Source organism: Muscardinus avellanarius (genome assembly GCF_963383645.1).
Source record: "Muscardinus avellanarius genome assembly, chromosome: 16".
Taxonomy (NCBI): Eukaryota; Metazoa; Chordata; class Mammalia; order Rodentia; family Gliridae; genus Muscardinus; species Muscardinus avellanarius.
This window is the reverse complement of record NC_137802.1, coordinates 65,749,505-65,821,413: the sequence shown is the minus strand read 5'-3', so window position 1 is coordinate 65,821,413 and position 71,909 is coordinate 65,749,505. Positions and strand designations below refer to the sequence as shown.

General features: G+C 46.6%; 1 protein-coding gene across 1 annotated transcript; it reads right to left on the bottom strand.

The window, feature by feature from the left end:
• Positions 1-25,461: 25,461 nt before the first annotated feature.
• SOX9 (SRY-box transcription factor 9) lies at positions 25,462-28,413 on the bottom strand (the record flags this gene model as incomplete). Its single annotated transcript, XM_080713426.1, has 3 exons — positions 25,462-26,297; positions 26,916-27,169; positions 27,983-28,413. The coding sequence occupies 3 exons, from the start codon at positions 28,411-28,413 to the stop codon at positions 25,462-25,464; spliced, it is 1,521 nt and encodes a 506-aa protein (XP_080569552.1).
• Between the last annotated feature and the right edge of the window lie 43,496 nt (positions 28,414-71,909).

Genomic DNA, 71,909 nt, shown 5'->3' with positions numbered 1-71,909 from the left:
TGCTTTTCAAAACTTCCCCAGACCCACATCTCTCCCTCCCTCTCCATCCACCTCTTTCGAAATGACCGAGGAGGAGATGTGAGTGTGCGGAGGATAATTGGAAACAAATGCCTCCTTCAGACTGCCAACCTCCTTGTAATTGGTGATGCTGGGGGAGAAGGGCTGAGGGGCATCGGGAGGGGCAGAGGTCCCAAGGTCAGTGTGGAAGTGGAGTGTCCAGGGAATGCAGAGGGAATGAGGCTTGGGCTTTATTTGAGGATCTGGACCTCGGTCTCAGCATAGCAGGCTGTTCTCTGTGGCTTTTCCCTTGAAGGAACACATGAAACAGGGCTGCTTTGGCTCTGTATCTGCTCTGCACCTGGGCAGGCTGGAGAACTCCAGAGTTTGGAGGAAAGGGATTTGGGCTCAAATCCCTGCTATTTACCAGCCACCTGACTGCCATCCTCCCTGTGACGTTAACACTTTTTCTTTTTTAACCCTACTTTCTTCCCAGGTAAAAAGGAAACGATGGTCCATTTCCTCCTTGGGCTGTGGTTTGGTTGAGATAAGGCATGCAAGAAAGACACTTGGAGGTCCCTGGTACGTTCTGAGTGCCTCGTGAGCCATAGGTATTACTTGTCCCTTGCTTCTCTGGTTAGCCTTCCTTGGACTCAGTGACCCTGACCACCAGTGCCAGCAGAGATATCTTTCTGGAGGCTAAATTTAGCTGCATACATAACCCCCTGCAGAGTTTCACCTAAAACCCCATGGAGAAAGTTTCTAATATGGCAGAAATCAGGGCAGACAGCGCAGGTGCACTCAAGTGTGGGTGAAAAGAACTCATGACCACCCCCAAACAACTGGATATGAGAAAGGGGGTATTGAGGAAAAATATAAGGCTCTCCAGGTGAAGAACTCCAGGATGTTTCCCACTCCAAGAAGCAGCCTGTTCCAGACCCCTTTTTGGAACCTAATGTACCTTATCCCTTCCTTCCTTCCATCCTTCCTTCCTTCCTTCCTTCCTTCCTTCCTTCCTTCCTTCCTTCCTTCATTTTTGCAGTACTGGGGATGGAACCCAAGGGCGTTCTACCTCTGAGCTATACCCCAGCCCTATTTTTTATTCTTTATTTTGAAACAAGGTACTTACTGAGTTGCAAAGGGCCTCACTAGTAGTTGAGGCTTTCCGGGAACCCCGATCCTCCTGTCTCAACCTCCCAAATGCTGGGATTACAAGCCTGTGCCACCATGCCTGGCTTCACCATCTTCTTTTATACCATTGCCTCCACATCCCTAAATGAAGCTCTCATAGTTCCCCCATTCCCGTTTGTGCTTTCTATTTGAATTCTTTCTCTAGGCAGAAACAATCAAGAATCTTGGAAGAAATGATTTAGGTAGGCTCATCAACTCTTAGAGTGATACTGACCAGCTATCTGACCTTTGACCCCTGTCTCCACCACCGCCACGCTGGTGGCCAAAGTAGTGAAGCCTAAGATTTGTGAACTGCATGGTTCATGATCAGATAGTGCCTTCAGGAAGGAACTTTCCCTGTCTTGTCACTTAGGGTAGCTGAGCAGGTGACTTTCCCTGAGGTTGCTGCAAATTCCACTGGACTTATGGTACAGAGGGTTCTCTTCCCCAGAGCAAGATGGGATTGCCAGAGTTGAAATTACCACATCTTGAAAGTAATTTTTTTGTGGCACTGGGGATGGAACCCAAGGGCATTCTACCTCCAAGCTACATCCCAAGCCCTATTTTTTTTTTTTTTTTTTTTTTTGGTGGTAATGGGGTTCCTGGAGACTCTTCTACCTCCGGGCTATACTCCCAGACCTATTTTTATACTTTTTTTTATTTGAAAACAGGGTCTCTTAAGCCAGCGTGGCTGGCTTCGACTCCTGTCTCCTTCTCCCAAGTGCGGGGATTACAAGCGTGCGCCACCACGCCCAGCCTGAGCCCTATTTTTTATTCTTTATTTAGAAACAGGGTCTCACTGAGTTGTAAAGGGCCTCACTAAGTAGTTGAGGCTGTCCAAGAACCGTGATCCTCCTGTCTCAGCCTCCCAAATGCTGGGATTACAAGTGTGCACCACCACGTCCAGCTCAAAAGTAATTTTGAGTAGCTTAGTTTGTCCCTACAGAGACTTTGAGAAGGAAACATAAAAATATCTCATTGATGGGGCTCCTGACCTACCACAGGCTTAAAGAATGAAACCTGGGCATTTCTCACACTAAAACAACAACAACAACAAAAAACTCATCCTCAACTTTGAGACATAGAAATATTTGGTTTCCTATACTTCCACTGAATATTTCAAAACAGATATGTTTGTTGAGTGTAATTCAAGCAGGTGGTAATTCTAAATGTACTTTTTTTCTCTGAGCCTTTGGTAAGAAGGTAGGGAGACATGATGGGGAAGCATGCTTGTAATTCCAGTACTTGGGAGGCTGAGATGAGAGGATCGCAGTTCGAGGAGAGACAGCGTCAGTTACTTAGTGAGGCCCTCCACAACTTAGTGAGGCCCTGTTTCAAAATTAAGAATAAAAAATAGGGCTGGGGGTATAGCTTGAATGTAGAATCTCCCTGGGTTCCATCCACATTATGGCAAAAAAGGAGGAGAAGGAGAAGGAGAAGGAGGAGGAGGAGGAGGAGGAGGAGGAGGAGGAGGAGGAGGAGGAGGAGGAGGAGGAGGAAAGTGGTACAGAGAATATCAGCCAACCAGCTGATCTCAGTTCCTGACACTCAGCAGACTACCCCAGTGGCTCTCAAGGCAGGATGGAAGGACTTGAGGCAGGTGGGGGCCACTTGTCCTCGTTTTTACGACAGCCACATCTTAGAAACCATTTTTCAGGTGTTCAATGGTAGACTGGTGTTAAAATGAGAGGAAAAAAAAATCTCTGGAGAGGATCTTTTGGGTTCTACTCTGCTGTGGTCCTGCGGAACATTTTAATCAATAAAAATTAGATGCAGTCACAAATCAAATGCTGTTTACAATCGATGGCTGGAAGGATAACTAGTACTGATAGTTGACCAATCAAAATTCAGAATTATCTGAGGAGTTGGTAGCTCTGGATCAAAAGAAACCAGAGGAACTTCAAAGGAGTCAAAGTGCAGCCCTAGGAATTTTAATTTCAGAGATCAATTACAGAAAGATGCTCGCTAAGAAGAACATCAAACTTGATAACAGCTTTTCTGGAAATAAAATGGGACGTTTGGATTAGTGACGAGCTCCAAACGAATACAAAGTATAAAAGAGGACAGCTAAAAATGTTAACTTCTACCTTATGGCTGATTAATAAAGATAAATGTAATCACCACCTTAAAAACAGACCATCTTCCAAACTTTCATTTTCAAACTTAGTGTTTGGGACTCAGAATGCATTTTTTCCCCTCTAGAAGGAACACTGGTATAAATTAAGCAGGCTTTGATATAGCTTCAGTTGAAATCTATCTGAACAACAGTATAAATAATAACTTTGATTCCGATCTGCAGACAGAAGGACAACCCAGGCCTAATTGGCTCCAGACTGTACAGATGTTCGCTCTTTGCTAGCCTCTGCAGACCCTGCCCCTCACCTCCTCAAACTCTATTCCTGCAATATGCCCCATTTGTTCCTGGACAGCTGGGCTGTGGGTGGAGGGGAAGGTGGTTCCCAGCAGCAATTGTGCAGAGGGAATAAGCCATAGAAAGAGAAGAGAGAAAGAATGAGCCATAGAAAGGGATGGAAAATTCAAGCACGGCCCTGGCCACATTTTAGAAAACAGTTTTCTTTGATTTGGTCACACACATACACACACACACACACACACACACACACACACACACACACACACAAAATAGCAATCCCAGGTAGAAGGTAATAATCTATTTTTACATAGACTTCCCATAGGAAGCTTCATGCCCAGATTATATCCTACCAATATTTTGGTTCTTGGTCATTTTTCCCTGTTTTCTCCAGAGCTCCAGATTGTTTAATCTCACTGTTAATACTGGCATTTTCAGGCCAAGGTATAAGAAGCAAAGAAATCTCATGGTGCTTCCTACTTTTTTTTTAAAAGGTTGGAAATTCTTTCTTGTTTAGAAGAAATTTCAGTGTGGCATGTATGAGGCTATTTTATTTTATCATTTTGTTTTGTTGACTTTGCGCGTGTGTGTGTGGTACTGGGAATTAAACACAAGATCATTTTAAATTCAAGCTGCACCCCAAGCCCTTCTGTTTTAAATTTTGAAACAGTGTCTCGCTAGGTTGCTGAAAGTCTTACTACATGTGGAAGCTGTCCTTAAGCCTGAGATCCTCCAGGCTCAGCTTCCCAAGTCCTGGGATCACAGGCATGCGCCACCATACCTGGCTTTGTTTTCTTTACCTTCTAATTCTCAACATTTCTAAGTTTGTTGTTGTTGTTGTACTGGGGATTGAACCTATGTACACTCTACCTCCGAGCTACACCCCTAGCCCTATTTTTAATTTTTTATTTTGAAACAGAGTCTTGCTAGGTTGATAAGAGTCTCAGGACTTGCTGAGGCTGTCCTCGAAATCTGAGATCCTCCTGTCTCAGCCTCCCAAGTACTGGGATTACAGGTGTGAACCATTGCATCTGGCTCGCTTACGTTTTGAGTATGTTCAAAATAATGATGCACCACTCACTAATGAAATCATCTCAGGACAAAAGTCCCTGGCATAGGTACAGGAGACCAGATGTGTTTCCATCAATTCCTGCAAGCATGTCAGGATGAACGAGACCTAACGGTCTGAGCTGGACCAGGATCCTGGCTCTTCCTGGAGCGACATGTCTCCCTTTTTGAATCTTTCAAAGGCATGGGGTTGGTGATGAGGACCATCTAACAAAGTTTTATGTTCTCCTAATGACATTTGCAGAATGACCAACAGGAGCTACTCTTTGTCTAGGTTGCAGGTATAAATAAAATACTGACATCCGCTTCACAAAAGGTTCCATCTCGTGGGAAAGACAGATGTGCAAGCTGAGTGGTATCATACAGGGCGGTGAAAGGCAGGAGAGAGGCGACTATTCAGTGATCTGAGAGCCCAGAGGAGAGGCTGACCCCGCTTAGGGGAGGTGGTGGTGGAGCTTCCAGAAGGACATGGCTCCGTGAGATCTGGAGAATATGTAGGTGGAGGGGACAGAGGATCAGCAGAGAGGGCTCATTCCGGGACATCCCCAGCTTGAAGCAACAGCAAGGAGGAGAGAGCAGTATATAGTATTGCTTTCGTCTTAAAGAGCAAAGCTGAAGAGGCAAGAGAGAAAGCCGTTGAGCCATAGAGAAACCAGGTCACATAGAGGGTTCCAGGCCAGATGAAAGAGATCGGCCTTTATTATATAAAGACGGGAGCCTTTGGAATGTCTTAACATGAGAGATGGGTAGAGTCAGAATTGTTTTAGAATGATCACTCCTTAGGCAACAGGGAGTGTGAATTGAAGGAATGCAACCCTGGAGCTGGTGAAACGTGTAAGGAAATAATCCAGGAGGAAGAATGGTTGTAGAAGAGAGGATACAGATTACAGAAACCTTGGGGATTGATTGAATATGCAGGAGAAAAGAGTAGGGAAGAGCTGAGGATGCCCTGCGCGTTTTTAACTGGGTGGGTGGTGGGTTCTCACTCTAATGAGAAACAAGGATTTGGAAAATAAGGATGATTGGTTTTGGACAAGTTGAAACAGTATACGTAGATGAAGCTGCCTAGGGTGTTACCTATTCGTCCGACTGTACCTCCACATTCTCATGAAGGCCTCAGTCTCTGTTGCAGATCAGGTTTAAGGCATTGTCCTATGTATCAGGGTGAAATGAACATGACTTGCCTTCTAAGAATACACAACCTAACAGTGGAAGATAAGATACACGCATAAAGATGACTACCCAAAGAAATGTTCTGAATGCCCTAAAAAGGAGCCTCAGAGGAAATCACAGAAGGCTTCATAAAGGAGGTACCATTTAAAATCCAGGTCGATGTGCAGATGTGCAGACAGAGGGGTAAAAAAAATCCTACATGGGAGGCGAATATAAGCAAAAACAGACCTAGGAAATTCGGAAACAAAGAAGAAGAAGTAATGGGTGGGCTGGAGGAACTTGGAATGGGAGACGGAAGAAAAGAAAAGGAATAAGAAAAAAGAGGAAGAGATATAATGCATCCTTGAGTACGGGGTGGTTTAGTGAGAAATCAAGTCAGCAATGTATGTTGAGCCAACATTCCAGGTGTTTTCTTTGTCTGTCTGTTTTTCATACTGTTTGGCCATCTTGGATCATGAAGTCTTTGGACTTGCCCCCCCCCTTCTTTGAAATGACACTCACATTTGCTCTTGGCGTGGCTCTTGTGATGCCTGGTTGGGATGCTTCTCTTCTGAGTTGGTGGCCAGTATCCTAATATCAAGAGGGAGAGATGTGTTCTGTGCACCAATATGTCCTTCTGCTTCATACCAGGAAGGATCTGTAGAGTCTCAGACATATATGTCTACTTGGTCACTTCATTGTCTGCCCCAGATAAGTTAAACACTTGCATGTAAACTTCCAGGGGTAGAGAAGACTGGTAAAATATGTATGGGTTAATATCATGTAGGCTGTGTTTTTTGTCTGAGCTACACCCCTAAGCCCTACTTTATATTTTATTTTTAAACAAGGTCTCACTAAGTTGCTAAGGGTCTTGCTAAATGGCTGGGGCTAGCCTTGAACCTGCTAGTCTCCTGTCTCAGCCTCCCAAGTACTGGGACTGTAGGTGTGCACCACCACTCCTGACTGTGGTTTGTAAGCTCTATGTGCATGGGGTGTGTGCCTAGCTTTGCCTTCCCTCGCCGGCTCCATCTCCCCATTTTATTCTCCCTCTTGTCTCCACGGCTTCTGAGAGATTCTAGTTCTGAGAGTCAAGGAAGCTTTGTAAGCTTTCCTTAATGCAAAGGAGTTTGGACATGAACTTGAATAGCTATTGAGCTGATTTTCCACCTCACAGGAGATGGTTAATTGTATGCTGTCTATAGCAGTCTTAAAAATCTGTCTGGCCATGTTAATAGTGGCTTGAAATTTATGGCTTGAGACCACTGGGGGCAATAAGGAACTCAGGGCTCCAGCAACTTAGGGTAATAATCCCTCGGGTGGAAAATAAAGCCCAGTGGGCAGACCCAGAGCTTTATAAAGAGAGACGATAGAAGTAAGCATGGGGCAATTTTAGCATCGTGCCCATGTTTTTCCATCTCTGGGGGTATCATGGCCTTTCCTTCTGGTACTTTATCTCTTTAAAAGCACGTATAGTCAGATGAGTGTCTGGGGGTTGTTGAATGGTAGCCTTATACACTATAGGAATGAGAGCTCTGTATCTTAGTTAGGAATTCATTTTTCCCCTAATATAGTTTCTGATTCTAACAACTGAAAAGTAAGAGAAGCAATTAATTATGAATGAATGGATACTTTTTTGTTGTTATTGTTCTCTCTTGAATCCAGTTCATGCAGTATTGACATTCATGTAGGGAAGAGTCCCAGTGAGCTTCCTAGGGAGAATGTGGGGACCTTTTCCAGAATATTCTTGTGTCCTCTGGATCTCAGTTTGGGGCCGGACAGCATCAGCAAAGATGTCACGGTAGAGCTTGCTCTTGGGCTCCCCACTTTGTCTTGGGTCTTGCCCAGGAGCCTGGGAGGCTTTTCCCAGCCTCCCCCTTTCCTTCCATCATGGTCTGACCACTCTGCTCACTTTCTCAGCTCTTTTTTAATTTCTCTCACTAGCTATATCCTCTAGTACAATCCTTGTTCATTCTATCCCGTTTCAGTATTTGCTATTCGGAAGATCCAAGCTCCACTCTTTTGTTATTATTGTTTGTTTGCTTGTTTGCTTAATTGTCTGTTTTCTTATATTCCTGCCTGCAGCCTCCAGGGATCCAGGTGGGAAGGTCTTTGCTGGCGTTGCCCTCTGGGGAAGGCAGAACATGCCCTGACTCTCTAGGTGGTCCAGAGGAACCTAAGAGATGCTCTGTCTCCTTCATCAAGTGGCAACAGCGAGATCTGGTCCTATCTGGGAGAGTAAGTATCTTTTACTTCTTTGTTTTTTTTTAATTTTTTTTTTTTTTGGTGGTACTGGGGTTCCTGGAAGCCCTTCTACCTCCGGGCTACACTCCCAGACCTCTTTTTACATTTTTTTTATATTTGGAAACAGGGTCTCCTAAGCCAGCGCGCGCGGCTGGCTTCGAACCTGCGCGATCCTCCTGTCTCTGCCTCCCCAGCGCGGGGATTACAAGCGTGCGCCACCACGCCCGGCTCTTTTACTTCTTTGATGAGAGAACTGGACAAGACGATGCGTAGGAATTCAGGAGCTCAGACTCTGGTGTCAAGACAAAGTGAATTTCAATGCTGCCTCAGAATTGAAATGAGACAGGATCTCAGGATCTAAAACATGGAGACAGGATCTAAGGCTAGTCAGATGAGCTGCAGGTGGCTCTTACAGATGATGGAGATCACTGTGCCCATCTCATAGGACTACTGTAAGGATGAAAACAAAATGCACATACAGGGTAATTTAAAATGGCTCCACTTAGTAGGTGATCAGGTGAAATATGATTTGACAAGTTACCATCTTTATGTTCTTCTATGTTAATCTGCACGCATATCTCTGTACCATCAATATCTGTCAATGATTTTAAATATGTGGGTTAGGCTTTTAAAAATATATAAGGACACAGCCGGGCATGGTGGAGCATGCTTGTAATCCCCGCATTCGGGAGGCTGAGACAGGAACATGGCAGTTCACAGACCACCTCAGCTACTACTTAGTAAGGCCCTTTGCAACTCAGTGAGACCCTGTTTCAACATAAAGGATTAAAAAAATAGGGCTGGAGGTTGTAGCTTGGAGGCAGAATGCCTCTGGGTTCCATCTCTCGTACCACAAATATATAGACACAGTTTTAACTACAGAATCTGCTGAGTTGAATTATGTTCACAAGGATTCTTGAAGGCAGAGATATTTGTGCATTCTCACGGTTAGCTTTAATATACATAGGATATACTCATGTACCTGTGTTCATAAACAGAACCCTGGCACTATGCTTGTTTTGACGAGGAACCCAAAAGTTGATATAGTAATAGATCATGACTTTCATGGGACTGCAACTTAGAATGGGAAAACCATGTACACACTGCAGCTATAATATGGGCTAAATGCGTAGAAAAGATTGGGTATCTCACTGTGTTAATTTCATTGATTCTGAGATGCACATTTTGTCTTTCAGTCAGTGATGTTGCCCATGCAATCAAATACAAGAGCTCGTTCAATATGCTTTGGCAAGATATAAGGGCATACTCTTCTAGCTTGGGCTTCAGAGTGGAAGGGGACAAGGCTCAGAAAAAGCTTAAGCTTGTGGAAGGGACAGCATTCGTACAGAATTCTGTGGCAACAGGGCACTGGATGTGCGAGAACAGCATTTAAACACAGGAGACAGGTGAGGACTGTGGCAAGATCTCTGGGCTGAAGGAAAAGAAGTGAGCAGGGCCAGGTGGGAAGGCAAGGCTGGAGCTTTTAGACTTTGCTATGCAAAGAACTGTGGACTGATGCAAGTATCGGTATGAAAAGGGAGAGAAATAGTGGTGAAGGATGAGGGCTACTCTCCTGGATCTGATTCGATACGAGGAGTATCAGAGACAAAGTAACCTGGAGGGCTCCTGTCATGACCCACTGGGGATAAAATGGACAGAATGGGAAACCATTTCTTGACCCTACACATGCACCAGGTGTCATCTCACGTGCCTTTCAAATGACCTTGGAAGTTGTTAGGAGAGTTAAATGTATGGACTCTGTCTTCATATGCAGCCTCAGTTACTCCCTCCAATCTCACTTCAGTCCAGGATAAACCTGGCCCCAGTCCTAAGTTCTAGGACTGTACCTATGTGAGAGCCGTCTACTTTGTCTGCTCTGATCTCCTGTCCCTTATATCTGCAGCACTGGTCTGTCTTCCTGGACCATGTTCAGGTGGCCTGAGTTCTTTAGAATTGGGGTGGCTGAGACCCATGGGTTAGACTCCACTTGTAGCGGCTATTAAGTGCTTTCACCAATAGCTTTAAGACTTTGTATTTCAAGAAGCTTGCAAATTGGAGCTTGGCATTTGTCAGAGAACAGGGTCCTATCTGCATCTGGGTCACAAGTCAGTCATTTCAGATCTGGCCTTCTAGCTGGGTGGGTTGGTGCACGCTTATAATTCCAGCATTTGGGAGGAGGAGACAGGAGGATCACTGTTCGAGGACAGCCTCAGCTACATAGTGAGGCCCTCACTAAGTTAGTGAAACCCTGTTTCAAAATAAAGAATAAAAGCCGGGTGTGGTGGCACACGCTTGTAATCCCCGCGCTTGGGAGGCAGAGATAGGAGGATCGCACAGGTTCGAAACCAGCCGTGCGCACTGGCTTAGGAGACCCTGTTTCCAAATAAAAATGTAAAAATGGGTCTGGGAGTGTAGCCCGGAGGTAGAAGGGCTTCCAGGAACCCCAGTACCACCACCACCACCACCACCACCACCAACAACAACAACAACACCAACAACAACAACAACAAATAAAGAATAAAAAATAGGGCAGGGGGGTGTAGCTTGGAGGTAGAATGCCCCTGGGTTTGATCCCCAATATTGAAAAAAAAAAGATCTGGCCTTCTTCTCTCCATCCCTCTGTCCTCGCCTCTTCCAACCCTCTCTTCCTTTCCCTGATATTTACTCAGCGCTGACAAAGTGCCAGGCATTCTGGGATAAGTAAGACCTTGTGCTAATCACTCAATGCTGCAGGTGGTACCTGGAAAAGAGGAGCACACACTTCCCGTGGTCTAGAAGCTTCAGAGCTGTTGCTATAAAGGAGTTAAACCCACAGAAGACAGTTAGGGAGCAATAACAAAGCAAACTCCAGGTAAATACCCAGGCATTAGTTGTCTAAGGAGCACAGAAAAGACCTAGGATGTACCAGCTCAGGTGACTCACCCAGCTCTCTGGAGGGGATGATTCAAACCTTCACCATTCTCAATAAGAAGAAATAACAGGGGTATTTCCAGACCAAGAATCACATGGCTGCAGTGATGATTCTCAACAGGCAATTTTGTTCCTGATTCTCACCTGCAAGGACACCTAGCAACATCTAGAGATGATTCGAGGCTGTACAAGAGGTGAAGAACATTCTGGCATCTAAGAAGTGGAGACCAGGGACACTGCTGAGTACCCTAGGATACACAGGACAGCCCCCTTGCACAAAATACCATTAGCCTGGGGTTGAGGAATCCCACTTGACAAGATAAATGATCCAGCAAGGTGATGGGGAGGTTGGAGCCATTATCTGGATAGTTGGAGATGGATCTACTGAGCAGAGAGTGGTCCTTGGAAAACAAACCTAAAGGCTTGCTCGGCTCAGAGTCTTCTGCAAGATAGGGCACTGAGCCAGGGTCGGTGGTGCACACCTGTAATTTCAGCATTTGGGGAGGCTGAGAAGGGTGAACGCAAGTTTGAGGACAACCTTGGCAACTTAGTGAGACTTTCTTTGACTTAGCAAGATCCTGTTTCAAAACAAAGACATTAGGTAGCTTGGGTATGGTGCGGAGGTAGAATGCCTCTGGCTTCAATTCCAAGTACCCACTCCCATGCCATACGTACATAGAGCTATGGGTTCCAGAACAATACAGAAATATAAGAGTATTGGTGCTCCAGAAAACTCTGATATCAGCAGAAGCAAGGCGATTTACTTTGCTATACCTTTGCTAATGCATAGGTATTAACACCGTTTTTTAGGTGGGCAGCTCTGAAAAGGCACTGCAGAGAATTACTTCTGCCCTACCAGAAAACACACACACACACACACACACACACACACACACACACACACACTCATACCTGATTTTACTACTTCTGTGCCTCAATGTTCTCAAAGAGATGGCTTTGTCCTTGGAACCTTTATGAACCTGAGCTGCCTTTTATAGCAGTACTCTTTGTAGGAACCACACTCTTTGGCTCCATTTCCAGGGAGATGTTGCTTTTTCGAACAGTGTCTAGCTTTTCAATCAATGTCTAACTTCTCTTAAACCTGACCCTCCATCTTTTCTTTGTTTGTTTGTTTGTTGTTGATTTTGGTTTTTTGCACTTAGGATAACATGCAGTGTGGACTCAGCCACCAACTCCGTTTTGTTTTGCTTAGTGGTAAAGTTTAAGCAAAAACAAAACCCAAACAATAAGTCCTCCTAGGAAGAGAACCTGGAGTTTGGGAGGGAGGGTTTGCTCTGGTACCCAGGGATGCTCTTCCTTTAAGGCTCTGTGAAGTCACCTCCCGCAAGCTGTCTCCCTTCAGCTCCCTGGAGCGAGGACCATAGCGGTGGTTGACTTCTGCTTCCTGTCCTCCCGGGTCCTGAAAGGAGCTCTTGGTGGTCTGGGGTGGAGCACGTGTGCATGGGCGCATGCGTGAGCTCTGCTTCTGGGAACAGGGAAAAGGGCAAGAGAGAAACAGATGGGCCCCCTGAGCTTCTCCTTGGCCTGGAAAATGAAAGGCGGAGAAAATCGTAATAAAAAACGGAAACAGCTGTGGCAGGGCGGCAGCAGCTTGCGGGGTGGGTCCAAGCCCGAGGGGGGTTGCAGGCAGTGGAGACGCTGCTTCTTGGAAGGGTGGGTGCCACCGAGACCTGTGCCCTTTCTGTGAGCTCCCAGCACCCCTGGGTCTCCGCAACACCCTTCCGTGTTTTTCTGTGATGGAGACTGAAGATCTTTTAAGATCCCAGAGAAGAAGGTTGATAAACAGGCCCATCACGGCCGCCAGTGTTTAACTAGCTGTGCAGTGGGGCTGGAGCTGTTCTTCTACTTCATAGAAAGAAATCCACACCACCCCCTTACCCCCTGACTTTGTTTAAACTTGTTTTCTGTTGAATTCTTGGCACATAAAGTCAACAGCAGGTTAATACACCATTTGTTGACAGTTGACCAGGATGATACACTGAATAAGCAGAAAAGACATTTAGTTATAACCGTTGGCTTCCTTTCAAGAGATATTGGACTCTTTGTCCAGAGGGACTTTCAGGCTGGAGAGTCCTGAGGAATCAGACCAGAAGACATAGTAACTCCGAGGAAGAGCGTGGCTTTCCTAGCAGGATAGACAGAGTTTCTGGGAAAGGGAGGAATTTTCTTTTTCTTTACCTGCTTCCCACTGTTACTAATGAATGGTAATTGTAATTTCGGTTAAATCATGAGGGCAGTAATAAAGTGTAGCCTTGCTAATGTAGAATGGTAACTAAATGACAGAGACCTACAAATCAGGATATTGATTTTTTTTCAGGTAAATTAATTTATTTATCAAGTAATCCTTTAATATTATTGTTACTGTTATTATTATTGTTACTGTTATTATTATTAATTATTAATTTGTATATTATCAGGGATGGGACCCCGGGGCATTCTACCTTTGAGCTGCACCCCCAGCTCTATTTTATTTTTTATTTTGACACAGGGTCTCTGCAAATTACAGAGGGCCTCACTAAGTTGCTGAAGCTGACCTCCAACCTGCAATCTTCCTTTCTCAGCCTCCCAAATCCTGGGATGACAGGCACGTACCACCATACCAGGCTGGTTTGGTATTTAAAAACAATCTGCCTTTAGATAACAAACTTGTAGGGAATTTCTGACTCTAAGTTGTCCGTTTGCTTCACTCCTTTGACCATCTTTAATTCAGAAATACAACTTTTCATAATTTACCAATGTTTCTTTTACCATCACGGTCTCTTCTTGCTAAGTGTGAAGTCTCTGTCTCATTCACCTTTGGACCACTAGCTTCTGACTTTGAGCTTGTCAGGTGACAGATGAGCAGCAAGCATGGTTGCCATAACGAGTCTTACGTCCTGGGCAATGTGGCTGAACAAACCAGACCAAGACAGTTCTTTCTATACTGGATGACCGAGAGGAACCTTTTGATACATAGCTATGGGTACTGGTCTCTCAATGGATATCTGAATTTTAAGTAGCCCATGTCCATCGATTGGCTAGCCACTTAGGGCTGATTTCGGATATGCTGATGGTTCAAGATACTTTCCTGCCGCTTCATTATATTTTTCTGCCTACTGTGAGGTGCAGGTTTGGTTCTGAGGGTTAGCACTGGGGCTGAATCAAGATTCTCAGGTAACACAGATAAAAATTGGAGGGGAGAGAGTCTTGGTGGGAATAGGGGAATCAAGGGACAGGAGCATCTAAGGAGACTTAAAACTGCCATATCCCCTCCCACCCACCCCTTTTAAAATCTCAGAAAACAGCTGCAGGTGGAGAAGAGACTGGATTTCGCAGGGGTTCAGACAGGGGCCAGCTGGGTGATGAAATCCACTCAGGGGTCAGATGTACTCTCTTGTTGGGTGAAGGTTTCAGAAATTTCAGGGACTTTCAAAATTGAGTGGTTGGGGGGGGGATACAGATCTGTTGCCCAGGGAGACAGGGACTCGGGCATAATTATCCTGAGATCCAGGAGCCCAGGCATAAGGGGATAAGGAGCATCCAGGCACTCTTCTCTAACTCTGCTCTAGACACTCTTAGATCAGAAGCTCGTCTTTTTTTTTTTTTTTTTTAAATTTCAGAGAAGAAAATCACTTAAGAGCAAATCTGACCTTTTCCAGGGGCTTACAGCTTTAGAGTGCAGGAATCCCACAGATGTCTTCTTTGGTAAAGGGACTTAGAGCAGTTTGCACAAGCACCAGCTGGAAGTCCGGTGCTTACTTGAGTTAAGGGTTCCTCTTCTCCTCCTAGACTTCCTCCGCCTCCCGAGCTGCCCGTGATCTGCCTGAGAGACTCAAGTAGAAGCTCCTGGATTCCCAGTTGTGCCTGTCACCAGCTGGACCTGGACGACCGTCAGAATCTGCTCCCACACAGAGCTCGGCAGGGCCCCAGGGGGACGGATCCCACGCAGGGCCCCAGGGGGACGGATCTAGCTGGATTCAGACAGTGCCCAGGAAGCTGCAGAAATGAAAAGTCATCAGAAGAATGGCTATCTAGACTCTTCTTGTCTAAAAAAAGGAAATAAATACTCAGGTTTCAAAAGATTGTGTGTATGTGTGTGTGTGTGTATGTGTGTGTATGTGTATGTGTGTATGTGTGTATGTGTGTGTGTCTGTGTGTATGTGTGTATGTGTGTATGTATGTGAGTGTGTATGTGTGTGTATGTGTGTATGTGAGTGTGTATGTGTGTGTGTATGTGTGTGTATGTGTGTATGTGTGTGTGTATGTGTGTGTATGTGTGTGTGTGGGTCATTGGATCTGAGGTCCCTTGAATTCTGTAATGCAAATGACTTAAAAGGGAACTATATAGGGTACTGAGGAGGAGGGGGATTGGAAATACACAAAAAACACAGAATCTTGTTTAAACTATGACAAAATGTTAGTTTATTTTGGGGGGATACTGGGGATTGAATCCAGGAGCATTCTACCTCTGAGATACACCCCAAGTCCTATTTCATTTTGAAAATGGGTTTTCCTAAATTGCTGAGAGCCTCACTAAATTGCTGAGGCTGGCCTCGAACCTACAATCCTCCTGTCTCAACCTCCCAAATAAGGGAATTTACAGGCATGCACCACTATGCCTGGCTAAATGATAGTTTTTATACAGAGGAAACAGAACTCTCCTTTAATGCTTTTTGGAGTGTAAAATGATTTAAGCACTTTAGAAAAATCTTTTGACTGTTTCTTATAAAGTCAAACATTTATCTATCCTGGAACTAATTAAATCACACATCTAGGTATTTACCTGAGCGAGATTTATGTGGGCTCTTTCCACAATAAGGCCAATGTCTATTCACGAGAAAACGACGAAATCTATCATGTATACATGATAGGACGAGAAAAAAAAGTATGAAATGCAAGCCATAGCACTTATGCATCTAAAAAAATTATGTTGAACAAAAGAAGCCAGATATGAATGGGCACAGATTGTGCGATTCCAGTTATATGGAGTTCAAGAATGGGCTCTAATCTATGGTGCTAGCGATCCTACCAGAGATTGGCAAAGGGACATGGGTACTGACTGAAAGAAGGAAAGAAGCAGGCATGGCAGGCTGATGGATATGTCCTCCGATCTGACTGGGGTGGTGGTTGCCCAAATGTATACATACATCAAAGACTGAGTTGAGTCGTTAAGACCTTTGCATTTCTCCACATGCAAGGTTTGTGTTCTGGTTGTTTAGTTTTTGTCGTTGTTTTCCCATAATAAAATAAGGGATGGGAAGAAATGAGAAGGGAAAGGAAATCCATAAAGGATGCTTTTTGGAGAGTCGTGGCCAGGTAGTGGATCCTTCTCTTCACTGGAGAAGTAAGGTGGTCACCCACTCATACCAAAGCTAGCTAATGGGACTTTGGGATGGCGAGTTAGCAGAGCTTTTCAGTGAGCCCTTGCAGTGGGGAAGCAGAGAGAACTGGTGCTTGACTCGAATCTAGGTACCCAGGGTGAGAAAGGAGAAGTGGAAACTTCTCTTGGCTAAGGGGTATCTCTCCATTGACCAAGCGTGGGTCCCTTGGCAGACAGAGAAGAGAGCAAGTGTAGCATCTTCTTGGGTTAGCAGATTTGTCTGTAGAGACAAGGAGACCCCAGCAGAAAGGGGTTGGTGGTGTTGCGAGCATGCTCAGCAGTGGGGAAGTTAAACAGGACTTGTGTGAAGTCAAGAAGTCAAGATTAACAGTCCACGCAAGAGTCCCAGCAGAAACAGCCAGCCTGCTGCACCCAGGAGACCGTCATTAACCACCCACCAGGGCCCAGGGCCCCAGAGTGTGCTGTCTCGTCCCTTTCTTTCTCGCCCCCGTTCCCCCATCCCCTGTGACTCTGGGGGGCACACAGGAAACAGCAGCCAGCTGGCAGGAGAAGGGGAAGCTGGCCACGTGGGGAAGGACAGGACCACCCTTCTTCTGCATGACAGCTTTGCATCTTGCAGAAATCTTGACTTGAGGGAGAGAGAAGATTTAATAGTGACCTAGTTTAGACAGCTCTTGGGAGGGATCATTTGATTACTGAAATGAGATTTAAAAATAACATTAATAACAACAACAACAAAAGGATATAAGCAAAGGATCCTCTATTTTCTGAGAGTCATGGGACTCCCCATTTTCTACCTGGTGTACAGTGAACAGTCATCAAGTGTTAATTTAATTGATTTTTTTAAATTACAGGATAGTTGGTGACCTTTTCCTTCTAATCCCTAAATACTAAATTTCTACCTGAGAACCTGGGGGAATAAAAATGACTCACTATGCTAGTGAATCCATAAGTAAGTTATTGGGCTTAAAAACAATGAGCGCAAAAGGATCTTTTATTTTCTGAGAAGGAAGGAAACCCTCAACTCCTACCTGGCGCAAGGTGGACAGTCACCGAATGTTAATTGATTTTTTGATTACAGGGCAAGCCTTCGGGAAACCTGCACGAGGCCAGCAAACTCTGTACAGAACCAGCTAGATGGTGTTTCAGGCACTGTGAGCTGTGGTCTGTGTCCCAACTACTCAGTTTTGCCATCACATTAAGGAATCACATAGAAAACGTGCAGACTAATGAGTGCAGTTTTCTTCCAATAAAACTTTATTTGCAACAGTCAGTGGGTGGGCCAGTTTTGGTCCATGGGCCATAGTTTGCCAGCCCCTGGAGAAGGGCAGTTGAATCATATGGTTAAAAAAAAAAAATGGATTTCATTCTAAGTGGATAGATAGCCATATGAGTTTTGGAATAAGAGGAGGTCTCCCATGGTCAGAATTTGCCTTTAAGCGATTCCCTGTATCATGTTTTATCACGTAAGATTTGCATTTCCCCATGTATTCTCCATCCCCGGTTATAAAATTCATCTCAAATTCTCTTTTTAAAACTGAGGGGTGAAGCCGGGCGTGGTGGCACATGCTTGTAATCCCAGCATTTGGGAGGCTCAGACCGGAGGATCGCGATTCTTGGGCAGCCTCAGCTACTTAGTGAGGCCCTTTGCAATTCAGTGAGACCTGGTTTCAAAATAAAGAATAAAAAATAGAGCTGGGGGTGCAGCTTGGAGGTAAAAAGCCCCTGGGTTCCATCCCCAGACCCGCAAAAAGAAAACAACAACAACAACAACAACAAACAAACAAAAAACAACTGAGGGGTGAGAGGAATGTATGGGTAGTTAGTTGCCTGTGCCTTTTCCTAGTTGTGTAACCTTAGGTTAACTGCTTAATACCTCTAAGCCTCAGTTTCCTTCTTTATAAAACTCTACTAATGACACCTGTCTCTGAGGGTTCTTAAACATGCGAAATGAGATCATGTTTATAAAACATCTGCCACCGTGCCTGGGACAGCAAGGGCTTAATGTAGACCCCCTTTCCTTTTTTCTTTCCACCGAGTATCTGTCACACCGCAGGAAAAACAGGAGAAAACATAAAACTCAGTAATTGGCTTAAAAAAAAAATCACAGGATTGCAGGATAGGAGAAATTGCTTGCCAGGTGATCTGGCTGCTACAAGAGCTGATAAAATTTTAATTTAAATGAATAGAAGTGCAATTTCTGATCACAGGAAAATGATGAATCTACTTGTATTTCGTATTAGTCAAGCCATATTCAGAGCCTTGGAAATAATTCTGGGTGTGCTAACTTGAGAATACTACTAAACGCAGACAGTCAAAGAAGAATGACAGACTTTGAAGCCAGGCATGATGGTGCAAGTCTGTAATCCAGCCACTCAGAAGATTGAGGCAGGAGGATCGCAAGTTCAAGGCCAGCCTGGTCAACTCTGCAGGATCTTGTCAACAAATATAAAAAGGGCTGGGGTTGTATCTCAGTGGTAGAGCACCTCTGGTTTCAGTTTCCACGATAACAAACAATACAAAACAAAGAACCAAAACACAATAGAAAACGTTAACGAGATGGGGAGCTATGTCATGGAAAATATATTGGAAATGTTTAGCTTGATAGGGGGCAGAGCTAAAAGAGAAGTCGCAAACTGTACAAGTAGGTGAAGAGCCAGGGCTATCATTTGGAAGATAGATAAGACTCACACCACACTGGATTGGAACTGAACCATTGTGTAGAAACTACAGAGATAAGATTTTCCCCCCCACTATTAAAGATCCCATGATAGCAGAAGCAGAGCTCACAGTCATTCCCACTATTCTAGAAACAGTGGAGGAATTTTCCACAGCCAAGATCCTGTATAAAAAATACAGGTTTTGTAAGTGCAGGACAGCCATGTTGAAAGGCCTCTTATGGCGTTTTCCTAATTCCTGATTCCATAAAACTGAAGGTGCATGAACCAATTCTCTGCAGAGCCGAGAGATCCTTTTACATGTTAGAGACCAGACTTCTAATGGAGTCTCTGTTTAAGGGGTTGTGAGAGCCGGGCGTGGTGGCGCACACTTTGTAATCCCCGTGCTTGGGAGGCGAAGACAGGAGGATCGCGCAGGTTCAAAGCCAGCTATGCTGGCTTAAGAGACCCTGTTTCCAAATAAAAATATAAAAATAGGTCTGGGAGTGTAGCCCGGAGGTAGAAGGGCTTCCAGGAACCCCAGTACCACACACACACACACCAAAAAAAAAAAAAAAAAAAAAAAATTAAAAAAAATAAAGGATTGTGAGATAACAGAAACTCATGCTACCTGGAGAGGTAGAGAGATGAATCCAGGGCAACTGCAGGTAGCAGGAGGGCATTGGATGGGGTCACTGTCACTGAGAAACAAAGGAAGATAAAGAGAGGAAGAAAAGAGTGTCAGCAAATTCTCACTGAAATCATTCCCAAATGGACTAACTACCCCATCTCTGTGCCCAACCTCTCCGGGGCCCTACCTACTCAATTGCCCCATGAACCTGCTATTCTCCTATCTCAGCCTCTCAAGCACTGGGGTTACAGGTGTACACCACCACACTTGGCTAGTGCGGCTGTTTTAACTGAAGGCACACCCGAGATTGGCTGACTATGTTGTATTTGATCTACAAAGAATTATTCTCCAAAACAGTCAGAGTAAAACAGATCTGATCTATGAAGGATGAAAGAGGAAGAACCCACTCAGTCAGTGTTCAGAAAACTTCTTTAGCTGCCAGAGTCCCTGGAGGGAAGGGGAGTAGATGTGGGAGGGAGGTCTGATGGGGTAAACACTTGGACTGGTAAGATGCACAAACACAAATGCATCAATGCGACATCAGTGTTGGGCACGGAGAAGGGGAGGGGGCTGGGTGGGAGTCAGGGGTGTGGGGGGCTCACCAAGGCTGTGTGCGTGTACGTCTGTCTCTATGGCTCTGAAGTTCACCATCGCGTATGGTTCCAATAATGCACCAGTGAAAATAAAAAAGACAATTAAAAAATAATCCACGGAGACCCCATGAAACTGCAGCAGACAGTTGGAATAAGAAAACAAAACAAAACAAAACAATAACACGAGCAGAAAGAGGACCGCGATGTAACGCGGTGGGAGATAGGTCAGTAAGGTTTCTGTGTGCTTGATCTAATTTAGCTCCTGTTATGCTTCCAAGATTATGTCACCAGAGGAAAGGAAGTCACGGGAGTCTTAGAGCGATAAGAAACTTAGGGGAGTGATAGAAGGCCGTGGTAGAGGTTCTCTAGAGCAGGTTCTGTGGAAATGCCCTCAGGTTCACGGATAGGATGTGAGGTAGGTATTCATTAAGCACCGACTCTGAGCAAATAGAAAAGTGTCTTGTTTGCTGGCCAAGAGTCGTGATCATGGGCCAACCCAGGTTTTGTGAGGCCTGAAGTTTCTACTGCTTTTGATTTTTTTTTTTTTTTTTTGGTTAGGGGACTGTTTAAGAAGAATACCATAAATAAAAAAGAAATACTAGGTTAAATATAGGCCTTAAAACGAGCCTGTGTACAAAGGATGCGGAAGCTCAGGATTTCTTTGTTTTATAATCTACCTACCACTGGATATAGCAGTTGTTCACTGATCAACTTATTACAGAAGATGTCACAGGGGTGCTTCTTTTTTTATTCTTCTTCTTCTTTTTTTTTTTTTGTGGTACTGGGGTTCCTGGAAGCCCTTCTACCTCCGGGCTACACTCCCAGACCTATTTTTACATTTTATATTTGGAAACAGGGTCTCCTAAGCCAGCGCGCGCGCTGGCTTCGAACCTGCGTGATCCTCCTGTCTCCGCCTCCCAAGCGCGGGGATTACAAGCGTGTGCCACCACGCCCGGCTATTATTCTTTATTTTGAAACAGGGTCTCACTAAGTTGCAGAGGGCCTAAGTAGCTGAGGCTGGCTGCAAACCCGGATCTTCCTGTCTCAGCCTCCCAAGTACTGGGATTACAAGCGCGCGCCACCACTTCTAAAATGCTCATCTTAGAAATCAGAGAGCAAGAAGGGATGGGATGGATCTGAATGGAAAAGTTAAGCACACAGCTCAAACTAGCCCGTGTGGTTCTGTCTTAATGGAGCACAGGACTGGCTTCAAGGGAGCTTGTTTTTCTTCCATTTGTTTATAAAAATCCCCTTTTCATTAGTATAAAAAGAGGAGTTTTCATTTTTGCATGCAAAACAAAACAACAACAACAAAAAAAAAAAAACCAAATAGCTTTGAGTCTAAATGTAAGCTTTTTCTGTTATTGGAGGACTCCAGGTTTCCAATCAATGTGTCCTTGTTCCAGGGTGATAAGCTCTATGTTGCTGGAATTAGAATAAAAATTCCTCCAAAATATTTTATAATCGGGTGATAAAGGATTCCCTTCCTACCATGTGGTGTTCTCTATATTTTACTGTGTATGGGGATCACTTGGGGACTGAATGAAAAAATCCTTTTTCCTGGGTTTCACTCCCTGAATTCTAATGAATGAGGACAGTTGTGCAGACAGAAAGAGTCGGAAGCTGTCAATTCCCAGACCCCCAAGTCACCTTAGTAACAATCAATAGCATGTGAGAACAGTCAAAAACATTCTCAGCCAAAGGAGAAACTGAGGCATGGGGCAGTCAAGCAAATTGCCTTCACAGGTTTATGTCCAGGTAGAACAAACACTCCACTTCCAAGAAGAAGACCTGCCTAAGGTCTCTCTTTTAGAAAAAAAGAGACAGTAGTCTAGCTAATAGTATAGAGTTGATAGGGAAGGGGGCGGGGTCATGATGGGAAAGTGCATGTGGATTTTAATAGACCAAAGGATTAGAGCGAAGAAGGTGGACGAGAATTAGTGAACACCGGGGAGACTTTCAAAAAGGACTTTTTGTGTGTGTTGATGGGGAGGGTTAGTGTGGGCCTCAGCGCGGTCTTGGCGTAAAAAGGGACCAGAGATTGCTGTCTGCAGGGCTAGGGAGGGATTTGCACAGGCCCCCGCAGATCACAAGCCCTCAATCAATGTTTTTTGGAGTTTGCAAAGGAGGTCGGGTACAAGTACTAATTCTGCCTCGATTTGATAACTACCATGTTCCTGGTTGCCATGATCCTGGTGTGGGACAGAAGCCAGGAATCCTCTAAGCAGAATCAAGTACTGTGAGATCATAGCAGAGGACTTGGACGCTGCTGAGCCCCAAAAGCCCCGGGCTAGCACTGTGCCCTCCCCGAGGTGGTGAGAGGAGCTCACCTTCACAACACACACACACACACACACACACACACACACACACACACACACACACACACACACTTCCCCCAGAGGCAGGGGGCGGGGGCTCCAGGCGGTGGGAGGAAAGGAGTGATTTCATCTGTTTAATGAAAAATGACCTGAAGGTTTCTCTGAACCTGGAAACTCCCCATCTAACTGGGGCCAAAGAAAACAGTATTAGGTCCTTATTTCTTCTAGGATGGCTTTGCATCTACTCCAAATGAGTTAAAACTGGAGGGAGCAGAAAAATAAGGTCATCTCCTTCCACTGTCTCCAGCAGAGGAACCAGAAAAGACCAGGCTTATTTATAGAGTTACTGTGACAGGCTTCCCTGGGGGTGTCCCTGTGGACCCTCTTTTTCTCTGGCTCCTTCGGCCTGGTAAGTGGGCAACCCTGTTTCTCTGGTATGCGTTCACAATAACATAAAATTGGACATAGGGCATTCAGACCAGGGACTCACCCCTGGAGCATCTGTCTGTTGGAAAAGCTAAGGTTTCAGGTCTAACAGTCTTTGTTCCCTCTGACCTCCATTGGGAACACCTTTCGCCCTGAAGCAAGAGGTTGTCAAAACCACAACAAGCATTTTGCCACGGCGGGCAACTAACATATCACACTTATGTCACCTAGCGGGGTGGTACTTCTCAAGACAGGAGTGTGCATTGGGTTTGGGGGCTCTGATGGATTTGGGGGCTACGGCGTCGTGCTTTCTTCTCAGTAGTCTGTCTCAGGTCTACTGAAGGAACACTGAGAAATCGAACCATCGCACTGATCCCCATTTTACAGTTGCTTTGGACCCCAATTCCTCAACTCATCCTTTTAGCAGGAGAACCAGGTAAGTAAGTCCATAAGGCCAGTTTCTTTTTAATGCAATGTATATTTATTGTAAACAATAATATACAAAAAAGAAGGAAAGAAAGAAAGAAAGAAAAGAGGGAGCTTAAGTTTCACAGAGAGAACAGGTTTGGAGGGGAAATGACCAAAACAAACGAAACACAAACACAAGCCAAACCTTACCTAAAGAGAAAATATGATTTAAATGCCAGGTTTCTTAAGTTACAGAAGTATTTTTTTTTAAAAGAAAAGATCTGCTTTTATACAGAAATTGAAAGACGCCATATTATGAGTGCTTTACGACTTTATTCTACTGACTTCTAAAACTGTTAATATATCTTTTCTTTAAATAAAAAAAGTCTGCTGTCTTTTTTTTTTTTTTTAAAGCAATTCTCAAACGCTCCAGCCACAGCCGTAATTAAAGATTAGATTCTGTCAGTGGGCCGATTCCCTCCCTCTGTCCTTTCTGCAAGAGGACTTGAAGGGAATATCCGTGATGACACATGCTTGTATTGTTTTGTGTCAAAACACACACACACACACACACACACACACACACACACACACACACACACTTAGGCAGCCCAAAGGTCTGTGGCAGAAAACACTGCAAAGAGAACAGTGATCTACTACATTTGCAATCTCTCATTTGTACAAAAGAGAAACTTAAGTTTCCAGTTTGTTTTCAACAACAACAACAACAACAACAACAAAAAAAACAACAAAGAAGAAAAAAAAATAAAAAAAAAAGGACAAACAGAAAGGCATTTGTACAAGTCCAGGAGGAGGAATCCAAAGAAACTTGCTTTTAATAATAAAAAAGATTAAAGAGATAAATAAAAAAAAAACTGGTTACAGTTAAGAACATAATTTAACAACAGATGACCATACCCTTTGAGGAAGGCTCCAACAACCTTTTTAAAGACAGTATTTAAAAAAAAAAAAAAAAGGAGGAAGATTTTTTTTAATTAAAACCGCTCCTTACAAAATAAATAATTTTAGCACGTGGAATGTTTTGAAGGGCAACTGCTGGTGTTCAGAAAGGCAACAGGTGACAGTCTGAGCTTGTGGACTCCAGCATTTGTGGTCCAGCTGGGCCCTGGGCAGGCAACCAGGGGGCAGTACGCTCTGGTACTGAATGGCTGCTGAAATATTTATTTCCCTACCAGATTTCCGGCTCCTTTGCTGGCCTTTAGACTGTAGGGAAAAAAAAGCAAAATCGGGAGGACCTGCACCAAATACAGCGCAAGTAATTTCCAGCAGCATTGGTTTTTTAAGGCTCAAGGTGTTTTTGTCTTGTTTTAAAAATATATATTTTATCATATATATATATATATATATATATATATATATATATATATATATATACATATATGATAAAGCTTACCAAATGCTTCTCTACACTATTGGCTTATTCTCATCTTTGCAAAATAAGGCTTTTCTTTTTCTTTTTAAGGCAGCTCCTCCTTGAATCAGACAGCCTGAGGAATTATGCAAAACTCACCCCCAAAACTGATCCCATAACACAATTCTGCTTTTTTTAATGTTAATATTAAGACACGCTTTTTTTTTCTTTTTCTTTTTCTTTTTTTTCCTTTTTTTTGTAGGAGAAAGCAAATCTGTACAAAAATACTCTGGTCGCAAGAAAAGCTAGAGCACACTGTTCAACTAAGAGTAGTTTAGCTGTTGGAAAAATAAGAGCATTTAATTTTTTATCTAAAAATATGTATAAATCCCCTCAAAATGGTAATGAATCATACACAGTACATACTAAAATATTTAAAATAGAGAATATTCCTCACAGAGGACTTTCTTCTTTTAATTACTGCTAAAAAATAATTACATAGTCCAAACAGGCAGAGAGAGTGAACAAATTGGTCACATGATTCTGTCGTCCTCCACGTTTGCTCCCAAGGCGTCTAGTCCAAGTATCTCCTGCGTGTCCCTGTGGCCAAAGTGTCCGAGTTAGGAAGGCGTTTTGGCTAGATAATGTCTCCATCTCAGAACGTGAGTTGCCTCGAGCTTACAGGTCTTTAAGAAACAGGAGGAGAACAAAAATATCAAAAACAAAAACGTCCCAAGGAAATTCTGGTTGGTTGTTGATTTCTTCGGTTCCGGCGAGGGATCATCTCGGCCACCTTCTGGTCCTCAAGGTCTGGTGAGCTGTGTGTAGACGGGTTGTTCCCAGTGCTGGGGGCTGTGGGTCTGCGGGATGGTGGGGACCCCGGACGTGTCGGCGATGGGGGTGTACATGGGGCGCTGGGCGGGGTTCATGTAGGTGAAGGTGGGGTAGAGGCCAGAGCCCTGGCCCCCCGCGTGGCTGTAGTAGGAGCCCGAGTTCTGGTGGTCGGTGTAGTCGTACTGCGAGCGGGTGATGGGCGGGTAGGAGGGGCTGTAGTGCGGCAGGTTGAAGGGGCTGTAGGCGATCTGCTGGGGCGAGTGCGGCTGCTCGCTGTAGTGGCTGGGGCTCAGCTGCTCGGTCTTGATGTGCGTTCGCTGGGACTGCCCGGGCTCGCTGGTCAGCGTGGTCAGCGTGTGCGCCTGCTGCTGCTGTGGGGGCGCTGCCTGCTGCTGCGGGGGCGCGGGCGGCGGCTGCTGCTGCGGGGGCGCCTGCGGGGCTGGGGGGGCCTGCGGCGGGGGCGGCGGCGCCTGCTGCTTGGACATCCACACGTGGCCCGCGCCCGCCGAGGTGGCCGCGGTGCTGCTGATGCCGTAGCTGCCGGAGTAGGTGACCTGGCCGTGCGTGGCTGGCACCCCGGGGTGGCCATTGGGCGGCAGGTACTGGTCAAACTCGTTGACGTCGAAGGTCTCGATGTTGGAGATGACGTCGCTGCTCAGCTCGCCGATGTCCACGTCGCGGAAGTCGATGGGGGGCTGTCTGCCCCCCTCGGGCAGGGGGCGCCCCTCTCTCTTCAGGTCCGCCTTGCCCGGCTGCACGTCGGTTTTAGGGGTGGTGGGTGGGGTGGGCGGGCCCTGCGATTGCCCTGCAGGCAATAAAAGAAAAAGACGGAAGGCAAAATCAACAAGGGCTGTGCCGGCGTGGACCAGGTCTTAGGAACCTCCGGGGACCCTCCCCGTGGCTCGGGCGTATTAAGGGCCCGCGACCGCGCTGCAGGCGCGCTGCACCGGCGATAAGTCCCGGAATCATTAACCCGCCGGTACACACCAGGCCACCTCCTTTTATCAGGGAAGGGTCTGAGGCCCAGGGGTCCGGAAGACCAAATTGCTACCTGTAGAAGAACGCTCTGTGTGCCTTTGGGGTGGGAGCAAAGAAACCGGGGAACGGGGGGGGGGTGTGAAGCTGTAAAGGCATTTTACTTCGCAATTAAAAAAAAAAAAGAATCTCTAAGGACACAGTGGTTGAGTGTGTGTGTGTGCGCACGCTGTGCTGTGTGTGTGTGTGTATGTGTGTGCAAGTGTGTGCACGCGCGCCTGCTGGGGCCCCGGATAGGAAGGATAGCGGGGTCAGGCTCAAAGGGTAGGGTAGAGTTTCTCTCCCGGGGCTGTGCAAAGTCCCCAAGCAGAGGATCCTAGGCGGGGGCTTGGGTCCGTGCCAGGCAGGGCTCGGGGTGGCTCGGCCTGGGGGCCGGGGAGGGACTCACCCGAGTGTTCGCCGGGGGAGTGCACCTCGCTCATGCCGGAGGAGGAGTGGGGCGAGTCGGCCTGCAGCGCCTTGAAGATGGCGTTGGGGGAGATGTGCGTCTGCTCCGTGGCCTCCTCGGCCTCCGCCTGCCCGTTCTTCACCGACTTCCTGCGCCGAGGCTGGTACTTGTAGTCGGGGTGGTCCTTCTTGTGCTGCACGCGCAGCCGCTCGGCCTCCTCCACGAAGGGCCGCTTCTCGCTCTCGTTGAGCAGTCTGGGGCGGAGGGAGGGGGCAGAGAAAAAGAGCCCGGGAGTCAGCGAACTCGGCGAGTTGTCAGGCCCCCGCCACGGCCGCCTCCGCCCGCCACCCCCGTGCGCCCCGCGGTCCAGCCAGCGCCGCGGCTCATACCTTGGCTCAAAAATAAATAAATAAATAAATAAAAGCAAAGCAAAGTCTCAGCTCTCCGAGTCGGACCGGAGCGATCACTCGTCCCCGCCCCTCTCCTCCCCTTCCCTTCTAATTTGGAAGCGCTGGAGAAGGAACCGAGAGGGAAATAGCTCCCGGCTGCTGCTCTAAACGCAGTGGCTACTGGAGTTATGCACCCCACCCCCTGCACGCACACACCAAAAACTTCTAAAAACCACTTCGGCTGCAAGAAACACCCTCTCTCCTCGCCCCCACATTCTCAGCAGTCTTCCTCCGTCACCCCATTTCTGCCAGGGGGCTGCTCCAGTTTCAGCCTCTCCCCCCTCTATTTCTTGGATGTCTGGCTGCTGGATACAGCGCAATTGGGGGGGGTAAGCAACCTCACTCCTCCCTCATTGAACTTAAAGCAAGCAGGCTGGCAGCCCCCTCCTCTGGTGTCCTAGTCCTCGTTTGCCGCCCCCCCCCGTTCCCTTTGCGCTCACCCACCCCCCCACCTCCATCCCCGGGAGCAATCCCAAGAGCTTGGACAAACTCCCAGCCAAAGTTACACCGCGCCCCCCTCCCGCCGGCTCCCGGAACCGCGACTCCCCGCCGCGGGGGGTGGGGCGGGGACCCCGAGTCCCCGGCCCGCGCCCCCCGCAGCCCGGCGCCGGGCCCTACCTCCAGAGCTTGCCCAGGGTCTTGCTGAGCTCGGCGTTGTGCAGGTGCGGGTACTGGTCGGCCAGCTTCCTGCGCGCCGCCTGCGCCCACACCATGAAGGCGTTCATGGGCCGCTTGACGTGCGGCTTGTTCTTGCTGGAGCCGTTGACGCGCACGGGCATGGGCACCAGGGTCCAGTCGTAGCCCTTGAGCACCTGGCTGACCGCCTCGCGGATGCACACGGGGAACTTGTCCTCCTCGCTCTCCTTCTTGAGGTCCGGGTCGCCTTTGGGGAACGTGTTCTCCTGGGGCCGCGTGTTCTCGGTGTCGGAGCCCGAGCCCGAGGGGCAGGGCGAGCCCGCCGAGTCCTCGGACATGGTGGGGCTGGGGGCGCCGGACAGGCCCTTCTCCTGCTCGTCGGTCATCTTCATGAAGGGGTCCAGGAGATTCATGCGCGGGCCCGGGGCAGGGGGCGGGTGGCCGGGAAAGGCGAGAAGCCGCGGCGGCTCGGGCTCGAGGCGCGCGCTCCTCTCCTCTCGGCGGCCCGGACGCGGACGCGGGCGCGGGCGGCTCCGGGGAGGCTGGCGGTCACCGAGCCGGGCGCTGGGTGGCCGGTCCGCAGCTGCCCGCTCCGAGCGGAGTGGAGGAGGAGGAGGGAGAGGAGGAGGAGGAGGAGGAGGAGGAGGGGAAGAAAGAGCCCAAGTGGGGCGCTCGCACCCCTTTCTCTTCGCCTCCTTGCAAAGAAAAGTTCCCGGAGTGAAGCCGGCCAAGTCTCCCCGCCACCGAAGTCCCCCGTCAGTTCCGAGCTCCGCTCGCGGCTCTCCGACTCCCAGCCCCGGGTCTCTTTAATAAATACTCCCCCCTCACCTTAGAGACGGCTGGCCAATCACAGCGGCGCAGTCCCGGGGCTGGCAAGCGGCTGATTGGACCCGATTTTGGAGAGGGAGGAGGATTGTGGCCCGGGGCTGGGTGACGAGACTGGAGGGGCGGGGAGGGGAGGGGAAGGGAGCGCGGCCCCAGGGTGGAGGGTCGGCGGGGGGAGGGGGCGCCTTGGGGAAGGCGGGGGACCCGGGACGCCCGAGTGTGTAAGTTTGCGGGACTCTCGGAATGTCAGAATGCTGGGGCCGTCTGCGCGCCCATCTTTTGCGTGTGTGCGCGCGCGTGTGTGTGTATGTGTAGACTAGGATCTACTCCCACCCCGACATTTCTTATTTCTTTTCACAGCTTTCTCCGCAGTACCGGGGACTTAGCTGAAGTTTGCAATATTCGGAAAAATAAAAAAACAAACACAAAACACCCAGCCGCTCCTTAATATAATAACGCGTCGTAGCCCGGTCCCTGCACCCGGAGCCTGCTCGCTCTCCAAAAAGTGCTTAGAAATGATCTCTGGAAGCGAGTGTTTTGGTGACTCAACTCTCTCTCAATTTTCACAGTCCCTCCGTAATGATCCATCTAAGTGGATTAACGTGCGCTGGTGTGTCCGGGCTGCCGCGGCTGGTCAGGGTTCTGCTGCGATTTTTTTTTTTTTTTTTTTTTTTTTTTGTGTGTGTGTGCAAAGTTCATCAATGAAAAACATAGCTAGGTCCGGGTGAAGGCTAGAGGCGGCGGCGGCGGCGGAGGCCGGGGCGATGCGATGCGATAGCCCCAGCTTGCGCTCTCCGGCCCGTCCGGCGCTCTGCAGCGACCTTGAACCCTGACAAGTCCCTCTCTGGTCCCCCGACCCCCTACCCCACCGCCGATGGCCCCTCCGTGATAGACAGTGTTACTGCTTCCAGTTTAGCTCTTTGCGCGGGTCAGAGTCGGAGTTGCAGCTTGAAATAAGTTTGCAAACTGTTCAGGCTGGGAGGTCGAACTGTGCGAAGGTGGCCGTCCCGGGCCGCGAGAGGCCGAGGCCGGTCACTTAGACTGTAAAACTCCACTCGGGCGCTGCGGCGATTAAAATTAAGAACGGTGCACTCCGGCTGAGCCGCGCGGCTCGCCCGCCTTCGGCCTCTTTACAGTCTCCTCCCGGAGGGTGGGTGGTGGGGGAGAGCCGGTCCTGCTGACTTTTGTCGCGAACTTTCAGACCCGCACACGCAGGTGAGAGTTCCGATGGAGGCCGTGGAGGTGTCTCTGCCGGGTTTCAAGGGTTATTTGAGCACAACTCTCGTGTTTACTCGAACTCTGAGAGGTAGGTTGGGTAAGTGCAGAGTTATCTGCTCTGGAACAGAAGAAAAATCTTAGTCGCCTGCGGGTCACACGCCTTCAGGATCCTACGTAAACGCACGATTGTGGAAAATCTCCTAATTTTAACCTCTTCTCCCACCCGCTTTTCTGGCTTTCGCAGAAATCGCCCGGAATAAATGATATTGTGGGTCAGTTCGCAACATCTCAAAGACAGCCCCCCCCCCTCCAATTTGTCAACTGCAGACACTGTTACAAAGTTCAAACGAATGTTTTATATGCATGTTTTTTTTTTTAATCTCGTTCTCTCTCTCTCTTTTTGGTTCAAAAGTTGACATTTCTTATAGGAAATAGAACTTTCGATAAGGTAGTAAGTCACAACCCTGTTCAACAGGATTTTCTTTTTAAACGAAGGTAACCCTTTCGCACTGGATGCCTCTAATATGCTACGGTTTAAGAGCTTAAGAGACCTGAAAACAACGGTCTTACAGTCAAAGTTCTGTGATTCCTCGCAGAAAGTGTACTGCAACATGGTCCTTTCTTGGGGGAAGAAGTCCCCTTAGTGTGGACATATCTTGGGTAGGGGGAATTTGTGTGATCGGCAGACACCTGATTCAAGAGGAGAGACCCAGAGACCATCGGGCAGATGTTTTAGTAAAGTAATTGAGACTTAGTTGCATTTTATTGTGCTTATCACGTTTACTTACACCAAGGCATTGAAAACGACTGTATTTTGGAATATTTTGCCAAATGTTTGTCGATAGACCCGGGCATTCTTAAGTGTATTTTAATACAATTATATACTAAGAGATATAATGCAAAGCAACATTTAAAATAATGAAACCATCGTGCTTTATACATTTTCTGCCCTTCGAATGCAAAAGTGTGTGTGTGTGTGTGTGTGTGTGTGTGTGTGTGTGTGTGTTTTAGTATCTTTTTGATAGTCTACTTAAAAAAGGACTGCAATTCTCAACTGCATCCAGAGGGGGCGCCAAAAGCTCAGAAACTAACTCAACTTTCGGGTAAACTCTTGGAAGGCGGCGTGGGGTTGGGGGAGGGTGGCGGTGGTGGTTGGTGGTGGTGTGTTCCACTCTATCACTGCTTTGAGCTGAGATTTATCTCTGTAGGAATCCCTATGCGATATTCCCCTTCTGTGCGTCCACTCTGAACAGCAGTTAGGGAAACTTGGGAGATGTGTGTCTATAGGGAAATTGTGTGTGTGTGTGTGTGTGTGTGTGTGTGTGTGTGTGTGTGTGTGTGTAGCACCTGAGATGCCTAGCTTTTTAATTCTGCTCAGAAATGGGAGACTGAGGCCCCTAGAAGGTCTCTTGTCCCCCAGGTGCCAAAAGTTGTTCGGTGAGCCAACATCAAGGCCAACCTGGCGCCTGGGCACTGTTAATTCAAATCCCCCCCCCCCCACTTTTTTTTTTTCCCCTGCGGCCTCGGATGTCCAGTCCCCCAACCCCACTCATGGGCTCCCCTTGCTTCGACTTGACTTTCGCAGGTCGCCCCCATTCTCCCTCCTCCTCCCTGGCCCAGGACGACGTTCCCAGTCCCCAGCCCGCGGGACCTCAGCCAGAAAGGCCGAGATCCAAAGGAATCCGCCCTTGATGTTCGGCTGACAGGTCGGGAAACCGAGGCAGTTTGGCCCAGTTTTAGCTAAAGTATTCTGCCCAAAGCGAAACGCGCTGGGGTCCTCCATCTTGCAGGGATGAGGGAGGGAAAGGGCGAAGGTCAAGAAGCGCGGCAGGGGACCGTGGGCCCTTTGCAATTTTCGGGACCCGCTTGCGGGTACAGGTTCTAAAAGCCAGCGCCTGGAGGTCTGCCGCCAGGAGCCGAGACGCGGAGGTGCGAGCGGATCCCAGGAGGGGAACCTTGAGAAACCGAGGTCTAGGATACCCCCCTTTTTCCCTCTAGCAGCGTCCGGGCCGGCGCCGGGCTCAATTTCCCCAGCGGGGGCCGCCAGTCCCCCCTCCCCTTACACGCGCGAGCGGAGCCTGAGCCCGGAGCTGGCGCGGGGCGAGTTGCAAACACTCTGCGCTGGAGGGAGAGGCGGGTCTCTGTCTCGGGGTGCGGGTGAGGGCAGATGCGTTCCCCTTACCTGGAGAATTGAGGACCTCAACTCCCTGCCCCAAATACCTTAGCAAGAGTGGGGACGGCGCCTCAATGCGCTTTTAACAGGGAGGGACACAATCCTAGGAAGAGTTTGGCGTGGTTGAGCAGGGGCGTCCCGCAAGCGCCCCAGCCCGGAGCCCACCGTGTGGTCTATGGATGTCCGGTGGAGCTTGTACCCCCGCTTTCTGGAAGTCACCCGGCAGGCCCCCTTAAGGCAATCCCACAAGATCTCAGTCCCTCGAGGGACACTTGGGTGCCGCGCCCGGGGCTCTCAGCTGCTCTCCGGGATCCTCCTTAATTATCTCCTCTGGAAGGGAGCGGCAGGTAAGCCCGAGTCTCAGGACCGGCTTTTAACTGGACAGCAACGGCTGAAGGGAAAAGAAAGTACCGGATTGCTTTGTAGGTGCGCAGTAATAAATATCGGGATAAAGGTGACCTTTGGACATTTTGCCCGAGTGGAATGTGTGTGCACGCCCCATTTCAGCGCCAGACCTCTAAGCAACGTTCCCAACGCGCCTTCCAGCCCTATAAACCGATGTCTCCTTACATGGGCACCTTATTTGGGGAGACAGGCTGGCAGGGTGTTACCCAGGGCTGGATAATTCAGACCCCTCCTAAAACTAAAGGCCAGGACTGGGATTTCAGTTTTCTTCTCTTTTCTGTCCTCCCCCCCACCCCACCCCCCCAAGAGAAAGAAGGTTGGGCTGGTCTGGAGGTGTTGGGTGAGTGGGTTAACATTACCTTTCTGCCATCTAGGTGACTTGACCAGGTCTTGGGGGCTGTAAACCAGTGTGTGTGGGGGAGCCCCAGGGCTAGAACTGAAGCCAAAGCAATAGACCCGGTGAGCTGGCTGGTCTGGAGCAACAGAGTCTCCCAGGAGAGAAGGGGTTGGGAGCCCCCAATTCCAAAGGGACTGTGCCCCAAAGGTAGTGTGCTTTTTCCGCCTTGGTCTCCCCGAAAGACACGTCCTTAGAGGTAGTACTAGGCAGCCCTGCACTTCCCTAAAATGCCCTGTGGTGAATTTCCTGGGCCAAGTCCTTTCCTACTGCCCACTCTAGTCTTCCTCTTTTTAGCTTAAAGTTCTCTTGCCCAGTTGCTTTGAAAATACAGTCGGTGCTTCAAACAGCTGCAACTTTGGACAAGCAAGAGACCTTGCTCCAGCCCCAAGAAGCTTCCTTAGCAGTTTGCAAATTCTCATGGCTACCTCCTCGTCCCCTCCCACTACCCTTCAGTGTTGGGACACTGATCAAGAGAGCTGAGATCCTCAGGGCAGTTTTGTTGGGTTTCCCTCAGGGAAAATTGGTTCTCTAGCGATATTCCGGAGGTCACTAAGCAGGTCTTCTCTTTAACATGCCCATTTGAGCGTGTGATGATTTTCAGACCTTCAGTAACTGGGGACGTTGTCCCCTGCCAAACCAGGGAAAAGGATGTGCTTTTAGGATAATGGTTTCCAAGGTAACTGTGGGAATTAAGGTGTGTTCTGTTGATTCTATCTCCTTTTCTGTCTCAGTAGGACCCAGAAAACCATGGGGCAGATGGCCTCTCTTGGTGTTTTCTCCAACACAGAGTTTCACCCCAGCTAAGATGAGCGTCCTTTGGGAAGCATGGTAGGCGCTGTTGCTTTGGTTTCAGAGGGGGGCGTAGGCGAGACTTGGGGCATAAAGAAGGACCAGCCTCCGTTGGCAGCACCCTGTCCCGCCCCCAAGATCATTCTGACCCCAGGGTTTGGGGAAGGCTTGGGTCTTGAGGTCAGTCCCCAGAGTTTGAGCTTCTGCGATAGTGAAGTCATAATGCTGTGGGTCCCAGGCCCCCAAGGGAGCAGCTTTGACATCACAAAATGTGCTGGGGCGGGAGGGGGTGTAGGAGGACAAGGGGCTCCTTAAACAAACCTGCTGGGGCTCCCAGAGACTTGGAGCCCCAAGGAACTCGGCCTCTGCTGGATTTCCTGCTTTGCCATAGTTTATTTCAAAGACACTTCAAGGTGCCTGTCACCTTCTGCTTTCTGCTGAGAAAGTCAGGCTGCATTAATTATGATTCCCTAGCCCTCGAAGGCAAGGAGCAGACACAGGACAGCTTCCATCTCTCCTGGCCTCAGAAGCCCATCAGAGGTTTCTGGGAAAGCTAATGTTTTTTCTTTTTCTTCTTTCTTCTGTGGGTACATCCTTCTTCCCAGGCTCTTTCTATCACTGATGTAAAAAGAGGAATGAATTCTTAAATGTCACCTCTCCCTGTTTCTGTTTTTTTCTTTTTTTAAACTAGATCATGAAATTTGGACTAAAGAGAGATGACAGTTTTTTTTTTTTAATTTGGTTCCCTGACCCCAGTCATTATGGCCCATAAAGTCTCCTAGTGTCCCTGTCACTTTCTTTAGGATAGAATGTGTGTCCATCCACAGGAAGCGGTGCCAATGGTTTTGTTCTGAGTTCCAGCCAGGGCTGGGATCTGCTTCTCTCCGTTCATTTCCAGGCTGACTGCACCAGGAGGGAAGGCCTGACAGAACATAGTCACTAAGCACGGCTGTTGACAAGACTCTACTTCTCTTTGGGGTGCTTCCAAAGCCCACAAAGTGATCAGCTTCGGTGTGTGGAGGAGGACTATCTTAGTCTCATCTGCCTTAATACCCATGGGCAAAATGGAGACAGATAAACAGTTACCAGTATAGTAGACAGGTAAGATCACTATGGATTCAAGTATCTGGGCATGGAATCTTTCCCTTAATACTCACTTTCTTGGAGGAGTGGAGAGATCTGAAGGTGAGATGTTTTCCTGGGCAGCCAGGAGGAAAGGTGGTATTAGACTGAGGTTGCTATCTCTCTTAGGAAAGGCAGGCAGGGTGGGGGGGGGTCTCCCCTCACTTCTCCAGGCTGTAGTTTCTTGCAGGGAGCCCCCAACTGAGCTTTAGCCGGAACCCCAACCCTGCTAAACATGTGCAGCATTGAAGGCAGCATTAAGGTAGCTGCTGGTGTCTGCAGATTTGCAAGGCATGGTCAGCCACAAAGCGGAGCGGGAACTAGGAAGTGGGCTGATGGCAGTGTGCTCGAGATGGAAGAGCAGAGTTCTGGGTAGAGAAAGTAGAAACCGGGAAGAGTTGTCATGTTCTCTCCATCCTGCCTGCCTGTCATTCTGTCATCACTGCTTTCTTAGTTAGCCAAATATTAAATCATTCTTTTTCCCCAAAAAATCAATTGGAGCTTGTTTTTCCTCCTTCTTTTCCTTCCTTCCTTCCTTCCTTCCTTCCTTCCTTCCTTCCTTCCCTCTTTCTTTCTTTCTTCCTTTCTTTCTTTCTTTCTTTCTTTCTTTCTTTCTTTCTTTCTTTCTTTCTTTCATTCTTTCTTTCTTGGTGATCCTGGGGTTCTTGGAAATCCTTCTACCTCCGGGTTACACTCCCAGACCTATTTTATATTTTTCTTTGGAAACAGGGTCTCTTAAGCCAGCAAGGCTGGCTTAAAAACTGCACGATCCTCCTGTCTCTGCCTCCCAAGCGTGGGGATTACAAGCATGAGCCACCACACCCGGCTTTATTTATTTTTGAAACACAGTCTTACTAACTTGCAAAAGGCCTCGCTAAGTAGCTGAGGCTGCTGGCCACAAACCTGCGATACCTCCTGTCTCAGCCTCCCAAGCACGTGGGATTACCATGCCTGGTTAATCTGGGCTGTTTCTTGAGGATTTACTAAATACTGGAACACCCAAAGGGGACAGCATTGGGTCTACTGTTTACATCCTCCTCCTTCTCCACATTCAGCCTTTGCCCACCTGTCTCCCGTTTGACCCTCTGGACTCAGCCTGTTTGAGAGCCTGTTTCTCTGGTCCAGAGCCTCCTCTTCTTTTCTGGAAAGACCTCACAGATGACAGAGAAATGCCTTCCATCCTCACAGCCCCACCCATACTCTGAGGGGCAGACAAAGGACAAGAAGGAGCAGTCCCCAAATTCTGAGCACCCTGGCGGCCTCCTCCATCTTCCTCCTCCTGGTGATGCTAAGCTGCTCTTTGCCTGAGCCATCTTCTCCGCCCTCCTCTGGCCCATCCTGGTCCAAGCCTAGAAATGCTTGTAGTGTGTGGTACGCGTCCCTCTCTCTTTGGGGGACATCTGCCAGCCAGCACAGTGTGATGACAGCTTTCAGATGATTTTCCAAGAGCAGAGACATCTTCTGGGGAAAGAGGGGGCGGCATCGGCCAAATGCTGAGCAGGCTGAACACTGTGGTTCCGGAAGAATCCCAGGAAGGTGGAGTTTCTCAAAGCTCAGGAATTGCTTCTTGGATTCTGCCTAATGCAGAAGTCCCGGGACGCCTTGGATCTTCCTGACACTTGGGTCATTCTCCGGCTTGGGACTCTCCTCTGGGAACTTGGGTCTGAGGACAGCAGGGCTTCAAGGGTGGGAGTATCATTGGGGCAGTTCACCATCCCAGGCTTGGCAGGGCTTGAGGCCTGTGTCAGCCAACTCTTGGATCAGTATGTGGGCCTCCGCCAGGAGGGCTATGGGATTAAGGCAGAGACAGAGTGACAGTCACCTACCTCCTTCCTCTGTTTCTGGGCGGCCCCACCCCAAATTCACTTTGGCTCAAGGTGCTTTCATTTTGAGACCATCAACCCAGGAAGTGGGGTGAAGTTGTCTTTGAGACTAAGAATGTGTTTGGAGAAAGATTCATTTTTCTTCTGATTCTGAAAACTCCCGACTGACTCTCCATTTTTCTGAATTTCTTCTGTCATGTCTGAGGGAGGTACCCTTGTAATCATCTTCTGGGAGCAGTGTCTCTCTCAGGTCAAAGCTGCCCTCACCTGCTGTTTTCTTGGGAAAGATGTGAGCCTTATTCAGACTATGGAGTAAATGGCTGTTAAAGCTTAGCGTACTCGTAGTATAAGAGGCCGCCAGTCTTCAACAGAGGGCATTGAAAATTCAAATGCAGAGCCTTCTCTGAAGACTTGGGGACTCCTCAGCAATGGAGACCCATTTCCCCTCCCGGTGTTCTTATCGTATGTTGTTGGGCCTTTCATGTGGTGTGTGGACACGCATGTGCTTTGTGAGTGTCTGTCACCGCTACCTGGATCTCCTTGATTCTGCTATGATCTCCTTGCTCATAACATTATTATTTGTGTTCTCTGTCTGTATACCAAGTAGACTCTGCTGAAATGGGTGCCAAAAAGAGCCAAAGCAATGGATACCTAACGGTAGGATTTTAGCCTACCGCAGGCACACAGTGGTACTCTTTGGCCAGTTCATGGAATGCCCTGTGTCTCCTCTCAAAATGTATTCTGCAGATGGATGCCTATGTAGGACACGTAGACATGGAGCCTTCTGGATTTCCTACCCTCTGTGGTCTTTCTAGGAGAGAGAGAGAGAGAGAGAGAGAGAGAGAGAGAGAGAGAGAGAGAGAGAGAGAGACTCTTCTTCAGATGTATTTGGAGTGATGGAATATATATATATATATATATATATATATATATCTTTCAGACTGTAGTCATTAGACATTTTTGGCCTGGATTTACAGGTTTTGAGAAAACAATCAAACCACAAACTGGAATCATTATTAACACATCCAAACTTTGAAAACCCCCTGGAACTTGCTACCTAAATATACAATGATAAGAAATGTTTTTTTTTTTTCTGCCTGTTTTTCTCACTTGCTAAGTACAGCCACGGGTCGTTCCTCAATGGTGGTGGGCTGGGATGGTTGGGGGGCTGGTGCCTGGGAGACAATCCTGAGCCTGCCCTTCTCTGCAGCTCCTCTGGGGAAGGTGTTTTTTTTTTTTTTTTTTTTCTCCTTTCTCTGCAAAGGGCACCACTGTTTGTTTGGAGAGCGGTGGGGATGGAATTAGCGGGTATCATGTGGGCTGCACGTGTGGCTGCAGCTACCTGAAATCTGTAGGCTAATCACTCCCAGATGGCCCCAGGGACTACAGTCCCCAGAGCCCCAGAGGCACAGACCCCTCCCCAGCCTCTCCTAGGAAAGGGAAAATGAGAAAGGAGGTACAGGGGCGCGTGGTGTCTCTGAGCTCTGATGGCTGGCGATGTACCTATGGCCCTACATCTTCCCAAACTCGGGGCATTCCCAAACTCAAATCACCCATCTTTACTCCTGGCCCTAATCCCAAGTGTAATTTATTTGAGAGAAAAAGGAAGAGGTAAAGGAGGAGACAGAGGAAAATAAAGACTAGGAGGAGTAGAAGATCAACATGGCTTCTGGGGCTGGAGTGGGTGGAGTTCTTTCCAATAGCTGAATCTTGTTAGAAAATGTCAAAAACACCATAGCTTTTTTGAGGGAGATATGTTCAGTTGGGTATCACTCAGGTATCATAGCTCTCTGTAGCTCCTCCTGAATACACATTTATCCAAGCACCACAGAGCAGAATCATTCCACACACACACACACACACACACACACACACACACACACACTCATATGCATACATGCGCACGCACACCACACACGCATCAACCTCAAACACACATACTGCCTGGCATGGTGGCCCACACCTGTATTCCCAGAGCTTGAGAGGCTGAGACAGCCTCAGCAATTTAGTGAGGCCCTCTACAACTTAGTGAGACCCTGTTTAAATAAATAAATAAATAAAATAAAATAGGGCTGGGGGTATAGCTCAGAGGTACGATTCCCCTGGGAGCGCTCTCTCTCTCTCTCTCCCTCTCTCTCTCTCTCTCTCTCTCTCTCTTGTCTCTCTGTCTCTCTCTTGCTCTCTCTCTCTCTCTCACACACACATGCACACACAACTGTATGTGTGGCCAGACATAGTGCTGTATACTTGTAATTCCAATACTTGGAAAGATGAGACAGGAGGCTCAAAGTTTGAGGCCAGCCTCAGTAATTTAGTGAGGCTCTTCACAACTTAGGGAGACCCTCCCTGTTTCAAAGTTAAATAAATAAGCAAATAAGGCTCAGAAGTAGGATGTCCCTGAATTCAGTCCTCAGTACCACAATCAACAACAATAAAACAACAAAAATTAACAAAATTCCACAAACAAACACTACCCACATCTGGCTGTGCCCTGATGCCTTCTTCCTTTTGCTGGGGTTGGGGGAGACAGTTCCACTGTTGATCAATATTCCTGGTTCTTCTTCTGGCCCCACCTTTGAAGTACCACCCCCATCAACTCATCCACTCCATTTCTGGATGTCTCTAGAAGGCCGTGGAAGGGAAGAAATTGCTTCCTTTGCTTTTCATGTTAAGAAACAGAAGCTCTGAACAGAGCAGGTGGCTGGCTCAAGGTCACAAAGTTAATGGCAAAGGAAGATCCCTGAATCTCAGGTCTCCTGGGGCCACACCTGCCTCCCCCGTGTCTCCAGGTGGAATGCTATCACCATGGGGATCTTCCTCCAGGCACAGAGGCCAGCACTCCTCCTGTCCTGACTGTTGGCCCTGTGTCCTCTGGCTCTGTTCACTTGCTCTTCTTTTGGGTCACCTGGGAAGATGGTAACTCCACTAGTTTGCATCTCTGATCTCACCTCCTTTCTCCTCTAATCAGGGCTCGATTGCCTTTGTCTGGAGGAGCAGAGAACAAAGTGTGACTTGAACCCTGCACAGGGAAGCATCCTCTGTTCTCCCTTCCGCTCTTTTAATACCCTTTTCATGAGAACTTTGGGTTTGCAGAAATGGTGTGTTGGCTATGCTAGTTCATGGCAGTTATTCTTTTCATCTGATGAAGATGTATACTGGGATTTCTTCTTTCTCATGTGGCACCTTTTAAAAAATCTTGATCAAGGCTGGTCCACACTTTCAAAATAATTTTACTCTACAAACCCAATAGGAGAGGCCACTAGTCCTTCCAACCTGAAAGAACCTTCATCATTTTGAAAATGAAAGGTGCCCACCATGCCCTGTCCCTTGGGACATGCCTTAGTAACCGGAAATGTTTGCAGGACACTTAAGTGCTTGGCCGTCTGCTAAGGGCTTCACCTGCATATGATCACCTGCACTCTCTCTTTGCTCAAAACCTTTGATGAGAGTTCTTGGTAATTTCTTCATTTTTACAGATGATAAGGCTGAGGTTTAGAGTAGTTACTTTGCTTGTCCAGAAGTCTGCCGTCTCTAGAGGAAAGGGGTAAAAACCAACAGTAGCAACCAAGTCTCGCTCATCGTGCCAAAAGACTCAATTAACTATGAGGACCAGATGGGCTATGCCACCGCCATCTTTTTATTTTGGGGACATGGTGTTTGCCCAGGGTCCTGTTTCCTTTGGACTATAGTTTTTAGGGAGCAATATTAGTTCACATTTGGGGATAACAGTCTCCACAGTTTTAATGAAAGAGGATGGGCTGGGAGGGAAGGGGCTGTGAGAATTTCTGAATCTCAGTTTCTGCCTTGCACATGGCCAAAGCCAATATGGCACCTGGGTTTTATTCTACCTGGCGTGTGCGCTTCCACTGAGCCCAGCTGTTTGCTTTTGAATCTCTTTTTTTCTCCATTTGCCTGGACTTCCAATCTGTCTCCTAATGCTAAAGGGGTGTGTGTGTGTGTGTGTGTGTGTGTGTGTGTGTGTGTTGGGGGAGAGGAAGTACATACTTTTTGGGGGGAGGAGAGGAATCGAGATTGGAATTCTCTGGCTCAAACCAGGTCTGAGTGATGACAAATTTTATTTGTACAGCAAACCCGGGTGCTTAAAACTCCATCACGCACAACAGGTAGAATGAAGGTCGCTATGTGAACTTATGGCAAGAGGCAGCCAAAGCCCAGAAGGGTGGTGGGACTCACGTAAGATCCTGCGATGAACGCCACTCGGGTCCCCTGACTATTCTAGTGCCCCCCCCTGCCATTCTTCAGTAGCTCTCTTCCTGGAGGAGCCAGTTTAGAATTCAGCTGGGCTCCATCTTTTCATTTCTGGCAGTTCTTCTTGTGTAATGGGTTGGAAAATGTACAAGGTGAGATGAGGGGCCGGTTGGTAAGGACGGTCCCCAGAGAACACAGCGGGCCCTCCGCGTCTGCGGCTCTCACGTCAAACCCCTGACCATGGACTGAAAGTATTAGAAAAAAAATCGCATCTGGATTAAACATGTGTAGACTTTTGTCTCATCACGATCCCCCAAACAATACGAGGGCCATTTCCACAGCATGTACACGGTGTTGGGTGTTAGAAATGATAAGCGGTGATTTGATGTATACAGGGTGATGGGGTCGGTTCTGTGTAAACGCCGCACCATACGTATAAGGAGTGGAATCTCTGGGAAATTTGGCATCTGCGGGAGGGCCCTGGAACGGCTTCTCCGCGCATACAGAGGGATGACGGTATAGGCCGAGGGCGGGGATATCAGAGGACGAGCTCGGTTAGTTCAGCAGCATATTTTACTGACTTTTCCAGATCTCAGATTCCTCTCTGGGACGCAGGGAAGCTGGGCACATGGATAATGGAAAACTCAAACATGAGGACTCCTGCCTCTGGGAAGTGTCTGTGTGCTCTGACAATGAGAGGGAGTCCTGAAAAACAGCGCAGGGTGCATTCATTCCACAAACATTTCACATGTGTCTAAGAGAGGCCTGGCTGCATGCTCTGTAGCAGCCCAGGTTTACCAAAGCGAAGAAAATATTTTCTCTCCTTCCTTCCTTCCTTCCTTCCTTCCTTCCTTCCTTCCTTCCTTCCTTCCTTCCTTTCTTTTTTATAGAAATGGAATCCAGGGCATTCTACCTCTGAGCTATATTCCCAGACCATTTATTATATTTTATTTTAGAGTAGCGTCTCATGCCGAGCATGGTGGTGCACGCTTGTAATCTCAGCGTTTGGGAGGCTGAGACAGGAAGATCGCAGTTCGCGGCCAGCCTCAGCTACTTAGTGAGGCCCTCTGCAACTTCGTGAGACCCTGTTTCAAAATAAAGAATAAAAAATAGGGTAGGGGGTGTAGCTTGGAAGTCAAATGCCCCTGGGTTCCATCCCCAGACCCACCCCCCCAACAAAAAGTAGGGTCTCAGGAGGTTACTGAAGGAAGGTCTTCCTAAGTTTCTGAGGCTGGCCTCAAACTTGCAATCCTCTTGTCTCGGCCTCCCAAGTACTGAGATTACGGGCATTTTCCACCTGGGATGGACCTCATTCTTAATTAATTCTGTCAGGCCATGCCTGCTCTTTTCTTAAGTCAGGTGTTTGTTATTGTGGCCCTTTGCAAAGAATGACATTTTGGGGACCTGGTTAGAAGAGACAGCAGCACTTTTGTGCCATGACTGGACACCCCGGGGTGCCTTCTCTGCTGACAGTTGGTCACAGTTGTGTGCTAAGTCCGCGGCCACAGAAGTTTCCATGGATATTATAGGGTGCTTTGTGTATTGGAAACTGTGAATAAAAAGGTAAGCTAACCATCAAGCTCACCCAAAACCTAAACCTCAGACTCTTGGAAGGAATCGGCTGCAAAGCAAAGTCCCAGACTGCAGATGTTCTGTCGGCCAGGCTGGCGAAGGCGGTGATTTGAAGATGGCTGGGAGCTGCAGTCTGGGGAGGCTTTGGCCACACCACACACGCTCACACCGAGGAGCTGGAGATTCTCTGTTTCTGAGAGCAGGACACTGTCTTCCTGCTGCTCCTTTCCCCCATCTCTCCAGTGAGGCTGGTGCTCAGGGATGACCCTGAGGGCTGACACCATTTTCCCTTTAGATAGTAGCCGCTTCTCCTGCTGGCCCTTATCTGGGGGAGGCAAGTGCAACCTTTCGAATTCCCTGAAGTTTCTGAAAGAAGGTATTGTTATTTTCTCAAAACTGCCCAGGTTAGGAACAAAGGCGGTCGTCTCTGGATCTTCTTTAGGCAGGATGGAGCCCAACTGGAATTCCTTTAAAATGGCTCCTTATTGCAGCCGATTTCTGCTAGCAATTACCCCCACAATACAGAAAGGGCATCTGACTTCTGTAGGGTGATATTGAGTTTTCCTTTTCTCATTTTCTTTTCATGGAGCCTTTAAAAAATAAAAAACGGTGGGTGCATGGTTGCAGTTTAGATTTAGATGGGTCTAGGGATATTTACATCTGGGAGAGACGTGTACATCTTACTAGACAAATCGCTTATTTTAAAATACAGGTGGTGTGTGTGTGTGTGTGTGTGTGTGTGTGTGTGTGTGTGTGTAAGCACTTTCTCAGAGAAAAGGAAATAGGAGGGATCTCTTCTTTTCTAGTATAATCACATGATCTGCTTTGAGAGCAGGATCCCTAAGGAAACGAAAGGGGTAAATTGCTGAGTTTTGGAAACACATATCTGGACAGTATGATAGTGTGATTCATTGCACAAGTCAATTTACTCTATTTTATGGTTTGGTTTTAGCCAATGCCTCGCAGATGGCTGGTGCGTGACAACATATTTGTTGAAAATAATCACACGTGGTAAGTTATATGTGTACGTTAAGTTGGAGGAAGCCCAGGACACCCTTGGACACCCATATCCCAGAACTGCTTCCATGGGAGAGTAAAACGCTTTATTTGGGGGAAGGAGAAATTGGAGATTTCGGCTGTAACGCATTAAACCCTAAGCAGGTGGTCAGGACAGTGGTTGAGACCTAGAAGCCAGTTTTTGTCAAGACCAGAAACCCCACCAATAGTTTTCAGGTAATACTAATCCTAAATCAGGATTTCCACTAAAGATGTGACCTCCATTTCCCCGTAAATACATTGTGTGACCATCTGAGACTTTGCATCTCATGATGGTTTGATCAAGTTAAAAACGAGAAGTTATCTGGTCCCACTTACTATCCATATTCAAGCTGCTTGGCATAGGCCCACTGGGGATTTTGACCTGTGAGATAGGAACTAGATTATTAAACACACACACACACACACACACACACACACACACACACACACACGTGCGCGCCATCTAAACCAAACACCTGGCATTATTAGCATTGTTATTCCATTGGATCTGTTTGTTTGATAGGGGATCTGGGGGCGGCAGTGGTGGGTGCCCCAAATGTCCTTGCTTGGCAAAGGCAAGATACTTCTCAAACAACCTGCAGGCTGGCACACCTCAGGAATTCAGGATACAATCAAACAAACATTCCCTGAATACCAGGGGATCTGGTGGTGGTTTGAGGTTAGATGGAGGCTGTATGGGGAGTGAGCGCAGGCTGCGGTGCCTGCAGAGGGAGTATGTGTCAGGAGGAGTACGTCTGTGAACTGTTCTGCATGGTCTGCGCCTCATACAAAAAATCTCTCTCTCCCAGCAGGGCGTGGTGGCACACGCCTGTAATCCCAGCATTTGGGAGGCTAAAACCAGAGGATGGCGGTTCGTGGACAGCCTCAGCTACTTAGCAAGGCCCTTCGCAACTTAGTGAGACCCTATTTTAAAATTAAAAAAAAAAAAAGAATAAAAAAAAATAGGGCTGTGAGTGTAGCTCGGTGGTAGAATGCCCCCTGGGTTCCATCCCCAGTACTGCCAAAAACAAAAACAAAAAAACAAAACAAAAAAAAAAACCTCTTCCAAGAATAGATTGCAAGCAGATAGGTAAATCTTGAGTGTTTGTTTCGACCCAAACCAAGTGTCACCCTTCCCTTTCACCCTCTTATTTCCACCTCCCTGGCTCTTCTGCCGGGCCCCACACACTGATCTTAATTTTCAACACATAGCACCTGACGGATGATCTAAGATCACTGACTCAGAGAGCAGGAAAGGTCAGTCCGCCTCACACCTCCACCGGCGTCCTGGGATTAGCCTCCAAAACAAACACATCAGAGATGGGACACCTCAGCTCCCCAGAGACGGTTCCCACGTGTGAGAAAGCCCAGGGGATGGCCTTTCTCAAGCCGCTGACATCACTCAGGTTCAAGATGCAGGCCTTTGCCTTCACTAGGTTGGGGGCTGGAGCCTTCAGGCTGAGCAGGAGAGGTAGGCTGGTGGATTAAGAAAAGCCCTGGGAGGGAGAGGATATCTCTCTCTCTCTCTCTCTCTCTCTCTCTCTCTCTCTCTCTCTCTCTCTCAATCAAAGAAGAAACCAAATCAAATGAATGAAGTCCAAGAAAAATAGAACTCTATTGTTTGAGGGGGGGCATAAGATGCTGGCCTGGAGGTTCCATTGAGTAACCAGAGCCACACCCTTTCTCTGTGGGACTGAAGGAATGTTGGCTGTTTCTCTTGAGGCCTGGTGGGAGGTGGGCAGACAGGTCTTCGGAGACTAGACTTTCTTGAAGCTGGAACTCTCTCGAACATCCCCACAGCCTGGCAGCCGGGAGGCAGGGACACAGGAATGTGGCCCTGAACTCAGGCCAAAGCGCAGCGACCTGGCGGTAGAGAAGGGGAGAGAAAGACGGGCGGAAGAAAGTCGGAACCAGGGAGGGGAAGTGAGGCCGTGCTTTTCCGTCCTCCTCTGAACAGGGGCTTCTGTGTCCTCACGAGCCCCTTGGCTCCCTCTCAGGGAGCCTTCAGGCGGATACGCAGGGGAGGTGGCATGTCTGGGTCTGGGTTGGGACAGGAAGCAGGAAGTACCGGTCATTTCACAAGAAGGCTTGACACTGGAGGGAGAGCCAGCGACTCCTGGCAGAGCCCCAAGGTGGGGTGGGGATGTCTGGGCCGGTGTGCAGAGTGCCTGGCTTCCAAGAGTTCTACAGGGATGTCACAAAACAGGGCAGTCCCGTGGCCACGCAGCCGGCCTACCTGACCTTCACTTTCTCTTCCCATCTTTGATCCTTTTTCTGCGGTGCCATCTCAGTTGGGGGTGGTGAACGGCCATTGCCAAAGCAAGGAAAGATGACAGGGGTGTCTGTCCCAAAGACAAGATTTTTACTGTACTCTCAGGAATGTACGTGGACCCTCCGGGGGGGCCTCCTGCCTGTTTTATCCCGCCTACCCCCTGGCCTCTTGAGAGTCTAGCAAGGTTCCTATTTGTGTAGATTCAGCTCTGGCATTGCTAGAAACTCTCCTCTGGAGAGAGTTTTACTATTGGATCAGTCAGTTCCTTTGTTTCTGAACATGTTCATCCTTTCTCTGGATTTGCATTTTTTTTCCCCCTGGAGCAGGGATCTTGTTTGCAAACTCTGGCTTTGACCCTCCAAACTCCAGCTTATCTTCTTCAGTCATTCCTGGTGAACACTCAAGCTATGACACTTCATTCCCATCCTGGATGTGAAACGTAGCAGATTCTTCGACAGTGCCCTTCATGTCTTGGTGTATCTGAAGCTCCATCCCTACAAGAAGGACTAGGTCATTAGGGTGTTTGTTCTACAAAGCTAATTTTTTTTGGCGGTACTGGGGTTCCTGGAAACCCTTCTACCTCCGGGCTACACTCCCAGACACCTATTTTTTTATATTTTTATTTGGAAACGGGGTCTCTTAAGCCAGCACGGCTGGCTTCGAACCTGCGTGATCCTCCTGTCTGTCTCCCAAGTGCGGGGATTACAAGCGTGCGCCACCACACCCGGCAACAAAGCTGTTTTATCATTGCATTTGTTTCAACTCTAAGATCTCTGGACTTGTTGATATTTATATATATTAATTAATTTATTTTTTTACTGATTTAATGCATAGAAGCATGCTGGATTCAAACTCTGGGATTCTTTATTTCTTTCGATAGACTTACTCTGTGATTTTACAAAAGCTCTACCACCTCTCTGGGCTTTAGTTCAACTCTTATTCAAAGGCAGTTCTTCATCCATCTGCTCTTTCTTTTGGCTGTATCAGTATTCGTGCTCAGAGATAGATCACTGACATGTTCCCTTGTGGATAAGTTTGGTTAAAGGGAGCTTTCAAAAGCTTAGGATGAGGGAGAGGTTGGACACAATAAAAAACTTTGGGGATGAAAGATGGCCTTCCATTTAGTGTCTGTGTGTGTGTGTGTGTGTGTGTGTGTGTGTGTGTGTGTACTTTTGGGGATTGAATGCAAGGTGTTCTACCTCTGAGCTACACCCCAGCCCTATTCTATTTTTTATTTTGAAACAGGCTCCCACTAAGTAGCTGAAAGCCTTGCTAAATTGCTAAGGCTGGGTTTGAATCTGCCATCCTCCTGTCTCAGCCTTCAAAGTCCTGGAATTATAGGAGTGTGTTGCCGTGCCCAGCCCATCCATTAGCTTTTAAAGAAAATCCATGCCTTACCCTAAAAACAGAGATGAGCTAGTCATGTATGGGGAACCCACCCCTAGAATCTTTAGGATTTAGAATTTGTATGGTAGCCGCCATGGGAAATATTCTTGAGTTGAACAGCGGAGAGATGAACTAGTCCAGAAATATTTTCACAACGTCAATAGCTATGTTTACAGCAGAGCATATGGGCAGAGTTTAGATCTGATAAATTTCCATCATTCTTTTTTTTTTAAAAGATGATCCAGTCAATAAAAGCTATACCTTCACGTATGTCTAAATTCTGTTTATATGATATGACGTAGAAGTACTCAACTTTGGTATTTTAATATTTCCTATTACCTTATCACAACCATACCATGCAGTGTTCTGAGTTAAAAGTCTGACTGCTCAAAACAGTGCTTTTCAGAAGAGTCTTTGCAGGCACCCCAGAAATATCTATGTAAATCCTTGATTTGAAGGAGCTGTCATTAGTGCAAAGACAGGACCCAGGTTGGAAAAAATAAAGCCACAAAACACAGCCACAGTCATGTAAGTAGTAAATGGAGTATCAGACGGTGAGACCCAGGTCTGCTATAACTGAGGCCTTGTCTTCTCTCTGCAAGAAGACGGGGAGAAGCCCTAGCTTGCAATTTGAGCAAGGGCAAAGTACCAGTCTCTCATGCTACGGGTTTCCCATGACCGGAACTTGAACACTGCAGCGAGGAAAAAGCTTAAGAATTCAAGATCCATGCAAGAGAGAGGAATCATTTGAATAGGTCTCCTGGGTGGTGACTGAATGGTTCTTCCCAAATTTCTGGACATCTGAATATTTCCTAATCAAATATTGGTGGCACAGTGAGAGCAAGTTGAGGCTTACCTGGAAGTCCTTTTCTTGGTGATCCCAGCTCTATGCTCAGCGTTTTCTAGAAGAAAGAAAGGGGTGCGGCCATCTTACCTTCTCAGGCTGAGGGGGCTGGCTCCTTAGAGCTGTTTGGCTTGATGCAGAGAATATAAACCTTGGGTGGAAGATAGATAGGTTTTACGGAAAAAAAATACCACTTTTCTTAAACCCTTTTTGGCCTCCACATCTCATATTGTAGAGTTATGTGTCTGCTGTGAGGTTGGCAGGAGCCAAACGTGGTATGTTGATAATACATGGAGTCTTGCATGCAAACTTTGTTTATACGCTGGGCCCTCCCTCTGAGTCCAGGAGCAGGTAGCTGGCTGTACAGTCTCCACTGGAGCCTGAAAGAGTCAGTATTTTATGGCCACTCATGTTTATTTTGCTGTCTCACTATGTTAGCCATTGTGAGTTTGGTTAAAGCAAAGCACTGTAAAGAAAATGCAGAAAGCATCCTTTGATAGAGAATCAAATCCATTTCCAGATGCATCTTCTTTGTCAGATGGTACCCATGTCCTTAGAGAAGGGGCCACCCACGGTCAGAAACAGAAACCTCGCTTTGGATCTTTTCTATTTGCTTAAAAATTCTGTTTTGTTGAAAATGCCCATTTAAATACCCCATCATGTTTTATGTCAAAGCTAGCACTTGGCTTCTGAGAATGTAGAAATAGTACCCTGTCTTTGCAGGGGTGGTAGAAAGACACATTCCAGTCTGGGGCTTCCAAACCATCAGTGGGGGAAAAAAGTCCAACCCTTTTCAAGAAGTCTTCTCCCATCCGAGCCAAGAAGGAACTCAGGCCTCAGGTTGAGGCAAGTTTCCACGAAGCAGCCAAATGTTTGCAAAACACCCATCAGGATGAGGAGGCCCCATCTGCAAAGACATCCCAAGGTTGCGACAGTCTTGGAAGAGTGAATTGTTGGAGGAAACTGGGGGAGCGAGTGCTGTGAAACAGCTGCCCGGGCAGAGCCAGGGTCCCGTCTGTTCGCTGCCTAGGATGCAGTGTGCTAATAAGCAAGGAGGGGCTAACTGGCTGAATAATTGTCTGGTGTTTATATTTGAAAAGGGATACCACACTTCCAGGATAATTCCCTCCAGCCTCCTCTGGGGCTAAGATTTCCAATTGGTCTAGAATCCTGAAGAGAAATCAGGGACTGATTACCTGGCTGACTAGGCTGCAATCACACCTTTCAATACTAATTATCTGCATCTTGAGTTCAATGACACTGAGCATCCAGGCTCTGGCTGGGGCGAAACTCACTCGGTGGCTCGCAACACCGGCTTAAGACAATGATTTGAACGGACAAAGTACCCTGCGCTGTGCCTTGATAAGCAGGAAATGAATGCTTGTTTGCAAATAAGATCGGGAAACACGATCAGCTTCTTGTTCTGCCTCTGTCTTTGGGTAGTTAGCCTGATAATACTAACGTAGAAATAATATGTGTTAGAAGACGCCAGAGGGGGAGCCTTTAGAGCAAGCCCTCTCCTTTATAGCTGGTCTCCCACGTCCACCACTAACTCCCTGAGCCAGAAATAAAGGCAGAGACGTAAATGGAATGTTGTTTTTTCCCCCTACCTTCTCCTGAGCTCTTCTAGCTTGAATGTTTCTTGGTGGAGATCTGGAGATACGGGGACCGACGTGACATGAGACACCTTTGCAATGTTGGGATTCCTTCATACACAGGGCTTTGTAGATGCTTATCTCTAGTTCAGCCTTTTATGGCTCCTCCCAGGAAGTCCTCCTTCTTTGAGTAGAATAAAAATTCTATTCCTCCTTGGACGATGTAACATAATGGGGGTTCAGTAGTCACATGAATAGCTTTGGGGTAGATTCATTCATTGAGTGTGTTTTCTAGGTTGGGAAGGAGAAAATTGTTGGGGGAGAGAGGGGGGAGGGGTAGGGAGGGAGGAAGGGAGGGAGGGAGGAGGAGAAGGAGGAGGAGGAAGAGAGAGAGAGAGAGAGAGAGAGAGAGAGAGAGAGAGAGAGAGAGAGAGAGAGAGAGAGAGAGAGAATGAGAATGAATCTGGCTTGGAACAGCTTTCTTTGACGTCCATATTAATGTACCATTCCTAGAGACTGGACACTGATCGACTTCCAGATTGGATTCATGCTTTGTCTTCTCAGCTTCCTTCTCTTCACCCCCAAAGCGCGGGCAAGAGAATAGTGCTATGGCACAGCATGCTTAAAGCTACAGATGGTTTTAATGGGTTTTCTTGCCCACCGGTCCAATGCCAGGACCCTTTGAGATAGACTGGATTGTTCCCTTTAGTACTGTTCCCCTGCCAATTGCCCATCAGCAGAGCTAGATGCTGGGGGGGACACTGGACACACACCCCCCGGGGCTGGAACTCCTGCATGGACTTCACCTCCTGAGGGTCACATATTCTATTGGGTCTTAACGAGATTCTTTATCATCAGGAGATGGCTTTTGTCTGGTTCTCACTTCTTGCCGTGGTAGTAATGAAAACTACTGAGCCATAGACTCCAAGGGCCTCTGAGATCAGTGTCAAGACCTCCTCACTTCCACGTGGGGAGGCCGAGGTCCAGGGACGGAACTGATGCTCCAGATGCTGTTGTCATGGTAGCACTGGACTTTGGTGTCCGTGTATGTGGAATTTTGCTCTAGTTTCAAACCATAGCTTCTTCCTTTCTCTTCTCTGGGGAGTTGCTGCCCTTTCTTCGGGCTTTGAAAAGTCCCCAATGCCCTGTCGCTTCAAGACCTCCATCCTTCCGTCACCAGACCACCTAAGGCTGTTCTACCTTTATTTTCACGCAGCATCTACTCTCCCTAGTCACCTTCATCAGGAGGGTAAAGGGAGTCGATACTTGTGGACAACTTGCTCCTTGCCATGCATCATGCTGGACCCCTTGCTTGGTATTTAGCAGAGGGGGAGACTGGGGCTTAAAGAGGTGCAAGTCATGTCCAAGAGCTTACCGCTGTTAAAAAGTAGAGAAGCAAAAGTTAGGTGTGGTGGAGCACGCTTGTAATCCCACCATTCGGGAGGCTGAGACAGGAGGATGGTGGTTCATGGACAGCCTCAGCTTCTTAGTGAGGCCCTTTGCAACTCAGCGAGACCCTGTTTCAAAATAAAGAATAAATAATAGGGCTGGAGGTGTAGCTTGGAGGTAGAATGCCCTTGCGTTCCAGACTTAGTACTGGAAAAAAAAAAAGTGGTGTAGGTGGAATCTAAGCTTCTCTGGGGAGGATGGAGCAAGAGGACCACACCCATGGTACCCTGCTTGAGCATAGCTGTGATGGGAGACAGGGAGTGAAATGGCACCTCCGTGCCATCTTTCCATTCTCTGCCTCATTCTTCCAGCCCAACAGTTTCTGGTTTCCATGCCAACAAGACAAGCAATTCAAAAGGAGCAACTCATACTATCTGTAGAACAAGAGACTCATTTTTCGTTTTTCTTTCCCCCTTGCTCGGAACCTTCTCAGCATCAGTAGAATGCTCTCCAGTGCTCGCACACACAGATTCCCCATCTCGCCCTCAGAGTCAAAGCGCATCAACACATATTTGGTGGGCACCCACCATGCCCAGGGTGCCAGGAGCGGTACGTAAGCTCCTCTGTTTGAGTTGGTTACCAGCCTCCAGAGGGATGACTCAGGTGCTTCTCCGCAAGTCAACAAGCCCCAGAGAAGGATGTTCTGTGAAGAAACCAGCCACTGGCCACCCTCCATCCTGGTCCAAGCCTTTCTTGTCACGTCCCTGCACTGCACGCCTCGTCCTGTTGCTATAGCCACGGCCACATCCTGCTCAGCCACTCCCAGGTCCTGAATGAGATTTTGCCCCACTTCTTGCTAAAATGGCCTGGATGATGTTGTGGAAAGACCGGGAGCCTGAGAGGACTCCTCAACCTTCCTCTACTGCAGAAACCAGGTCGGGGAGGAACCTGGAGCCTCACTGTCTGCATTTCTAAACAAGGGCCTTATACTTAATAATAAAACACATCCTGCTTCCTGTTCTAAAATTTTTTATGTCTTCGGTGCCAATCCTTGTCAAGTTATGCTCTTGTAGACCTTAGCCAAGACTCTTTCTAATTTTTTCCTACCAAATTCTAACTTACTCTGACCCTCAAAAAAAATCACTCTGCCACATAGTTATTTTATACTATTTCATGCATTTTTGGGTTCCCAGAATAGTTCTATAATTGTATATTTTGTTTTCTGAGCAAGTTGGTTAACTATCAAGTGCAGAATCACACCATTCATTTATTGGTTGTCCAAGGCATTCAACAGACCTGGATTGTACGAATTGAACGTAATTCTTTTTTTTTTAATTTAATTTTTTGTAGCACTGGGGATGGAACCCGGGAGCATGTACCTCCGAGCTGCAGCTAATTTTTAGTCTCTCTCTCTCTCTCTCTCTCTCTCTCTCTCTCTCTCTCTTTGGAGTACTGGTGGAGAGAATTCCTAAGCACATATGGGCAAACATGTTATATAGCTGATGTAGTATGCCCACGTTTTAGCATTTACCGTAAAGAATCTTAGGCTTAGGGTTAGGGATAGGGTTAGGGTTAGGGTTCATTTCCTTGGCTTTTTGGCTTAAATGTCTTTTCGACACTGACATTCAGTGTCTGTCTGAGCTCAGCTGGTGATAAAATTGCCAACAGGGTGAATGATTCTGGGTTTTGGTGGCTGTTCCTGATCTCTCCTTTGAACAAGAGAAGGCTAGTGAAAGCAAGGACATGCATTCATCACTGAGACAGACACGGCTGAAGTCCCTGTCCAATTCCAGGCACTGTGAGGCCATCGCAGAGGTCAGCCTTTCAGAAGCTGAACGAAGCAAATGAAAATGTGAAGAAAACAAAGAAGACATAAAGCATTTGGGAGGGGCCCGACAGTGAGCCACACCAGACATGCACAACTTTGAGGAAGAAATACTCATTTTCTTACAGTTGGGAAGATTTCAGTCCATGGATATATAGAGTCCATTTTATACCAGCTGCCAAGCAGGAGCCTGGGCTCCACGTCCCTAGGACATGATTGTAGGAAGCTGAGAGAGGGAGAGGAGGAGTGAGGGGCAGATATAGTTCCCACAGCCGCACCCCCAGGGGCCACCGCTGTGTGTGGCTGCCTTCGGAGCATGAAGTCTGAGGGGTACTTTACTTCCAAACCATAATAGAATGGGTAGAGGATTCCCTTCTTTCGACGGCGTAGCTAGGGAAGGGCTCTCTGAGCAGATGCCATTTCAGCTGAAACCTGAATGAGGAGGGGAGCCCCTCAAAGGATGGAGCGAAAGGGAACGGGAGGGGAGAGAAAGTCCCAGGTAGAGTTAGAGCACATTCAAAGGTCCTGAGGTTGGAGGGACAGAAAGAACACCAAAATCGCGAGCTGCCTCGCTCCTAGGGTGCTCTTGTATCAAGCATGAAACCAGTCCACACAGTAGCCTTCTTAAGAAGTGGTCTCAGAGGTGGCTGAGGACTCTTTTCAGGCCCTCACCTCCAGCATGTGAGAATCCCAGCTTGTGTTGTTGCCCGGCCGCCATGCTGGAAGCTTGCAGCCGGCTGGGGCGTGCAATCTCGGTAAGGAAGTCAAAATGGATCGCCTGTCAGAAGCGGCAAGGCAGGGACTTGGCTGGCAGGATGTGGAACGTGTGTATTTTCTGTTTATTCTTGGAGTTTACTTCCCGGCAAATACATACCCAACTGCCATACGCCGTTCCCAGGGAAGCCTCCGCCAGCACTCCATCGCTCATGAGCAGTCCTGCACAAACAAATCCGGCTCCTCCAGGCATCCCGAGGTGCCAGCGAGTCAGGCCTGCGCCGGCCGGGCAGCCCCAAGCTTAGGAACAATCTGGTCTTCAGCAAGGGAGGGAAGAAAAACAATTTCAAATTCCAGGCGCCGAGGGCCTCTTACAGATGGTCATTGTTGGTGGAAGGGAAAACCAAACCGTGTAAAGGAGCCCAGTGGCGCCTCTGGGAACAGGGGAGGATTTTGAGGTTTCGGGGGCCGCTGCTCAGGGAGTGTGAGCAGTGGGGATGGGGCCGGGTTATATGAAGAAAGAGCGCAACAGTGAACTTGTGTGAGCTTGGGCGGCTTGCCTTTAAACACCTAGCTTTCCAGATTTAAAATTAGGAGAAGAGCAGCGCCCGCCATCACCTGCCTGGAGCTCCAGATACTTGAGAAATTAAGGTGGGAGGGTCTTTGAGCCCAGGAGTCCAAGGCCAGTCTGAGTGATACAGTTAAACCCCAGCTCATGAAATAAATGAATACATACATACATACAAATTATAGCTGGATGTAGTGGCACACATCTGTGATCCCAGTACTTGGGAGACTGAGACAGGAAGATGACAGGTTTGAGACCAGCCTCAGCAACTTAGCTTGACCCTGTTTAGGATCATGGGTTGCGAACAGCCTCAGCTACTTAGTGAGGCCTTTTGCAACTCAGTGAGACCCTGTTTCAAATATATATATATATAAAGCCGGGCGTGGTGGCGCACGCTTGTAATCCCCGCACTTGGGAGGCTGAGACAGGAGGATCGCGCAGGTTCGAAGCCAGCCTCAGCTACTTAGTGAGGCTCTCAGCAACTTAGTGAGATCCTGTTTCCAAATAAAGTATAAAATAGGTCTGGGAGTATAGCCTGGAGGTAGAAAGCCTCTGGATTCCACCCCCCCCCAGTACCACCAAAAAACAAAACCAAAAATATATATATTTATAGAAAATATATATATATAATTTATAGACTAAAAAATAGGAGTGGGGGTGTAGCAGTGTGGAGGTAGAATGCCCCTGGTTTCCATCCCCAGTACTGAAAAAAATAAAACAAAAGAAAAAGAAAAAGGTGGGCATGGTGGCACAAACTTGTGATCCTAGTTTTTGGGAGGCTGAGCCAGGAGAATTGTAGGTCTGAGGACAGCCTCAGCTACTTAGTGAGGCCCTCCAAAACTCAGTGAGAACCTGTTTCCAAATTAAGAATAAAAAATAGGACTGGGGGTGTAGCTTGGAAATAGAATGTCCCTGGGTTCAATCCCCTGCTGGCTGTGACAGAATACTTCTCATGCTGCAAACATACAACCATCCCCCTGCTCCACACCACAGCGGTCAGATCTTTTGGCTTCCCACTTCAAAACTCCAGGGGCTTCCTCTGAAGGGCACGGGCATCTTCCTTTCTGGTGTCGGGAGGCAGGGCTCACCCTAGCCCCTGGTACGGCCCCATCCTGACCCATGAGGGCACAAGCTCCTTTCTCAGCTTTCATCCAGGGGTATGTTCCCGCATTTATTTTCATTTAGCGGATACTAAAGAGTCAGGAGAGCTGATTTTCGGGGCTTTCAGCCCACGGAGAGGCAGACTTTATGCCTTGTTCTGAAACTGCTTGGGAGTAGACAGTGCTATGAGACCAGGAGTGAAATTTTTTTTTTTTAATTTTAGATACAGTGTCCTGCATAATAAGTAAATCAGGACGACAGACAGGCATGGTGGTGCACGCTTGTAATCCTAGTACTTGGGAAGCTGAGACAGGAAGATCGCCGATTCTAAGGCCAGCTTCAGCAACCTAGCCAGACCTTCTGTAACTAAGACCCTGCTTCAAAATAATAAAAAAAATAAAAGGGGTTGGGGATGTAGCTTGGAGGTAGAATTCCCCTGGGTTCTATCTGTATTACCAAGAAAAGAGGAAAATAAAAGAGAAAAAAAAGCAAGACGTCAAGGACCACGGCATCTCTTTCTTTAACAGAAATAGAGAGTAAATTTATAAAATTAAATACAAATGTTGCTTCTTCAATCTCTACAAGTAATTTCCGTCGTTACAGCAGGATAGACATCAGAAAGTGACAGGGAGCCGGGCGTGGTGGCGCACGCTTGTTAATCCCTGCGCTTGGGAGGCGGAGACGGGAGGATCGCGCTGGTTCGGAGCCAGCCTCACTGGCTTAAGAGACCCTGTTTCCAAATAAAACAGATATAAAATAGGTCTGGTAGTATAGCCTGGACTTAAAAGGACTTCCAGGAACCCCAGTACCACACACACACACACACACACACAAATATATATATATATATATATATATATATATATATATATATATATATATATATATTGACAGGGAAACAGGGACTTTAAAAGTTGGCCATGTTGGACTGAAAATGTGTCAGGGCCGCTGATCTCTCTCCTTGACTTTGCTCCACCCTGGAGTCCAAAATCACCAGCACCTCTTTGTTCCGTGCACTTCCTGCAGATCACTGTGACAAGGCAGGAGAGGAGAGCAGCCCTGGGTCTGCATTAGCATCAGGAGTTCTTGTTGCTTTTCCGTTTCAGTGGCCCGGTTCATTCGGTTCACGAAGTATAGGTTTCCTGGGGCTCTGTGGCTGAGGTCAAACAATCGGGTGAGAAGATACAGGGTAATGAACTTGCTCAGAAGCTGAGCAGGGAGATTCCTTCCTTGCTGTTTCATAGGTGATAGGTCTTTAGAGAGTGAAGGGTCTTGTTTGCAGGGTGGACCTTAGTGACCCGCACAGAGCCTGGGAAACTTCGCAGCTTCATTTGGAACCCCTCTGTTAAGAAGTCAGAGCAAACACTGGGAGTCGATGACTAAGTCACGTCTTGAACCCTTTCTGTGGGAGCCAAATTCCACCCCTAGCTGTCTAACCAGGACATCTGGAACCTGCAGGTGAGCATTTGGGTGTCCGGTTTTCAAGGGGGTGGTGCATTTTTGGTAATGACCTGCTACCACCTTTTGGCCAAAGAGAAGGTCAAAGGGAAAGAATAAACATAAAAGAATATGTTGGGTAGCTGCCCATTTATTCCCCCTGATCCAGTAACATATTTGAAAGTTGTTCACCAAAAGATTGATTATAACGATAACTATCTCTTCCATCTTACTTTTCTCATTTTGAATGTACATCAACTTCTGAATCTGTTATAAAAGGTATGGTTAGCTGAGGGTTAGAACAGTGTAACCAAATTAAGCAAATTGTTTTAATGGCTCACTTTCTTCCAGCATAACTTACTTTCCAGGTCTAAGTTTCATCTTCTTTTACAGACACAAGGGAAAGATAATTTAAAATCTGAAGGCAGCATGAATATCACCATGGATATTTTCACTAATTCTTTGAAAGCAATCATTTGTGTTGGAAGGAGCAGAAGACAGAGAGACACATATGTTCTTAGTATTTCAGCCTCTTTTACTTTTCTTTTTTTAGTTTTATATTTATAAAATTGCTAACATGGGTTAAAACTTTTTAGAGATTTTGTATGAATATGGAACTCTCTGGCAGGCTTTGCAAAGAAGACCTCACATAGATTTCTTCAACTTTGGGAATTTTTTTTTCCAAGGGTTGGTACAGGTCTATGGGGAAAAATAAAGATGATACATTTTCTATCATGATGTGTCCCTGAACTCCAGTACCTTCTGGATGGACCGTGAGGTGTAGTAACTCTTAGAGGAAACCGGGGAATCAGGCGTCTTAGTTCATTTTTGGTTTCTATAGCAGAATGGGTAATGTATAGAGGAAAGAAGTCTACTTAGCTCATGGTGCTGGAGGCTGAAGTCCAAGAGCATAGAATGGTGTTCAGTGAGGGCCCAAAGTTGCATTAGAACATGGCCAAAGCATACAGGGGGCCGAGCCAGTGTGTCCAAAGAGAACCAACAAGGGGACCGGCTTTGCTTTAAAGCAACTCGCTCTCGCTCAGTGACCTCACCACCGTGTGAAGTTTCCACCACTTCTCTGCACTGTTCTGAGTTTCAGAGGGGACAAACCACATCGAAACTGAGTTTTGGAGTCCAGTCTCGTCTTATCCGAATACTCACACTTTTTGAAAACGTGGATTTGATTGGGTTTATATCCACTAATATCCTGTGGTGATAACATTGGACAGAATCTAGAAATCACGTTTTTCAGAGATGGTTGGTCTTCACATTCATTTTATACCTAGCTGTTTTTGATTTCTCTGCCAGGGCAGATCAGTCTGATCCACATAGCATGATGGGAAATCTATCAGGATTTATAGAAATGAACCATTTTAGCTATTTGTCCTCAATGTGTGTGGACAAATTGGGCGTCTGATGATTTGAGTGGCTTCCTGCTGGTCCTTTCTCATCTTGGGCAAAATCTTGGAGTATAGTATCATTGGTATGCTATTTTATAAAATATCTGTCTCAATGATAAAATTTTATCTTTACTGGCTCATTTAAAAGACCTCTCTTGCTGGGCGTGGCGGCGAACGCTTGTAATCCCCGCGCTTGGGAGGCGGAGACAGGAGGATGGCACAGGTTCGAAGCCAGCCATGCGCGCTGGCTTAGGAGACCCTGTTTCCAAATAAAAAGTATAAAATAGGTCTGGGAGTGTAGCCTGGAGGTAGAAGGGCTTCCAGGAACCTCAGTACCACCAATAAATAAATAAATAAATACATACATACATACATACATACATAAATAAATAAATAAATAAATAAAATAAAGGACCTCTCTCTGGATAATTCGTGTTTGTATTCCCTATAGATATGCTTAGTAGAAACCCTAGCCAGCTCCAGTAAGTCTGAAGATTAGCCCTGGTACCCACTGGCCCTATAGATGAGGGTTATGTCCAGAGATCTCTGTGCATATGTCTGTTAAAAGGTGAATATTGATTCGGCTGTTGGGCTGATTTCTCCTCTTCAATTTTATCAGATTTTCTTTGAGTCCTGTGTATTCTGTAAACAGTTATCTCACAAGGCCCGAGTGCATTCACATCCTTGAGTTAATTTTTTGTGTGTGTGCCTATTTCTTGCTGAGCTAGGACCAGGATGAGGTCACTGCCATACCTTGAACACAAAATACAAGGAGTCACACTCTCAGACTGGTGCAGGTGCGTAGCTGGTACCCACCGCACGCAACTCTTCCATTTAGCACTCCAGATGTTTTATTGTTCTCACTTAAGCCCTGGCCTTGAGTAAATGAATGTGTTTTCTTTAATTTTTGAGAATACTAATACGGTAACTAGTTCCCACTGAGTGCTTTTTATGGGCCAGTATAAGCGACTTGCATGTATTTGCTTATTTTTACCACACATGGAACCCTATAAAGCAGATCCGATTGGTATCATCCCCCTTTTATGGACAAGGAAACTCAAACACAGAGATGTTAAATAAATATTTCCAAGGCTACTCACGTAGGAAGTGCCAGAGCCAGGGTTTGGATGCGAGCCACTTGATTTTCAGCTCTTGGCTTTAGACAGTCCACGCGCTACCTCTTCAAGGACATTTCTGCCCATGTGACACATGGAAAAAATTCCACCATGGTTTTATTGACCAGTTGAGTCAGATACTCCCCAAACAGCAGTCTAATCACAACCCGTGGGATTCGAAACTGTGGTCAAGAACTTTCAGGGTAGTTCTGTAAAGACAGAATTTTTAGATACCAAAACAAGATTGCTTGCTTTCACCAGGTTCTTTGATGTGATGATTCTTGACCAGTTCATTGGTTCATCCATTGGACAAATTTTACTGACCTGTGTCTAGGTACTAGATACTAGATCCTAGGTACTAGATACTGCTCTGAATTCTGGGAACATTGCCAGGGTGCAGTTAACATTTCTGTCCCTGTTGAGCTTAGATTCTCATAGGGAGGCAAGTCTTAAGTAAACATATGAACAAATATACAATCTGAGGCCAAGAAAAAGATAAAGCAGATCTAGAGGGTATGAGACTGGGTGATTGTAGGCACCATTTTTTTTTTTTAATAGTACCAAAGATTGAATCCAGAGGAAGTTTCCCACCAATCTATACCTCCAGCCCTTTTATTTTTTTTTATTTTGAAAGAAGGTTTCACTAAATTGCCAAGGGCTTAGTAGGTTGCTGAGGCTGGCCTTCAACCTGTGATCCTCCTATCTCAGCCTCCCAAGTACTGGGATTACAGGCATGAGCCACTTCGCCTGGAGAAAATGCCATTTTAAGTGGGTGGGGGCAGGGAAGACTGCCAGAAGAAGTGATATTTAAGCAAGATCTTGAGAGATAAGCAGGAGAGACCAAAGGCAAGCCTTGCATACCAGTTCCAAAGCTATTTTATTTTAGATTTTATTGGTGCAATGTACTTATACATCATTATTAGATTCAAAGTGATACGAACGCGCGTACACACATCGCTTGGTGTATTTCTCTCCGTAAGTATTTTATAAATACATATTTTTCTCTAGCGTGTATTTGACTTTACATCAAAAAAGCACAAGACGAACGTTGCCCCCGATGTAGTCACAAGAACCTCACTCACCAAGTCATCATGGGCTGTTTTGCTGCCCTCGCTGCGGCAGGAGGGAGGCGGTGTGGTGGATGGTCTATAAAACTCTGCACTCCATGGGTGCAGTCTTCCGACTGGGGATTTAAGGTCTGCTGAGTGATTCCCTGTTTGTTCTTCTGAATTCAATTAGAAGTGGGGGCAGTTTCCATTTTGCGGTTTTGTCCTGTAGCCTCTGGTGGGCCAGCCCATTGGCAAGTTTTCATTTGTGTTGATTGCCTTGGAGGAAAACATTGGGAAGAAGCTGGAATACAACCACTCCTGGTTGATGGCTGCAAACTCTGATTGTACCGGATTTTCTGTGGGGCCTCCATTTCAGGCCACCGACGATAGTTGACCCCACAGCAGATCTGCCGATTCCGCCTGGGCTGGTTCGGGACCAGAAATGGAAAGTAATTCCCAGGGCAGACAAGCGACTTCAGGAAGGCTGGACTCTTCCTTCATGTAAATCTAGGATGTCATGTGTGCTTTCTGTTGAGGGTGAGGAGTGATTTGGACAGCATCTTTGGGTCTCCTCCAGCCCAGAGCTCAGAGGAAATTTACATCAACATGTTATCAGGGTCAGGCAACTGTGAGTCAAGGTAGATGCTCCCAAGGCACGTTTGGCTGAAGGTGACATTTCTATTCTGTTCAGAGCCAAATCTGAAGTTTGGCAAAAACATGTTGTTTTTATTTTTATTTTTTATTTTTTTGCAACTCAAAACTTCTCTGTATGTGTTACTCTGATTGGTTTTCATTGAAAACTCTCAACACCTCAACTCTGTGCATCTCTCCCCATCACCACCCTTCTCAATTGCAAACTTCCCAGCTCACGACAGCGCACAGAGGAGACATTCTTAACAGTTGTAGAAAGAAAGGAGGAAGCAAAGGGGAAGGAGGGAGTTTGGAAGAGAAGGAAAAAGAAGAAATTCCTAACCCACCCAGTTGTAGACACAGAGATAACAATTCTCTCCAAGATAGGTGTAGACCTGGGGAACTAGAAAGATTACGTTCAAATCTCAAACCCTTACCCAAAACACTGTGTGACCTTAAATGAGTAACTGGACTTTTCTGAGCCTCAGATTTTCTTGGTCTATAAGGGAAGGATACAGCCACTGAGTGCAGCGAGTTTAGTTCAGTTTAGTTTAGTTTAGTTCAGTGTTGGCGCTCAGGTGTTTAGCAAATTGGGCAGCACAAAATGGAAGCAGTTTGTTTGTTGTTTTGTTGGAGTTGTTCTCTACTTTTTCTAGTTCCTGAGACCTCTGCTTTGGGTGGCACTGCCTGGCCTGGGGGTAATAGCAGCCTGTGTCTCACATCCTCAAAGACCGTGGCAAACCCTAAGCTCCTGTGGCACAAAGACTTCACAGAGGTCCAGATGCCTGCAAAGTCATTGATTGCAGGCTATGATGATTAAGTTTATGTGTCATCTTTGACAGGCTGCCGTGTCTGCCATTTAATAAAAGAAACTGATCAAAATGTAACTGAGGAAGTGATGTGATTAATATAATTTGTCAGCTTTAAGTACAGGAGACTATCTTCAATAATGTAGGTGGGTCTTGCCCAGTCGGGTGAAGGCTTTCGGAGCGAGAACAGCTTTCTCTGAGATGGATTTCTGCTTTATGACTACAGCATGGACTTGAGCCTCAGTTTCCCACCTGTCAATATGCTGTACGAATTTTGGACTTTCTGGCTCCCACAGTTGCATGAGCCAATTCCTGAAAATAAAATGAACAAACAAATGAATCTTTGTATTTTGTACTATACATAGATATTACTTTACATACATCATTTAACTACTAACTAATGTGATTTATTTCAAATTAATTCTTGTTTGACTTGTGGATGGAGAGAGTAGGTCGCAGAGCCTGGGCTGGATTCGGAGCCTTCTGCGTTTGAGGCTTTGGGAGATGTACCTCTGATCTATTTTGAAAGGGGTGGTACATGAGTCTAAGTCTTCCATGTCATCAAATTTTTGTTCTCCAGGTCAGAAGTATCCAGAAACCCAAATGGAGCTGGAGGTCATCAGCCAGGTCTGATGCAGGAGAGAAGGATCCATCTCATCCCAAGGAGAGCTCTGACCTCCTGTGCTGGAGACCTAGGACTGTCTGGACAGTGAGTCCTTTCAGATGTGACCTGTACACAGCTGCTTCACTGCCAGAGTCCCATCCCAAACCAACACTGCCCAAGAGCACACACTATTCCATTTTATCTTTAGGATTAACTTCCCTTACAGCAGGCTGGGTTGTCTTGGAATAGGATGCAGGTAAGCTTTGATGGACAAGGGAGGAAGGTTGAGATATTAATTTCCTATTGGGGAAAGATGTCCTGGATCAGTGGGAATCAATATCAAATTCTCGGGGGCTGGAAAGCAAAGGATATGGATAGAGAATGTTCTGTAAGGGGACAAAAAAGCAGATAGACATCTACTCACTTAAGTGATATCAGCTGATGGGAAGCCTCCTTGTGCTCTGGAATTGTTTTCTCTATACGTCTTTACGCATCCCTTTTCTATAATGTTGGTTTTGATTCCAATGTCAGAATAAAGCTAAGCATGACTGACTACCCATACTTGGTCCTTGTGAAAATAAGCCATTATGAAGTTCAGGGTGGTTACTAACTGATGTTCTAGGTGGAATTTTATTGTGCATCTAGGTGGAATTTTGTTACTGAGAGTGAGGCTCTCAGTAACTTAGTGAGACCCTGCTTCCAAATAAAAACATAGAATAGGTCTGGGAGTGTAGCCTGGAAGTAGAAGGCCCCTAGGCTTCTACATTTTATTGTTCTAGGTGGAATTTTATTGTGCATCTTTGTTCAAATAAAGAGTCATATCAGTAAGCCATACTGAAAACAGGCTTTTAGCTTGAATAGTTTAATAACACACATACACCCTGTACATTTATGTACATGCATAATCATGCGGATACACACATACACAGACACATAGAAACTAAGCCTTAAGAACAACTGAATCTCCAAGAAGGGTCTTAAGCAACTAATTGAGTCTACACCCAATATAGAGCAGTGGTCATTCCCTCAGTGGTCGCCATTTGTTCAGTATCTCCTTGGAAGAAACACAAATTGAAATTTATCATCCTTGCCTGGGCATGTTCTTATTTCATCAGTCAAGACAAACAGCCCCTGCAAAGTCCCATTTTGCCACCTGATCTGACCAATTAGCTGTCATCTGCAATCAGCCAATCAGGACTGAGCAATTCTGGCATCCGGGCATCCCTCGGATCCTCACAAGTAGACCTGGGTTGGAACCTGGGTGGGGACTTGCCATGGTTTAGGTTTAGAACGTCCCCCCACAGCTCATGTGTTGTAGACCATCCCTCACAGCTCATATGTTGAAGGTCTAGTCTCCAATGCAGGAAGGTTCAAAGGTGAAGCTTGGCTAGAGAATGTGGTTCACTGGCCTTGGGAATTGTATATATCCATATTCCCTTCCTTTAACTCTTTCTACTTCTGGATACCATGACTAAGAGTGTTTTTTCCTCTGGCATGTGCCCTGCTGCCAGGGTTTCTGCCTTGGAGCCAGATGACCATGAACTGAGCCTCTAACACTGTGAGCACAATAAAACCTTTCCTTCTTGTCAGATATTTTGGTTACAGCAATGGAAAATCTAACCAAAACAGAATTTTATACAACCAGGCCCTTTCTTTGTTACTTCATTTTTTTTTTTAGGTACTGGGGATGATTGAACCCAGGGGCATTCTACCTCTGAGGTCTGTTTTTAATTCTTTATTTTGAGATAGGGTCTCACTAAGTTGCAAAGGATCTCATTAATTAGCTGAGGCTGTCCTTGAACCAAAAGCTTCCTGTTTCATCCTCCCATGTGCTGGGATTATAAGCATGCACCACCACACCCAGCTTTTTGTTACTTCAGATAACATTTGTACTGAAGGTTGTGTCTCCACATTTTTCTGTTTTTTTTCTTTTTAAATTCTTTTTTTTTAATCTTTAATTCTTTTCTAGTGATTTTTTGCTGACATTCCTTGGTGTCAGAAGTGGGATCTGAAGTGAGCTTCCTGGTTCTTCCAAGCATTGTCCTAGAAACATATGGGTATCATAGACTCCTGTAAGAGCTCTGTGATTTTGGTTGTTGCAGAAACATAATGGGTGAGTTCCCTCAAATCCAGACATCCTAAGCTCCATGTGGGGGTCTCAGAGGGTTTATTTCAAGTCATAAGGGATTCCTTCACACAGATTATTAGAACCAGTCCATAAAGACTTTGGATTGTGGATACCCACAATTTTCTTCAGTTGCACAGGAAGGGATTTCTTTGTTAGGTGAGTGCAAAATGGGTAACATATTTTAAGTCTCTTTCACATACCCCTATCTACCTAAAGAGGAAGAATACTAGAATTAACCTCACAAGACAACATAAAACTAGCCCTTACTTTGGTATCCATCTACTTTATCAAACTTATCAACCCTACTCATCCTGCCTTCCAGGAATTGCTTAAGAGCCTCTGGGCACAATTCAACAATGATGTCAACCATATCCACTCAGCACCTCCAATTAAGTTCCAGATGGATCACAATAAGCCTTTCCCCAATATCAAGCAATAATCCCCCAAGGCCTTGGCTGGCTTGCAACTTGTAGTGGATGACTTTATACATAAGAAACTTATCATTCCCTGCATCAGCCCTTGCAATCTTTCCATCCCACCTGTCTGCAACCCTAATGGAAGAGAGGATGGAGATCAGTGCGGGACCTCAGAGCCATGAACAGCATATATTTCCTCACAAGATCCTCTCTCTGTGGTCCCTGATCCTCATACATTGTCTAGTGTTACTTCTAAGTGCCAGTACTTTTTAGCTATCGATCTCTGTAGTGTTTCTTCAGTATACCAGCACATCTTGACAGCCAATTCCTCTTCACCTTTTTCTGGAAGGGCTAATAATATACTTGGACAGGCCGGATGTGGTGACACAATCTTGTAATCCTAGTACTTGGGGGGCTGAGGCAGGAGGATCGCACAGGCTTGAAGCTAGTCTCAGCTACTTAGTGAGGCTCTCAGTAACTTAGTGAGACCCTGTTTCCAAATAAAAACATAAAATAGGTCTGGGAGTATAGCCTGGAAGTAGAAGGCCCCTGGGCTCCATCGTCAGTACCACAAAAATCATAGATACCTGGACAATCCTTACTTAAAGGTGTACTGAAAGCCCCATCTCTTTTCCTCAAATGCTCTGGGATGACTTAGCTGATGACTCCTTTCAGTGTGGCTCAATCTTACTTCAGTGCATAGATGACCTGCTCCTATATTTCCTATCCTACTAGGTTTGCCTTGCCCACCACATCCATCCTTGCTCCATTGTCTGTCCAATAAAGGTAACAAGGTCTCAAAGAAAAAACTTCAGTCCTGTCAGATTTTTATCAAAATTGTGGTTTACCACTTGACACTCAAGGATCTGACTCTCGACCCTTCCCACCTTCTTCAAGGTGTTTTAGTTTCCCCTTTTCCCACACTAAAAGAACTCAGGGTCTTCTGTGGATCAGTAGGTTACTACAAGAACCTGTCCCAAACTTTTGTTTGATGTCCCATCCCTTTTATAATTTACCTAAAAATTCCTCTCCTGACCCTATCCAATGGATTTCTAATGGAAAACAATCTTTTGAGGATATAAAACACTGACTGACCTTATCCCCCACTTTGGGATGCCCCAATTAAATTTTCCTTTCCATCTCTTTGTGACAATTAGCCCTTCTATCATGACAGGGAAGGAAATGCTCTAGGAAGATAGAATAGACTAGTAGCATACTGGCGTCAGCAACTAGACCCTATGGCCCAAGGATTAACTGCCCTTTGTGAAGGCAGTTGTGGTCAGCTCCACTTCCATTAAAGCCAGTGAAAATATTGCCATGAGATCTTCCCTAACCATCTCACTGTGTGGAAGCCCTCCTTGTCTCTCACCATATCAAAAACTTACTGCTGGTTGCCCAAAGAACTACAAGATCCTCTCTCTCTCCACCTCAACACACTGTTACCTGGCATAAGCTGCCCACCCCTGCTGTCCTGTATCCTCTGATGATGACATTCTTTATGACTATCACCGTGACTCCCTACATCCACACTAGATCTACAAGAACCCCCACCCAGTCTAATATAGACCATAATTGGTTTGCAGGTAGGTCTCAGAGGACCCTGTGTTCACTACCAAGCTGGCTACATTTTAGCCTCTCTTGAAAAGACAATACAATTTGGGATCCTTTGTGAGTCAGGATTTGCAGAATAAGCCAACCTCTTTACTCTTAGTGGAATATGGCCCCTACCTAAAGATAAGACCAACACTTTTTATGCAGACAGTAAATGTGGCTTTGGGGTAGCACATGGCTTTGGCAACAGAAAGAATTTTTTACCTTCTTCAGGACAACACATAGAATATTATTACTAATAAAAAAAAATAAGGACAATATCCTTCCCTTCTTGGATGCCATTCAGGCCTAAATACTGGAGATAACATTAAGATCCAAGGTCATTCCTCTGCCCAGACAGAAGAAAACAAAGGAAATACATTTCTGATCGCTACTCTTAAGGTAGCTGCTTTACAAATTTTTAAATGTGTTCCTATTTCTGCTATTTCTTCAGCCCTATTTTTTTTTTTTTAATTTGGTGGTGCTGGGGTTCCTGGAAACCCTTCCACCTCTGGGCTACACTCCCAGACCTATTCTACACTTTTATTTGGAAACAGGGTCTCTTAAGCTTCAAACCTGCGCGATCCTCCTGTCTCCAGTGCCCAAGCACGGGGATTACAAGCGTGCGCCACCACGCCGGGCTTCAGCCCTAAATTTATACCACAGGCTAAAAAAAGTCAGAGCTACTTTCCCCATGATTGAAAGAGGAAGATGAAGAACAAACAGGGTTATTTGTTTAATAAAAAAAAGAGAGATCTTGGAAGGGCATGGTGGCACATGTCTGTATCCCAGTACTTGGGAGGCTGAGACAGGAGGATCACTGGTTCAAGGTAATAAATGATTACTCTGATGACAAGCTCTCAGATTAGGAACATGACAGCTGTGGGCATTTGTAGGATGTGATTTTTTCTGAGAGGGCTCAATCTTGGGTGCTAGGCTAGATTTGGAGGAACACTAAGATTCCGGTTGGGAATTGTCATGGCTTGGCCTGCATGTGTGATCAGAGACCCTTCCCACACTGTTAATGGAATCATCCATTCCATCACCCAGACCCATAGAGCCCTTGCTCTACCCTCTTAGCTCATGGAGCCCCCGAGAGCCACATTAATTGTGCTCATAGCATCTCATAAAGCAGTATCAGTGCTGTTGCAAATGCTGCTGTGGTACTCGAGCAAACATTTCTAGCTGGTGGAAATGGAAACTTCCAAAACCTTGACATGTCTAAATCCCTAAGGGGAGTGCCCTCGGAAGATCCCCTCAGCTGGTCCATTTCCTGGCTAGGAAATGGCGCTTGCAGCTGGTACCCTGTGGCACTGCATTTTGCTCTACCCTAGTTTCTAATGATCCTGCTCAGACTGGGACCAGATACTCGCCTCCTTTCTCTCTAAGATCATTATAGCCTGGTCCAGGAGATATTTATGAGACCTCTCTAGAATCCTGTCAATACCTCAAGACTTTGACTCATTCAATCAGAAATGGGAACCAATTTAACCCAAGAGACTTTGATTCAAACCCAAAGATATTTGAGTGCCCCTCATTGGCAAATGGCTCTGGTTGTTCAGCTGGTCCCCTCCTAGTCACCACGATGCTGACATGCGCCGGGATGGACTCAACCACTCTGTCATTGTAACGGGCCATTATTGCTTTAGTCGACCTTCAGCACGGCTTGCTGACAGGTTTCAGTCGAAAGGGAGAAGTGGTAACGTTGAGAAAAACTGAACCTCCAAGAAGGGCCCCAAGTGGCTAGCTGGGCCTGAATTCAGAATGAAGCCTGGCTGCCATTCGCTGGCTGGGGCGGGTGGGGCAGGGGGAGGTCATATAGGTACTCTGTGTTCCTGGAAGAACCACAAACTAGACTTTGCAGCCCTTGTCCGGGCATGTTCCTGTTTCAGCTGCCAAGACAAACCAGCTCCAGAAAGTCCTATTTTGCTGCCTGGATTGGACCAATGAGCTGTGCCCAGCGATCGGCCAATTAATACTGAGCACTTACCGCATGCTAACAGCCCTCATTTACATAAGTGGATGGGACCCGGCTGGGAACCTTGATGGGGAATTTCTTTCTCTAAGCCAGCTTTTCTCTTTGTCTCTTTGTAGTACACTTGGGTGTTGAACCTAAGGCTGGGTGTCCCCAGTTGGCAGGCAGTTTTCTTATTTTTGAAGTAAAGCCTGCCCTTCTTATATTGAATTCTTTCCCAGTCAATTCTTCTCCTGACCTATTACAGGTACACACAGACACACAAACATACACATGCACGCACAGAGACATGTACATGCAGATACAGACATGTACACTCACACTCACATGTACATGTGCGCACACACACATCGCCGTATGGTAACATTAGTTAAGCTTTGCTATACATTCACTGCAATCTCGGCAGTGTTTGATTTCCTTGCCGCGTGTCAGCTGTAAAGACAGAGTGGACCAAAGACAGTCACTGGACTCATTGGACAGTATTATTTACATCTGGGTTGGCAGCTCAGTCTCACGGCCATTAAAAAGTAGTGATTATTGGGGGGGATTAGCGTTCTAAGAGTATGAGGGTTTTTAATAACCCAGATATAGTTTGTTTGTTTGTTTGTTTATTTATTTATTTTTATTTTTATTTTTGGTGGTATTGGGGTTCCTGGAAGCCCTTCTACCTCCGGGCTACACTCCCAGACCTATTTTTACATTTTTATTTGGAAACAGGGTCTCCTAAGCCAGCGCGCGCGGCTGGCTTCGAACCTGCGCGATCCTCCTGTCTCCGCCTCCCAAACGCGGGGATTACAAGCATGCGCCATCACGCCCGGCTCTCACCCAGATATAGTTTTTAACAATTGGAAACTAAGCCAAGCGCCATGGCCAATGCATATAATCCTAGTACTTGGGATGCTGAAACAGGAGAATTGTGAATTAGTGGCCAGCGCCAATAATTTTGTGAGGTCCTGTTTCAAAATAAAAAATAAAAAGTGGCTGGGGGTGTAGCTTGAAGGAAGAATGTTCCTGGGTCAAATTCCCAGTATCCCTCCAAAAAAAAAAAAAAAAAAAAAAAAAAAAAAAAAGAAGGAAAAGGAGGAAGAAAGAAGAGGAAGAAGAAGGAGGAGGAGGAATAATAAAATTTGGTTCATATTTTTCAATTTACAAAAAAGACTTCTAATTCTTGTCATGCAGATTTTTGTTTCAACCATAGGTAACTATGCAATCTGTTGTTACTCAATTAAGAATGTCCATATAGCTTATACTCAGATAGGTAAATTTAAACAATGAAGAGAATCTTCTGACTTGGCTTCTGTTGGTTATGTGCTTGGTGTCCAGGCCTCTCCCCTCTTCCTAACAGAGCCCCGTTTGGCTGTGTTTCAGGCATCAATGTGTCAGAGAACAGGGGCTTGCAGGAGGCTAACGGAGGGAACTTGGTTGATCTGAGTCAGCCATGAGACTTTTGAACTTCCCTTTGTTGGCAACTGGCTTAGCGCGCTCGGCACCTCAAAACTGGCACATGAAAGTTGGTTGGAAGCTGCTGAAGGCTCTTGGGAAATAGTGCACAGTTGTTCATCAAAACCGGACTTTCCATTTTGCCTTGACTATTGCCCCTGTAAGAGGTAATGCTTGATGCTGATGCAGAAAAACTGTGAACAGCAGGAAGAGCCAAGGGGTGCTGAGAGAGGCCAAGTATTAAGCCAAGATGTAACCTTCCCTGAAGTTACTCACTTCCTCATTTACTGATGTGTCCTAACTCTTAAAACCACTTTCAACTGGGTGTTTTGAAACTTGCAGCTAAATACCTTCCATTGGCACAAGCTGTAATATTAAGAGAAAAAGTAAACATGAGAAAAATTTGATCTTCATATATATACTGTATATATATATATATATATATATATATATATATATATATACTGTATCTATCTATCTATCTATCTATCTATCTATATATCATCCATATGAAGATCAAAGAATTATATATGACAGCCAGGCATGGTGGCGCACGCTTGTAATCCCAGCATTCGGGAGGTTGAGACAGGAGGATCCAGGTTGAAGGACAGCCTCAGCTATTTAGTGAGGCCCTCTGCAACACGGTGAGACCCAGTTTCAAAATCAAGAATAAAAAATAGGTCTGGGAGTGTAGCTCGGAGGTGGAATGCCCCTGGGTTCCATCCCTAGTACCACAAAAAATTATATATGAAGATAAAATTTAATCTTTTATGCATATACATGGAGATCATGTAAATGTGAAGATCAAACATACATGAAGATCACGTACATATATCTGAAGATCAAATATATAATGATCAAATATATTAATGTATAAAGATCAAATACATATATTACTTAGGAAATGTAATTAACAAAAATTGATTTGTGCCGGGCGTGGTGGCGCACGCTTGTAATCCCCGCGCTTGGGAGGCGGAGACAGGAGGATCGCGCAGGTTCGAAGCCAGCCATCCTGGCTTAAGAGACCCTGTTTCCAAATAAAAAGTATAAAACAGGTCTGGGAGTGTAGCCCGGAGGTAGAAGGGCTTCCAGGAACCAAAAAAAAAAAAAATGATTTGTACTGTTTTTGAGTTGTTGATACTGGAGACTGAACCAGGGGCATTCTTTCTCCAAGCTATCTCCAGCTCTATTTTATTTTTTATTTTGAAACAGAGTCTCACTAGGTTGCTGAGGTCCTTACAAAATTGCTGAAGCTGGCCTTGAACTTGTGATCCTCCTGTCTCAGCCTCCCAAGTACTGGGATTACAGACCTGTGACCACGTCCAGCTGATTTGTCCTTTTCTAACTCTAGTAGTTATCATCTAAGAACAAAGCAATTTGGAAAACATGTGCATGAACACACACACACACACATACACACACTCACATACTCACACACACACACACACACACCACACACTTGACTCATTCTTGAGGCTAATATATTGTAGTTTTCAGGATTTCCTTATTTTACCATTTCTTTTCTTTTCTTTTTTCTTTTCTCTTTTTCTTTTTCTTTTTCTTTTTTCTTTTTTGGTGGTACTGGGGTTCCTGGAAGCCCTCTTCTACCCCCAGGCTATACTCCCAGACCTATTTTATACTTTTTTATTTTTGGAAACAGAGTCTCTTAAGCCAGCGCGGCTGGCTTCGAACCTGCGCGATCCTCCTGTCTCCGCCTCCCAAGCGTGGGGATTACAAGCGTGCGCCACCACGCCCGGCCTTATTTCACCATTTCTGTGTCTCAAAATTGATGAGGTCCCGGAGAGAGTCAAATCTAAAAGTTTCATAGCTCCTTGTGTGTGGGTATATTAAGCTTAGTCTATCACCAATTAGACTAAGTTAAATCAATTAGACTTTATTTCTTTAGATCAGTTATGGGTTTGTATAAACTTGAGCAACACACAAGTAGTTAGGGAAAGAAAGTAAGAGACGCAGAGAATAATATCTGTGAATAACCACAAGGAACAATCAATTCCCAGGTTTGCTATAGATTAAACAGAATATTCAAGATG